Here is a 72,089-nt window from a genome sequence, read left to right on the forward strand (position 1 = left end):
GTTAAGATGGGGTTTAGTCTGGAAGCTTGGAGGCAAAATTCTATTAACGGACTTCTGTGATTTTCTAAATCAGTCGCGAGTTTCAGAAAACCATGGTAAATCCATCAATGGTTTCGTTTCTAGGTTGAAGACTTGAACTCAGAAAATTTAGGTTGGAATGTTAGGATGAGTGGGTATGTGTGTGAAGTTAATGTTGGGATGGAGATTTTACCTTAATGGTTTAGTGATAGAATTGGAATATGAATTATTAAATTAAAACCTGTATATTATATCAATTCCATATTTGCATTAATTATATTAAATATGAAATTTCTAAGTCGGGTTATATCCTATTTACATACTATCAGATAGTGCCATTGTATTATTTGATTCAGGTGCAACCCATTCGTTTGTGTTTCAGGGATTATTAAACTATGTGGGTTAGGGGTCCAACTGTTAGAGACAGACTTAGCAGTGGGCACACCAACAGGGTCAGTGCTAGTATGTAGTAAGGTGATAAGGGATTATCCAATTGAGATTTAGGGGAGAGTGTTGCCTGCTAGTTTGATAGTCGTTGATATGTATGGTGTTGACATTATTCTGGGCATGGACTAGCTAGCATCCAGCTACGTGAGCATTGACTGTTGCAGGAAGGAGGTGGTATTCAGACCTCCTAGGGAGCAGGAGTTTGTATTTGTTGCGTCGTGTGTGCGTTCGACACCACAGATCCTTTTGGCTATTGAGGCAAAAATGTTTCTTTTGGGGGAATGCCAGGGTTACCTTGCAATGGTAAAGGAAGTGCCGAAGGAGGAACTCAAGTTGAAAGATATCCCAGTGATAAGGGAGTTCTCTGATGTTTTTCCAGAGGATTTCCCGGGGTTGCCTCCTGATCGGGAGGTGGAATTTGCAATTGATCTAATCCCAGGGACAACACCAATCTCCAAAGCCCCATACAGAATGACTCTAGCTGAATTAAAGGAGTTAAAGGAGCAACTACAGGAGCTTCTAGACAGGGGGTTTATTAGACTGAGTGTATCGCCCTGGGGTGCATCGGTGTTGTTTGTGAAAAAGAAGGATGGGTCGATGAGGGTGTGCATCGACTACTGGGAGATTAATAAAGTAACAATGAAGAACAAGTATCCATTACCCTGAATTGACGACCTGTTTGATCAGCTTCAAGGTACGCAGATTTTCTCTAAAATTGATCTGCGATCTGGATATCATCAGGTGAAGGTTAGATCATATGATGTATTGAAGACTGCTTTTTGGACTCGGTACGGCCATTACGAGTTCTTGGTTATGCCGTTCGGGTTGACGAATGCTCCATCGGTATTTATGGATCTGATGAATAGGGTATTCCATGAGTACTTAGACCAGTTTGTTATTGTGTTCATAGATGATATTTTGGTCTATTCGATGAGCCTTGAGGAGCATGGAGCTCATCTGAGACTAGTACTACAGGTGCTTAGGGAAAAAGAGTTATTTGCTAAACTTAAGAAATGTGAATTCTAGTTAGAGCAGGTTGCATTTTTGTGTCATGTGATATCCAAGGAAGGAATGTCAGTGGATCTAAGCAAAGTAGAGGTTGTAGTTAATTGGGCAAGGCCGAACAACGTGCAGGAAGTCAGAAGTTTTATAGGTCTTGCCGGATAATACCGCCGATTTGTCGAGGGGTTCTCCAGATTATCAGGGTCTTTGACACTTCTCACGAGGAAGAATGTGAAGTTTGACTGGACCGATGAATGTGAGCAGAGCTTCCAGGAGTTGAAGCAGCGTCTAGTCACTGCCCCAGTGCTGACCCTTCCATCTGGTGAGGGTGAATTTGTAATTTACAGTGACGCATCACAGAAGGGACTTGGTTGTGTTCTAATGCCGCAGGGGAAAGTCATTGCGTATACATCTCGCCAGTTGAAAGAGTACGAAAAGAACTATCCTACGGATGACTTGGAGCTAGCAGTAGTTGTGGTTGCGTTGAAGATCTGGCGACACTACCTTTATGGTGTAAGATGCAAGATCTTTACTGACCATAAGAGTCTTAAGTACTTCTTCACCCAGAAGGAGTTGAATATGAGGCAGCGCAGATGGCTCGAGTTAATAAAGGATTACGACTGCACCATTAGCTATCACTAAATCTAGGGGTATGTTAGCCTCAGAAGTTTTGGCTTCGCACCAAATCATGATGGTCTTGGAGAGGATGGGTGTAGAATTGGTAGAAGGGAATCATCAGGCATTCATTTCTAGTCTGGTGGTTCAACCGATTTTACGAGAGAGAATCAGAACAACTCAGTTGAAAGATGTAGAGTTGATGGAGATTGTAGAGAAGATACAGGATGAGGAGCACACAAACTTTAATGTTGCTGAGGATGGAGTTCTCAGATTTCACACTCGATTGTGTGTGCCAGATGACGCAGAGATAAAGAGGATGATTCTAGGGGAAGTTCACCATTCTCTTTATACTATTCAGCCAAGTAGCACGAAGATGTATAGAGACTTGTGAGAATCATTCTGATGGAGTAATATGAAGAGGAAAATTGCTAAATTTGTGGGTCAGTACTTGACATGTCAACAGGCGAAGGTAGAACACCAAAGGCCAGCGGGACCCCTTCAACCACTGGACATCCCTACGTGGAAGTGGGAGCATATCTCAATGGACTTTGTAACAGGATTGCCTTCAGTGTTGCATGGACAGATTGCCATATGGGTAGTGGTTGACAGATTACGAAGACTGCCTATTTCATTCCGGTTAAAACCAGTTATTCCATGGATAAGCTGGTAGAATTCTATGTTCAGGAGATAGTCATAATACATGGCGTGCCCGTGTCCATCGTTTTTGATCGGGATCCACGGTTCACTTCCCATTTTTGGAAGAGTTTGCAGGGAGCCTTGAATTCTTAACTCACTTTTAGTACTGCATTTCACTCTTAGATGGATGGATAGTCCGAACGAACCATTCAGATTCTCGAGGATATGCTACGGGCATGTGTGTTAGATTTTGGGGGTAGTTGGATTCGATATCTGCCGTTGGTTGAGTTTGCATGCAATAACAATCACCAGGCCAGCATTGGAATGACACCTTATGAGGCTTTGTATGGTCGCTGGTACCGATCTCCATTATACTAGGATGAAGTAGGTAAGCGGCAAATTTTGGGACTAGAACTTGTTCAGTAGGCCTCTGCAAAGGTCGAACTTACCAGGGAAAGGATCAAGGCAGCCCAAAGTCGGCAGAAGAGTTATGCGGATACTCGCCGACGAGAGCTAGAATTCGAAGTAGGTGATATGATATTCTTGAGGATTGCTCCGATGAAGGGGGTGATAAGGTATGGAAAGAAGGGCAAGTTGAGCCCTAAATACATTGGGTCGTTCGAGATTATGGAGAGGATTGGTTCGGCGAAGTATATGATAGCACTACCTCCAGCGCTGTACAGGATACACGATGTGTTTCACATGTCCATGTTGAGGATGTACGTTCCAGACCCCTCGCATGTGATCCATTATGAATTGTTGGAGATCATGGATACTCTGGCATACGAGGAGGTACCAGTTCAGATTTTGGATTGAAAAATATAGGAACTGCATACTAAGGATATACCATTAGTGAAGGTACTATGGAGAAATCATGTAGTCGAGGAGGCTTCTTGGGAGTTAGAAACGGAAATACGCCAGAAGTACTCACAGCTGTTCAGCGAGGGCTAGTGCTAGACCGGTAAGGGTATGGTTGTATATAGAGGGATTATACTAGGTTGTGTGATTAGTTATGTATAGTTTTAATTATGGATAGTCTTTGGGAAAATTTGTTATGGATATTGTAATTTCCCAAAAACAGTATTGTAACCACGGTATTCCTTCGCCATAAGTGAAGGTAGTTAATAAACTTGGGACAGGGCCGCTATGTGAGTGGCTACCGACTCTTCTATAAACATGGACTGTGAGCTAAGGATGTGATCAATAGTAGTTAACAAATTTCGAGGACGAAATTATTTTAAGGGGGGAGGAATGTAGTAACCCGAAGGGAAAAAAAAGTTAATTAAAATAATAATAATAATAGCAATTAAAATTTAAATTATTTAAACTAATTAATTAAATTAACAAGTAAAATAAATAGTATGATAAAAAAAAATATTGAAATAAGATATATGTATATATATATATATATAGGTAATTTATTATAATATATATATATATATATATATATATATGATATATATAAGTTAAAGTTTAATATATATACAATGGAATCAGCTTCTTCAAGAAGCTACTGTTTTTTTTTTTCTTTTCAACTTCCTGCTTCAAATTCCTACGTGCTCTCAGCTTCTTTTTCAGTTTCTCTCATTTCTCCGTCTCCATCATCTCCTCTCTCCCACTCTCCTCCATCTCGTCTCCAATATTCGGTCAATCAGAAATCTAGAAATATCATTGGGCTCTGCTTGTTGCCACCGACACTTCTACTGGAGTGGATTTGTCGTGGGAGCGGCGTAGGCATATCTTCTGGGATAAGGTCAAATCTCAAACTTACCTCAATTTCTCTTAAACTATAAGCTCCATTAATGAACAAAAATTATCAGGAGACTCGTGGGGAGATTCTCTTCAATCTTGCGAACCGAGTTTTCAAATTTGAGCTCTGAGGTACCAATCCTAAATTAGGGTTAAGTTTGATAATTTAGGCTTTTATTAGGCTATTTAGGGTATTCAGAACTTAGGAAAATTTTAGGAAAAGTTACTTTAGAGATTGTGATGAGTAATGTAGTGAAATTTGAATTTCAGGGTTTCAGGGGTTTTTGAACACCTGGGGCATAGGCCGGGTGTTATCAGACTTTTTCAGGAATCATGTAAGGGGATTAAGTTAAGTCAGTAATTTTATGAAACTTGAATCAATTTAATTGTTATGTTTATATAAATTTATTTATTTATTTATTTATTCATTTGGGAATTTAAAAGTTATTTTGAAAACCAACCGTTCGATATGGATTTTACAAACCTAGGATATATGATATGATATTTTTGAATAAAATAAACAGTGGAAAGCTTGTTTGTTTATATGAATATGTTAAAATGTGAAAAATCGTGTGACAGATGATTTAATTTGTATAGATTATTGTATATTTGGATTTGGGATTTTAAAATATTGATTTGTCTGTGAAATACTGAATTGTTTGAGAAATACTAGAAATGCTAGTGAAAATACTGGAATTGTTTATGAAATGTAGGAGTTTGAACTAACAGCCAATGGCTGGGTGTTATTTGATTGGCCAAGGGCCAGAATTATTATTTGACGGTCGAGGATCGAGTTTTAATTGACGGCTATATGTCGGATTGTATTTGTGGTTGGGGGCTAGGTTTTTTGGAATAACAAGAAATATATGTGAATTGATATTTTAAATGGTGATTTCTATTATCTAAATTTCATGATATGCTTTTGGAACCTTAGGGACCAATGTATTGTGAGCATGGTACCATTGCTAGTTAGACCATGTGCACCCACACTATTTGGATATAAGTGTAGGGGGTCCAGCCAATGCCGCGTGAGGTTGAAGTAAGGGCATCGGACCTACAGTTTTGCTATGGATGCCTGTAGATGTGTTTGCAGAGGATGTTATTTTTTACTTTGTTTGGGCTGATCACCCAGGCTTAGTCCAGCCTTCGGGCTGCACAATCCGTGCCATGCAGAAAGTAAATGGCGTGTTTGTCATAGGGAGTGTCTTATATGCATATCTGTTAATTTATGTGAATACAAATAATTAATAAGATAATTTCGAGGGCTTGTTGAGAAAGGCGAGTGCCCTAATAGCAGTAGTGGTACTAGAGCAGAGGAAAACTACTTGTATGAGCGGACAATTTTCCCTATCCTCGGCTAATTATGTGTGTGAGTGTAAATTAAGAATGTTTTCATAAATGTGTTTATTTATTTAGTGAACTGGTTATTTTCTGTACACTAAATGCATGCTGGTCACACACTAACATTAACTTAGTCTTTCTCTTATTAAGCTCTGTCTCACCCCTACTTTACAAACTGTCTTTTTAGGGAATCTTAGAGATCAGGTCTACCAGGTTAGAGGAGCCGGGCTAGTGGTGTAAATTTTATGTAGGTAGTGTGTAGATAGAGATTTTATTTTTATTTAGTTTTTTGGGATGTAATTATGTGAAAATGGATATATTTGTGTATAAAGATAGTTAGAACTCTGGTAATATAATCTGAAGATTTTGTATTTTATTTCCGCTGCATATGTGTGTTTTATATGTGATGAATAAGGTATTAGGTATACTGATGTCACTAAAGTAGCATTCTGGGTCCACGTGGCGGGTCGGGATTGTTACACATGATACTTTGGATAAGCCAACTTGATGATATTGATTCGTAAGCTTTTTAGACAAAATTTTATCAAAAACTTATTTTCACGCTCCATCCAATAGAGATCCCTTCTTTTTCCTCAAGAGATAAAAAATGTATACTTTTTTGCTTAGATTTGAGAAAAAAGTTAGTTTTCAAAAAATTAGCACCAAATTAGAAACATAAATTTGTGGTGAAATAAACATCTTTGATGGGTGTGTTATAAAATAATTAACTAAATAGAAATACTTTGGAATAATTTGAGAAATATATATATATATATATATATATATTGGTGAATCAAAATAATTTATGAAATTCACATATATTTTACTTTTGATAGCTTGAATAAAGTCCATACAATACTTCTCATATCAATTAATTAAAAGTAAAAAAAAAAGTACTAAATTTCTACCATATATGATACATTGAATTTACTTGAATAGTATTTAATATAATATTTTAGTATATTTTGTACAATTAACATAAATGCAAATCCCAAACTTGAAATTTATGCTTTCAAATGTACAACAAATTTAAATTCAAAACTTGAAATCTATGCTTTTATACACAACACAAATTCAAATCCAAAACTTGAAATCTATACTTTCAAGCACAACATTAATGTCGATGCTTTCAAATGCAGTATTAATGTTGACATCTTCTTCTTGATTATAAACCCACGAGCAAGACACAGTGGTAAAGCAGGTGGGTGTAAACCAGGAGCATCAGATGTTCGATTCACAAGGTCTGAGTACGCTTTGTAGCCCCTCCAGGGGTCCCATCTGCACGACATAAAGGAGGGTCTGTTGGGAGGGTAACCGCATCTCGAAAGTCTAGCCCAAGTATGTATAAGCTATGACCGTATCCAAATTACCCGGGTGATGAACCAGGGGGGAAGGCCGCCCCTGAGTTTGGTGCCGCACCGAAATCCAAAAGGCTCGTTAGTGGCTAGAGTTTCTATGTCATAAAAAAAATATACATTTTATGTTCAATTTTTGATATCAACACTTAATAATATTGTCTAAATTAACTATAAAAATTTATTTTTAAAATATCTCATCTTATTACTTACATCATTTTTTAGGAAAAAAGTAGTTTAAAGTGCAGCTTTCCTCCATAAAAGCTGCACTTTTTCCCTATTTATAAGTGAAAAAAAGCCTTCTTCAGTCTTCATCATCATGCGTGTGCACCATCCGATCAGTGGACATAGCAACACTGAATAACTACCTAAAGACAATAGACCGAACTTGCCAAACTCAAACCACCACCAACATCTAACAACTTACAAAAACCCTAACCCTATCTCTTACCCCCTCTTCGCTTTTTGGCCGCGTCGCCTCACTTCCAAGACCCACCTTCAACCTTCTCCGGCCGCCGGTACCTCTCTCACTCTCTGATCTGCTGATGAATTCTGTGTGTGTGTTGATTGGTATTGTTATGGTGTTGAATGCAGAGGTTTCAAGTCGACAAAGATGAGTCGAGGAAGCATAGCGGGACCCAAGGGGAAGAAGAAGGGAGCAACATTCACGATCGACTGTTCGAAGCCGGTGGAAGACAAGATCATGGAGATTGCTTCCCTGGAAAAATTCCTCCAGGAGCGAATCAAGGTCGGCGGCAAGCCAGGTGCGCTTGGCGACTCTATCACCGTCACCCGTGACAAGACCAAGATCACTGTGACTTCCGATAGTAATTTCTCCAAGCGGTAATTTTACCATTTCTATACATTTCTTTATATGTTCACTTGCCTGCTGATTTCTTTTTCCTGTTGATTTGGTCTTTAAATTTATTGAGGTATTTGATGTGCTTAAAAGGAGTTCATAATACATTGATTGTTGGAGGCATAGACTATGGTTTGGTTTCCTATTTCCAGATTAGTTGGCTAGTTTCCGTGACACAGATAAAGTAGTGAAAAAAGTTCAAAATTTGAAATTTTTGAAGAGGATTTTGGAGGTTTAAGAAATGTTATTTCATCCAAAATTTATGTCATGTCTAAAAATTATGGCTGGATTATTTTTGTTGAATTTTACCTCTTTTATATAGCGGACCTGAATTTGGCTTGTGAGTTGTTAATCATGTTTTAGATGTGGTAATTGTTGAATGACGAGAATAAAACTAGTTTTATTTTAGGATACAAAACACATTATTTTAATGTTTGCCATTGTGTGAATAAGGATATTTTGTTAAAGTTTGTATTGAAGGTGCATGCTAGTTTATTGAAGTTTGAAATGGAAGTTTTTGCTGTCAAGGTTGGACAGGAAAAGTGATGAGAAGTTTTGGCAAATGTTATTTTTGTTGGAGTATGGAGTGATGTTGAATTGTAAGGTGGCTAGTCTTGGGAAATAAGTGAGATGATTTGCTTGATGCAAAGCTGTTACAGGAATGGGCCGAACAACATTGATGTTCACAAGGAACATTCATAGGTGGTTTGGTAGCACAAACATGAAATTTTTTGTTAGAACTTCCGCAATCAGATCGTTGGAATGCCTAATAATCTTTCTTTGGAAGGTTGTGCAGAGATCTGAAATCCCCAAGCTTCCTTTTCTTGATTGGGAAGCTATCTGGAAAGCCATTCTAATTGGAGATAATCTTAGGAAAGAAAGAATGATTCAGATTGAAAGGTGTTGTATGTGTAAGAATAGAGGAAAAAGCACTATCCAGTTATTGCCTCATCGTCTCAATATCTCAAGTCGTTGGCAAGGTTTTGTCAGTAATGTCCGATAGCATCCCATGATTCTTCTTCTTCCCATCAGACTAAGTGACGTGATAGGGTGCAAGGAAGGTGTGAGATGGTGCTACATTTTGTATGTTTTGGTTTGGTGCATTTAGAGAGAGAGAGAGAGAGAAATAGAAGAGCTTTTGGAGGGAAAGAGTTGACTATACATAGTTTGACTGGTTTCATTTTTTGTGCACTTTTTGGTTGAAGTTCTTAAGGTTTTATGCTGGAGTGTTTTTCTTGGTATAATTTTTTGACTAGTGACCTCTTCGGTATATGCACTTAATTTTTTTGTTATTCCCTTTTGGGGTATGTGGTTGGAGAGGAGTGTCTATTTTTTTTACGTGGTTGGTTCTCATGCATTGTGTGTTCCCACATCTGTGCCTTTGGCGAAACAAAGACATTAAAAAAAAAACTAAAGGATTTTGAAATAAATATTTTTCAGCCACATTTCTTGTGCTTCAATTCCTCCGTTAAAATTTCCCCATTTAATTCTCCTACTAAATTCCCCATTTAGTTATTCCATTTAATTGTCATGTTAAAATCCCCCAATAAATAAAAAATGGCAGCCTGGTACATAAAGCTCCTGTGCAAAGCTTGGGGAAGGGGGGTGGACCATAATGGGCCTATAGTACACAACCTTACCAATAAATGCAGCCAGTTATTCTGTTTCATGTTGCCTTATAAATATGCCCCCTGTTATTCTTTATACCTGTAAAGACACTACTTCCTTCTCTCAGATCCACGCTGATTTCTTAGACAAATCATCATCAAAAACTGAATCCTCTTCCTGGCCATACCAAAATTTAGTGAGGCCACCTCTCTCTCTCTCTCTCTCTCTGAACCCTTTTTTTTTTCCCCAGAGGCAGCAGCATCATGCTTTTCCACCTCAAAGAATTTTTAAATAAGTATTTTCAGCCACATTTCTTTTGCTTCAATTCCTCCATTAAAATTTCCCCATTTAATTCTCCTACCAAATTCCCCATTTAGTTATTCCATTTAATTGTTGCATTAAAATCCCCTAATAAATAAAAAAGGGCAGCCTGGTACATAAAGCTCCTGTGCAGAGCTTGGGGAAGGGGTGGACCATGTTGGGCCTATAGTACATAACCTTACCAATAAATGCAGCTAGTTATTCTGTTTCATGTTGCCTTATGAATATGCTCCCTGTTATTCTTTATACCTGTAAAGACCCTACTTCCTTCTCTCTCAGATCCACACTGATTTCTTAGACAAATCATCACCAAAAACTGAATCCTCTTCCTGGCCATACCACAATTTAGCGAGGCCACCTGTCTGTCTCTTTCTCTCTCCCCTCTCCCCAAACCCTTTATTTTTTCCCCAGAGGCAGCGGCACCATGCTTTTCCACCTCAAAGTCAGCTTGGTGAGCCATTCTTCTCTCTCTCTTCCCACATTATGTGCACTATGTGTGCAGGCGTGTGTGTGGGTGCACAGATTGTGTGGATGAGTGTGTGTTTGCTAGAGGGGGTCAACAAGGTTGAAATGACCCATGGTTTGATAACAATAATAGTATTACACAACTTGCTTTAACTATTTGTACTTATGACATTTTCAATTTCTCCTTCAGTTTGCATAATAGATCGAAAGTATTGAAATCTATTGGTGCTATTGATTTCTTGATCATCAAGTTTCTCTTTTATCCAATATTCCTCTAAAATTACATTTCATATATTTTGTCTTATCTCTACTTATCCTAAAATCTTTAGATTCTAAAGCTTCGTTTCATAATTTTAATTTAGATTTTACTCCATTGTTAGTTTTATCAATCAAGACACTATCATGTGCAAACAACATATACCGTGAAACCTTATTTTGGATCTTTTCAAGTAAGTTCATCCATCGCCAATGCAAATAATAATAATAATACTAATAATAATAATATCATATTAATACTGATATTAATGATGCTAATGAAAATATCATATTAATACTAATAATAACATTAATACAAAAATAATAATAACATTTTTATAATGGTCGAAGGTACGGGGTTTTAGGGATCATTTGGTTAGTTGGGAAGTGGTGGGTAGGTCGAAACAACGGGGTGTTTGGATATTGGAAACTTCATGTCTCTTTTGGCTAAATGGCTTTGGTGGTTTTGGCTAGAAAATTCTTCCTTGTGCATATAGTTATTATAAGTAAGTATGGATTAGATGAGAATGGGTGGGATACTAATTTGAGATTTAGATGTTCTTTAAAGAGTCTGTGGAAAGCTATACCTCAAGAGTTCTCCCCTCTTCAATCCCTATATTAAACTCTTGGTGGGAAAGGGTGGTAATATCCATTTGTGGAAAGATCCTTGGTTGGGGAATGTAGATTTGTCTGCCTCATTTTCATTCCTCCTTTGCTTGTGCTCAAGGCAGGATGGTTATATTTCTTTTTTGTTGATCTAGGTGGTCTTTTGCCTTGTTGGGATTTCCATTTTCGTCGGTTGTTGAACAATAGGGAGATGGTAGAGCTATCCTCTTTGTTATTCTTGTTGAATAACTATTATTTTTCCTTGGAGGAGGATAGTTGCTCTTGGTCTTTGGATCCTTTGGGGGTTTATTCTTGCAAATATTTTTGTGATTTTCTGACTAGGTCTAACTCATATTTTATTTTATATATCCATTTGGAAGGCCAAAGTCCCCTTTAAAATCAAGGCTTTTATTTGATTGGTTGCACTTGATAGAATTAATAATAATAATTTGCTGCAGGTCAGGAGACCTTTGAAGGCTCTATCTCTAGACATATGTGTTCAGAGGCAATGGAGGACTTTTTGGCAGTTTCTTTTGTCATTCGTCGGGATTTCCAGTTTCTTTTGTTGGTTTTGCCTTCTTGGGTTTGGAAATGTGCTTTCTTTGCAGTATTTTGGGGTTGTCGGTGGAGTGTAATGTGTTTTTTTCTAGGGAAGAAGTTGTCACATTTGGTGGTTTGGGAAAAGATACATTGATTGGCTTCTCTTTGGTGTGTGGGGCAGGGTAATTTTAAGGGGGTGAGCCTTTTTGATATTCAGCGCAGTTGGCATTATGTGTTGGATTCTTAGTTCTTGCTTGTTTTATTTGTATTTTTTCAGATTTTTAGTCTTTTTTTTTTCTTTATTTTTATCTGGTCTTTTCTAGACTCTGTTAGAAGATGTCTTATTGTCCTGGCTTTATATTCCTAATCTATTAATGAAGTTCTTTACTATGTAAAAAAATAATGATATTATTGTTAGTGTTCAATTGGAACATGAAAATGTGCTTGAATTGGTCCTAGTTACTCTTCGGGTCGGAGTGGAAGAAAGGAAGAGATTCTCGAATGAGGAAAGGGATCCCATGACTTCAAAAGAATTGAACGAGGAGTCGTATGAGGTGAAAATCTCATGTACGGTTCTGTAGAGTGGCAGTAAGGGTGACTTATCTGTCAATTTTTCCACGATCACTCCCAAAAAACCAAACTCTGCCTTACGTAAAGTTTCCAGAGTATGATTAGCTTCCGGATTTGAAATCATTACTTATACACCTGATTATTATTGTCATCGTCATTTTATCTTCATCAAACCATGGAAAGGGTCATCATCAACCTTTGGCACCCCCTTCTGCAAACACACCAGTCACCCACACAAAGTGCTTTCTCATATGTAGCCTCGTCGTATTTTGATTTGGCTAGGAAGAGGTTTTAGTTTTAGGATGATGAATTTTACAAAGAAATCAGCGTGGGTCCAACAGGGAAGTGAGGTGCGTATTTGTAGGGATAAAGGGTGATAGGGGCATATTTATAAGGCAAAGGGAAAAAAGTATAGTGGGGAGTTTGTAAGGGGAATTTGAATGAGGCAAATTAAATGGGGGATTTAATGAGAGAAGTAATGGGGAGAGGAGTGGAAGGCAGAAGAAATATGGAGTGAATGGTTGAAAAAACATGGAGCGCACTTGCATGCATGTCAAGTGCAGGTGTCTTTCACCCATGTGCTCAATATATATATTTATAGATATGCCCTTGGCATGCGTGTGGGCTCACACCTATGCTTGGTTGCCAGATCCAAGTGCATGAGCCCCAATTTATTTTTGAAAGAAAATATTATAACTAATGCACCAGAAAAATAGTGAAAAATTCTCAATAAATTACAAGGAGGCTAAAAAAATTGAGAAAAAAAACTCTAAATAAATAGGAAAGTCCTTGTGTGATGACCTTCGGATTGTCCAAGACCATGGTCCTTCTAAAGAACCAGGGAATGATACGAAAAGGTAAAAAATGTTAAGACAATCAGGGAGAAAAGTTAGATGGGGGGAATATTATTACATTCTTTTTTGCTGAATTGCCTGCAGACTAGATGAGATTCTGCTTTTCTTAGTTTTCCCTGGGCCTTTTCTTGGTTTGGTTTTTCTTGTGTTTGTTGCTTTCTTGTGCTCTGATTTTTTCTTCTGTTTTCCCTGGGAGGATGGCTTATCCTCCCTGTTGGACTTGTACTATTTCATCTTTTTTATAGACAGATTCTCTTTTATATATATAAAGATGCACATTTTCTTCATTCACAATCTCTCTCAGCATGCAAATGGAGGTTTGTTGTAATTTAAGGTGCTCTCCACTTCATATACGCTCCTTATTTTTTAGTCAAATTTATTGTTCTTCATGTTATCTAGAGGATCAGGCCATGTTCGTTTGAACTGAATAGATTCCCAGAATAAAAAATATTAGTATCTGTTTGGTGCATGAAATGTTAAACCTTGTGCAATGGTGCCCAAGGTAATATCAGCATTCTTCTTGACTTGTTCCTCTGAGGAGAGTCGGGCAATCAGCCTTTCATGGAGTTGCTTATCTTCATGAGATTATGCTTTTAATTATTTGCCACTTGTCCTTCTCTGTAGCAGAGACTGTACTGTTGCTGAGTGGGGTGAAACATGCCTGTATAGCTGGTAGTTTTTTGACTGCTTTGCCCATGTGAAGAGGAAGAATTGACTGTGACTATCTGATTTGATTTATGCGATTATGGTGTGAGGATGATAAATGAAGATGTTTATTAGAGTGTGATACTTGTGCTGCAAATAAACAACACATTTCAGCAATCACAAGGAAAATTTCTTGTGTCAAACATAGAATGGCTGTTGTCACCCTTATTCCTTTCAGCATATGGGTGTGGGTATAGGAGAGGGGCATTAAAGTGCTGAGATGTGGGATGCTATGGCCCGAACTCTGAAAATGTTGGGGAAAGAAGGAAAATATAAAGGAAACCACCTTTTTATGTTTGTTTATCAAGGAAAGTGATATATATATATATATGTGTGTGTGTGTGTGTGTGTGTCTGTCTGTCTGTCTGTCAAGTTAAACAAAATTTTGATTTTACATATAACTAATATTTTATTTTTCTTAATTTTTAATCATATTAGAATAAACCTTTCATTTTTTGCAGTATTTGGTGTAGAGAGAAAATGCAATGGAGAATGAGTTTCCTTCTCATTTTCTTTTCCCAACCAAAATTTTTGACCCAAACAACCCCCTAGAGGGTGAATGGATGGATTTAGTATGCAAAGAGGAAAATAAGGTGCACATAGAATGCATGCCACACTGTAGCGATACCTGATTTCATTATTCATGTGTTACGTGCTTTGTGTGTGTGTGTGTTAGCAGCACATTTGTTTCGTGTGGTAAGCGAGGATAATCTTGGCGAACTTCTCATAACTCTCATGTTTGGTTATGCCAAAGCAATGGATTGGACAGGCTAAATGGGGGGATCCTCATTCTGTCTACACGAGTTAAGGGTTGCCGGGCTGTGGGCTGGGGGTGGCGATGGTTTGGATGGCTAGCAAAATTTGAGGCATTTTATAGGGGTATAAAAATGAAGTAAAGAAATTGCACCAAGACCTTTGTTATAAATGGTAGGCCAAATATGGGATAAGATAACAACTGTAATGGCATAATCCATCGATACTGTGTTTGGGAGCATGAATTTCAGACCTTGGATTTGGATTTGGATTTGGGTGGATTTGGAAAAATTTAAATACAATTTTATATTACATCTTATATAAATCAAATACAACTCCAAATCCAAGGCCTCTTCAAACATTGGGACGAGTGTAATTTTAGTGAAAGCTAGTCCTCTGAATTAAAGACACTAAATATATAATTGATCCAATATTGATAACCATGGTAGTACTGGACGTCACATTATATCTGAGCAAGCAGAGTTATGGGAATAGTATCCCCATTTGCAATGTCAAGGCTCTGTATGTTTGTTTCTCCTTCTATGCTTAATTGTGTGCTTTATACTGGAGAATAGCACAAAAAGTGAGACTAGGATTGTATTGTGTGCTATATGATTAGGTCTTTTAATACTTTCAGGTATTCTGTGGTATAATGATTTTGCGGTTCTTCAAATCAGAGGATCCTGCTCGAAGCTTTGAATTGCCATCTGGCATGTCTGATAAGTAATTTATGATCTTTCTTTGCATGGGTACAGGTACCTGAAGTACTTGACAAAAAAATACCTGAAGAAAAACAATGTACGTGATTGGCTTCGGGTGATTGCCTCCAACAAGGATCGAAATGTTTATGAATTGAGGTACTTCAACATTGCTGAGAACGAGGGAGATGAAGAAGATTGAAAATCTGTATCAATCTAAAGAGCCATTTTTACTTTGCCTGCGTAGGTTTGTAGGGCGCTAGATATTTTAGATATTTAAATGTTTCCTGTATGGCATTTAATATGTCAAATTTTATGTTTTCTTGCAATTTTGTTCTCTGGACTTGAGATTTTGCTTTATTGCTAGAATTTGTGTGGGAGAATTTGAATTCTGGCATTTCAGGATTATGTGTTTTTGAATCATTGTGGTGTTCAACCCTTCAAATTGTGTGGTTCCATTGTACTGAACTTATGCCATTGTGACATTCACCCATTAAAATTGTTCGTGGTTGATGCTTCGGACCTTTCATTTGGCATGCTTTATTGATATCGATGAATAATATGAAGTTTAACAGTTCAAATAAACATGGGGGAAAGGTTGGTCTTCAGTAGATTTCTTTTGCCTCCAGAGCATGGTGCGCTATAGTTTTTGTGGGTTTTAGTTGTCTTAACCATTGGAGCCAATTTAAAAGCCCCCAATTTTCGAAAGCTGAACCTTGCTTGGCTTTGCCCTGTTATAAATATTACAAGCAAAACCAACCTCTGAGTTGTGGGGAGTGGGTTCCTTGAAATTTAAGTTCTATCTGTTTTTAAAATGTTGTGAGTGCAAACTTGAACTTTGCCTCTATTTGAACCAAGCTTTCGAACAGTGTTATAATATTTTAGGACTTTTTGTTTAGATTCTGCGGATTTGTGAACAAAAATGTACTACTGAAAATCAGAACATGTTACAGTTTGAACTAGATTGCATGAAAGAAAGTCACACTTGGTAGAAAATAGTGGGGAGGGAAACTCCTTTTTTAGATCTACGTGCTCCTTGATTAGAGAACCTCTAAGAGAGTTGGGGGGGGGGGGGGGGGGGAAGGTTTCAATGGTTTGGACTTGAGTAGATTGAATGGCGTTTCATGGAATATGACTCGGAGGAATTAATGAATTATCCACAATGGATGATGGCAACCTTATTATGTTCTTAGTGCTTCTTGTAAAAAATTATTGTAGCTTGGATAGTGAGAAATCAGCTGATTGAGGATGAAAGGAGTAATAAGGTTCATTATTGTGGACCTAAATTTTTAGGTTTTCTAGCATGGGTTTAGTGTTATCCCTCGATTAATGCTCAATACTCTAGAGAAGTTACTTAGGTTTGAATAATCACGCCAGGTTTAAACAACTAATTCACTTGCTTAGATTTTGGATGATTTTAAATTAATTGATTTAGATTTAAGTTGAATTTTTTCAATATATTTAAACTTTAAAGATATAACTTATTCTTTAGAGCATGACTTTGCTAGATATCCTAATCTGATATTTCTGAGTTAGGTCCAATTGATGTTTCCTCAAATTACTCACTGGGTAGGCTTGATACCAAATGGTAGACTCATTATTTAGGAAGTGCATACTTGCATTTGCTAGATTACATACATGGTCTTATAACTTGTTTGGTTTGCAAGAATAAAATGGAATGAAATAGAGTTATTATTTATAACTTTTTATTTTTACCATATAATTTTTCATTTTATTTTATTTCTAATTTATTTCATTTCTATGTGGACAAAAGTAGTTAGTTTTATGTCTTGAAGAACTTTTGAAAATGCTGATGACCTAAAGATGATGACTGAGTGTATAAAAAATTTATGATATCTTCCCTCGTCTTTAATCTGTGTGATAGGGATTATGGATGGCCGACCTGCCCATCTTTTGTTGGAAACACACAAATTAACTCAACCATTTGTAAATCTTTATTATCCGCTATTCTATTGCAACTTTCTAGTGAAGTCTAAAGCTTTCCAAGCTCCAACTCTTTGCACTATGAACAATCTTTTCTTTTCACCTCCTAGTATGTTCTCATTAATCTTTTATTCCTCACTTAATCGTTGTTCAATGGGTTTTAGTTATTTGGGTCCTCTTGCCTTCACTGTTTTTTTAATAGATTCTATTTTTATTTTTATTTTTTAAAAAACTCTATGGTATGCATTATGTATGCTTTTGGTATTGCCTTTGGATCTTTGAACTATATGGTCCTATTGATTGGTGCACTTTACTGAGCTTCTCTATTGAGTGTTGCACAACTAATTAGATAGTGTGTCTTCTTGTTATTGAAAAATCTACAATCATAAAGGGTATTGGAATAGGATTTCTAGCACCTTTTATTTATTTGTTTGTTTGTTTGGCTGTTTATTTAGTTATTGTGTTGGTAAATTAGGATGTCATGTTGGCCTAGTACCTAGTGTCATGGGTTGAACACTTCACATCTTGGGAAAAACCATATTACAGTTGTTATAACATATTGGTTTGATTGGTTAGCCAAAAATATTTTGTGGTTTCATCATATTAACAATGTAGAGACCCGGAAAATAAAATAATAAAAGAAATTGGGATAAAGAGGTTTTGGCTGGGAGAGGAGAAAACCAGACGGTTTTCTCTAGTGGATAGAAAACTATCGACGGTTATGAGATTTTACCACGGGCCGGTAATAGGTAAATGGTAAAAATTGAGCTAGTTAATAGAAAATCGGTGACGATTTTCTGAGAGTCCGAGAAAACCGTGCAGTGAGCTTGATAAGGGATCCCACGAGTTATTTTCCTTATAACAAAACAAAACCTCTCTCTCTCTCTCTCTCTCTCTCTCTCTCTCTCTCTCTCTCTCTCTCTCCTAAACCCACAACTCTCTCTCCTTTCTCTTTACAATTCCGCTCCGATGGAAGTCTGAATCAACGATTAGGAATCACCATAAGTTTCTTAGGAAGATTCTCTGCAACTTAGGCGGACTAGATTTTCAGTTTGGGGTTTCGGGACACCATCCTGAAATCAGGGTATTTTAGAGTTTTAAAGTTAATTTAGAGTATATAAAGTTTAGGGAATATTAAATGTTAATATTGTGGAGGTTGTGTTGAATAATTTGGAGAACAATAAATTTTAGGCTTTTGAGCTACGAACACCGAGGAGTATATGATTTAGGGTGTTAGTGGATCTCTCAGTAAGTCAGGTAAGAGGAATAAATTATAACATTCTTTTCTGAAAATTATTGGTTGAGAAATATGAGAAATGGAATATGATATTTTACTTGAAATTTATTATGATATGAATATCAAAAGAAAATTGTGTAACATATGATTTATACTGAAATGTATTTGAAACTAGGTTAAATGATTTGCATTGAGAATTATAAGATTATGGAATGTGTATTGAAATATGAAATACTGAAATGAGAAAGACGATGAAATGTGATACGTACTGAAAAGTACCTTCTGAGAAATGGTGAAATATGAAATGTGAAACTGTTTTATTGAGAAATGTTGAATAATGTGAAATGGGATACGTATATGTTATTATGAGATGAAATGAATATTGAATTGATGAAATATCATTGAAATGATAAAATGAGTTGTGAATGCAGGAAATGAAAATACTGCAATGTGAAATCTACAATGTAAATCTTGAGATATGATTACTGAAAATGTGAATATTGCAAGGTTAATGCTGCAATGGAAATGATGAAATGTGAAAATTGATGAGTGAATATGAGAATATGAATATTATAATGTGAATACTGCAATATGAATATTGAAATGTGAATATGAGAATGTGAATATTGTAACGTGAATACTGCAATATAAATGTAAAATGAGAATACTGAAAATGTGAAAAATTGCATTGTGAAATATTGCAATTGTGAAATATCGAAATGTGAAATGAAACCCTGATGGATGGATGTGTTATTGAATTGAGTACGATACCGTTGCTAGTGATGTTAGAGCAACCACACAAACTCGTATAGCGTGTGGTGTGAAAGTTCGAATGAGCCAGTGTGAAGGATTGTTTTGCCCCTGAGTTCGGATCAAGGTATATGGCAGGCCATTCGTACTACAGATGTGTATATGGTATGTTTATTTTGATCTAATCGTGTAGGCCAACCGTGGTTAGGTCCAACCTTTAGGTCGCACAACCTCGACCATGGGGGGAAGCATGATGTAGAGTATGGAGAGTGATCTTGACCATGAGGTTAAGCATGGCGTGAAAAAGATCCTTAGGGCGCCATGAGTTACACACGTGGATGTGTTGGTTACTAAGGACACTCATGAGCTAGATGTGAAACGAAAAATGAAATGGAAGTGAAATGAAATGGAAATGAAAATGGAAATGGGAAATGAAATAGCGTGAGTTAATAATATAAATAATGAAAGCGAAGTAAAACACTTTGCTTGAAGGCATACTGAGTAAGGTGAGTATTTGATGAGTATCAGTTTTTCCCGAACTTGAGTTATTTGGGCAAAGATACAAACGATATTAGGGCAGAGAGAAACTACTTGTATGGGTGGGTAGTCTTCCTTATTCTTGGGAACTTCGCTGGTAAACATGGGTTGCGTGTGAATGAAATTGGAAATGGAAGTAAAAGCTTATGAAAACTTGTGTTTTATATTTATATGATTATGAATGTGGAATTGGTATATTTTTCTCAGAAGATATTATCACTGAAATGAATATATGTTATGATATAATGAAACTCATACTGTCACACACTGTAGATAATTTATTTTGTCTTATTAAGATGTGTCTCATCTAATCATTTAAATATTTCAGGAAACTGAGATAGACTATGTAGAGACCCAGAAAATTTATTCATGGATAATAATAATAATAATAATAATAATAATAATAATAATAATAATAATAATAATAATAATAATATAGGAAAGAGTAAGGGGAAGGAAATTTAAAAAAGGGAGAAAACAGGGTTTTGTCGACAAACCCAGGGTATTTGTCGACGATTGTCCCATAGATTTCGGTGACGAGGTACACGAGTTTCGTCGAGGAGAGATTACCAAGAGTTCGGGAATTTCAGGGTATTTTAGGTTCGTGGATGAAATAGCCTCCTCGTTGATGAAGTTTCTCCATGGGTTCATCAACGAACCATTTGAATTCGTTGACGAATGCTGGGTTATAAATAATGAAAACCCTCATTTCAGCGTGCATTTTTTCTCTTTCTCACTTTCTCTCTCTAGACGGTTCCCTCTCCTTCTCTCTTCGTTTTCGGTTTCGTTAAAGCTCGGATTGACGATTGGGAATCGTCACGAGGTTCCTAGGAAGATTCTCTGCAATATAGGTGGAGTAGATTTTCAGTTTGGAGTTCCGTGACGTCATCTCAAAATCAGGGCAAGTAAGAGATTTTAGGATTTAATGAGCTATTTTAAGTATTTGAAATCTGAGAAGTATTATAAAGAAATTGTTGTGGGAAATGAGTTGACTGATTTGGTAAAAATGTGATTTTTAGGCTTTTGTGCTGTGAACGCCGAGGAGCGTCAGATTTAGGGTGTAAGTGGACCTCTCAGTAAGTCCGATAAGGGTAATAAATTATTACAGTCAATTTGAGAAATAATGATTGAGTTATTATATGAAAAATGATATTATGATATTTTACTTGAAATTTATTATGATATAAATACCAGATGAAATTTGTGTGGCATATGATTTATATTGAAATGTGTTTAAATTTGGGTTAAATGATTTACTCTGAGAATATGAGATTATGAAATGTGAATTGAGATATGAAATTTGAAATGGGGAAATGATGAAAAGTGATTATGTATCGAAAAGTATGTCTTCTGAGAAATAATGAAACATGAGATATAGAAATGTTTTATTGAAATGTGAATTATGTGAAACGAGATATGTGTATGTATTTATGAGATGAAATGAGTATCGAATTGATGAAAAACCATTGAAATGATGAAATGAGTTGTGATTATTGAAAATATGAACATTGCAATGATAATGCTGCAATTAGAATAATGATATGTGAATACTGGTATGTAAATATGAATATGAGAATATGAGAATGAGAAATATTGCAATGTAAAATTCTGCAATATGAATATTGAATTGTAAGAATTGAAATGTGAAATTCTGAAATATGAATACAGAAATATGAATAATGAAATGCCAATACCGCATAATGATTGCAGGTATGTTGTAGTGATATCCTTGGTGGATGATTATGGAAACCCTAATGACGAGTTGTAATATTGAGCATGGTACCGTTGCTATTGGAGATAGTGCAACCACACGAACTCGTGGAGCATGTGGCGTGACAGTCGACTGAGTTGTTTAGTAGAATTGTTGTGCCCCCTGAGTCCGTATCAGGGCTATAGGTCGACCAGTCGTACTACATATACGAGATATATGAGATGGTATTTTGATCTAATCAGGTCGACCAACCGCGGTTAGATCCAGCCTTCAAGACGCACAACCCTATTGATGGGGGAAGCATGACGTGGAGAGATATCCTCTGGGCAGCCATGAGTTATAGACACAGATATATCGGTTATCAAGGATACTTATGGGGTAGATATGAAATGGAAATGAAAATGGAAATGGGAAGTGAAATAGTGTGAGTTAATAATATAAATAACTAAAACGAAGTAAAACACTCCACCTGAGGGCTTACAGAGTAAGGTGAGTGCTCTGATAAGTATCATTTGTAGCTGAACCCGAGTTAATCGGGCTAGGATACAAACGATATCAGGGCAGAGGGAAGCTACTTGTATGGGCGGGTAAGGTTCCCTACTCTCGGGAACTTCGCTGGTAATTATGGGTTGCGTGTGTATGGTTATGAAAATGAAAGTAAAAGCTTATGAAAACTTGTTTTGTATATCTATATGATTGTAAATATGGAAATTGTATATTTTCTCAGAAAATACTATCACTGATATGATTATATGTTATGATATAATGAAATTCATACTACTACACACTGTAGATAATTTATTCCGTCTTACTAAGATGTGTCTCACTAAATCATTTGAATATTTTAGGAAACCGAGATAAACCTAGTGATAGAGCTTTGAGATAGAGGGGTGCCGATACCCTGAGTAGTCAGAGTGAGTATTTTGAGCTAGGGAGGTTTGATTTCCCTAGAGGTTTTGTGGTAGATTTGAATTTATGGATGGTTGGTACTCTGATATGTGTATTCGCTATGGTTTGTATATATTTAATGACTTCCTTTGTTAGGTTTACGTATACGAGTATGGATGTATACTTGGTACCCACTTCGGGTTAGGTTATGTTTGTGTGATATCTGAAGTGTTGACGTGTCCGATCTGTGGTGATTGATTTATTTTATAAAAAATAAAATGGTATAAAAAATCGGAGCATCATAGTTTGGTATTAGAGCTTAGGTTATTAGGTCCTGTAGACTTTAGTAAGCAGCGAAAATAAATACCAGAGTATAGGAATTGTTTTGATGAGATATGATTTAGTTGTTGTTAAAGGATGAGATTGGAATTTAGGGTTCTGTCTTGCGACCTGGAAGCAGGAGTTTCATGATTGTTTCTATTTTTTTCCTAGGGTGACGACTTCTGGAAAACCATAGATACTATCGTCGGATCGTGTTTCTAAGTGGTGGGATTGAATCTTAAATGAGGATCAAGAATAATAAGAGAAATGTTTGTAGCGGAATATTTTGTGAGTTTTAGTATGCTGGGTATGTTGTGAGCTATGATGATAGAGTTCTAAAACAGTGTTATACTATTTTCAGGATGGATCTAAGGAATAGTAGTGCACAGGCTGGAGGTGATGATGTAGGGCCTTCCAGTATGGGTGAAGGAGATCTCGATGTTGTATGACGTAGCGTCACCCAATAGGTGATGGTTGAAATTGTTAGAGCTTTAGGGGAGCGGAACTGCACTATTGAGCAGTTTACGCCTATGAGACCCCATAATTTTCTAGAGGAGCTGACCCACTAGTGGCTGAGAACTTGGTCTAGGACATAGAGGATATGATAGAAGTTCTTTCATATACAGATGAGTAGAAAGTTTTATTTGCGACATTTAAGCTGACTGGGGAGGCAAAGCGTTGGTAAAGAGGCGAGATTGTTGGAGGAGCAGATACCAGACCCTATAGTAGAAACGTGGAGCCGCTTCAGGAAGATCTTCTTTGAGAGATATTTTCCCGCTACTGTCAGGAGTGCAAAGGCAGCAGAGTTTCTGCATCTAATGCAGGGACCGATGACAATACAATAGTATGCGGCCAGATTTATTAAGTTGTCGCAGTTTGCTTTGCATTTGGTACTAGATGAGGAGAGGAAGGCGAGGAATTTTAAGGAGTGCCTGAGACAGAGTTTGTTTGAGGAAATTATAGGCTTCCAAGCTCAGACGTTTGCGAAGGTAGTAGATAGAATTGCAGTGATTGAGGGGGGCCTTCAGATAGGTGCTACAACACAAATTCAGGGGAAAAAGGCCCGCGCCTCCAGATGTTCAGGCAAGGTCCAATCAAGGGCCTTGGAGGAGGTAGGATAGCAGGGGAGGATGGAGACAGGTATTGAGAGATCGAGCTGCACATGGTAGTCAGACACCCCTTGTCCTATATGCTATAGGAGACACCCGAGAGAATATCGGGTTAGGGAGGTGATATGTTATCGGTGCTATCAGTTTGGGCATATGGCGATAGACTTCCGAACATCACCAGTTGCTGCGCCTGCTTATAGACAATATTGAGGAGGTCATTAGGCACCTCGAGGCGGACAAAAGAGGAATGTTGCCCCAACACGAGCCTATGTGCTGACACCAGGGGATGCAGAGGCTGCGGGAGATGTTGTGATAGGTACAATTTCAATTCTGTCATTTACAACTATTGCTTTATTTGATTCAGGGACGATCATTTTTTTATTGACTGAGAGTTTGTTAAATTTTGTGGGTTAGAAACACAGCAATTGGGTGTCAGTTTGTCAGTGGCTACGGCGACAAGGGTTGTGGGGATATGTGACAAGGTACTTAGTAATTGTTTGGTATGCATTCAGGGGAGGATTTTATTTGCAAATCTGGTGGTCTTGGATATACATGGGTTTGAGGTGATACTAAGGATGGATTGGCTAGCTGCTCACTATGCCAGTATACATTGTAATCAGAGAGAGGTAGTGTTTAAACCTCTAGGGGAATAGGAGTACAGGTTTGTGGGATCTTGTGTACGCACCCCACCATAGTTGTTATCCGCCATTCAAGCGAGGCGATTTCTGCTAGAGGGTTGTTAGGGTTATATGGCATATGTAAAGGAGATATCGGAAGGAGAGTTGACGATAGAGGATATCGCAGTAGTGAAGGATTTTCCTGATGTTTTTCTTGAAGATTTTCTGGGACTACCTCCTAATCGTGAGGTAGAGTTCGTTATTGATCTAGTTCCGGGGATAGCGCCGATTTCGAAAGCGCCGTATAGAATGGCACTAGCAGAACTAAAAGATTTGAAGGACCAGTTGCAGGAACTACTAGACAAAGGATTTATTCGGTCCAACGTGTCGCCCTGGGGAGCACCGATATTGTTTGTGAAAAAGAAAGATGGGTCAATGAGAATGTGCATTGATTACTAGGAAATTAACAAAGTGACTATCAAGAATAAATACCCGCTTCCCCGCATAGATGATTTATTTGATCAGTTATAGGGGACACAGGTTTTCTCGAAGATAGATTTATGGTTTGGGTATCATCAGGTAAAGGTTAGAGTAGAAGATGGATCTGATGAATTGGGTATTCCACCAGTATTTAGATCAGTTTGTGGTAGTTTTTATCGACAACGTACTAGTGTATTCAAAGAGCTGAGAAGAGCACGAAGAACATCTGAGGATAGTGCTTCAAGTGCTAAGAGAAAGAAGATTGTATGTGAAACTTAAGAAGTGCGAGTTCTAGCTGGAGCAGGTTACCTTCCTTAGACACGTGATATCCAAGGGGTGGTATTTTAGTAGATTCGAGTAAGATCGAGGTGGTAGTGGATTGGGTACGACTGAAGAATGTACAGGAAATAAGAAGTTTCTTAAGATTGGCTGGCTACTACCACAGGTTTGTTGATGGTTTTTCTAGATTGTCAGGTCCTTTGATGAGATTGACCAGGAAAAGGGTGAAGTTTGAGTGGTCCAATGAATTTGAGTAGAGCTTCCAGGACTTGAAGCAATGACTATCACTATATCGGTGTTGATGATTCCTTCAGGTGAAGAGGGTTTCGTAATTTACAGTGATGCATCACATAAAAACCTTGGTTGTGTTCTAATGCAGCATGAGAGAGTGATAGCGTATGCTTCTCAACAGTTGAAAGAATATGAGAAGAATTACTCTACCCATGATCTGGAATTATTAGCAGTGGTATACGCACTAAATATTTGGAGACATTATCTCTATAGGGGTAGGTATGAAATTTTTACAGACTATAAAAGTTTAAAATACTTTTTCACACAGAAAGAATTGAACATGAGATAGAGGAGGTGGTTGGAGCTGATAAAAGATTACGATTGCACCATCAGTTACCACCCAGGAAAGGCTAATGTGGTAGCTGATGCCTTGAGCCAAAAATCAGTGGGTGCATCAGTATTTGCAGTGGTGATTCAGCATCCGGTCTAGATGGATCTGGAAAGGCTTGGGATAGAACTTGTAGAGGGCGATCACCAGACATTTATTGCCAGTCTAGTGTTGCAGCCAACTCTACGGGAAAGAATTAAAGCGGCTCAGAGGAGTGATGCAGAGCTGGTAGAGCTTATGGAGAAGGTATAGGAGGGTTAGGAGATGGATTTCAGTATCTCAGATGATGGAGCCTTGAGGTTCCATAACAGGCTCTGTGTACCTGCTAACCCTGAGATTAAGAAAGTGATTCTGAAGGAAGTGCACCGATCCTTTTATACAGTACATCCTGGTAGCACTAAAATGTATAGGGATCTTTGGGAATCTTTTTGGTGGAACGAAATTAAAAGAGAGATCGCCGAGTTTGTAGCACAGTGTTTGACATGCCAGTAGGTGAAAGCTGAGCATTAGAGACCGGTGGGGTCATTGCAGCCGCTGTATATTCCTGAGTGGAAGTGGGAGCATATAGAGATGAATTTTGTCACTGGGTTACCGCTGGCACTACATGGACAGGATGCTATTTGGGTAGTTGTAGATCGACTAACGAAGACTGCCCATTTTTTACCTATCAGAGTTAATTACTCCTTAAATAGATTGCCAAAATTGTATATACAAGAGATAGTTAGAATGCATGGCGTGCCAGTGTCTATAGTTTTATATCAAGACCCATGGTTAACATCCCATCTATGGAGGAGTTTGCAAGGAGCCATGGGTTCTCAGTTATCGTTCAGTACAACATTTCATCCTCAGTCAGATGGGCAGACGGAGAGGATGATACAAATATTAAAGGATATGCTACGTGTATGTGTGCTGGACTTTGGAGGCAGTTGGATACGATATATACCATTAGTTGAGTTTGCGTATAATAATAGTTATCAGGCCAGCATTGGGATGACACCATTTGAGGCATTATATGGTAGGAGGTGTCGATCCCTGTTATATTGGGATGAGATTGGGGAGAGACAGATATTGGGGCTACAGCTGATACAACAGACTCAGAAGAAAGTCAAACTTATTAGGGACAAGATCAGAACAGCGCAGAGTCGGCAGAAGAGTTATACAGATACTCGCCGAAGAGAGTTAGATTTTGACATTGGGGACCACGTGTTTCTGAGGGTGGCACTATTAAAAGGAGTTATGATATTTGGAAGGAAAAGTAAACTAAGCCCTAGGTATATTGGACCATTCAAGATTCTTGAAAGAGTGAGTCCATTTGCCTATAGGCTAGCGTTGCCACCGGCTTTATCGAGAATTCATGACGTATTCCACGTTTCCATGTTAAGGAAATACATTCCAGATCCCTCTCATGTGATTAGATATGAGGCACCAGAACTTGGTGATGTTTTGTCTTATGAGGAAATTCTAGTGTAGATTTTGGATCGAAAAAGAGTAGGAATTGCGTATGAAAAACATACCACTGGTAAAAGTTATGTGGCACAACCATGCAGTAGAGGAAGTTTCTTGGGAATCAGAGGAAAAGATGCACTGGAGATACCCGTATTTGTTCAGTGGGAATCAGGATTAAGATTTGTATTTTGATTTTTATAGTATAGGATAGGTTGTGTTTTGATTTTAATTAAAAATGGTTTGGGAAGAATTTTCTTTTAATGGTTGCAATCTCCCATAACTCTCTTTTGTAACCACGATATTCCTCTGCCATAAGTGAGGGTTATTAATAAAATGGTGGTGTTCTTCTTTAGAAGTGGAAATGTGAGAAATGAAAAATTTCAAGGATGGAATTTTATAAGGAGGGGAGACTGTAGAGACCCAAAAAATTTATTCATGGATAATAATAATAATAAAGGAAAGAGTAAGGGAAAGGAAATTTAAAAAAGGGAGAAAATATGGTTTTGTCGATGAAGAACCAGGTTCATTGACGAATGTCTCCTAGATTTCGGCGATGAGGTACACGTGTCTCATTGATGAGAGATTACCAAGAGTTTGGGGAATTTCAGGTTCATCGACGAAATAGCCTCCTCGTCGATGAAGTTCCTTCATGGGTTCGTCAACAACTTAAATTCATCGACGAATGTCAGGTTATAAATATTGAAAACCCTCATTTCAGCGTGCATTTTACTCTCTCTCTCTCTCTCTCTCTCTCTCTCTCTCTCTCTCTCTCTCTCTCCCTCCCTCCCTCTCTCTCTCACTCACTCACTTTCTCTCTCTAGACTGATGGTTCCCTCTCCTTCCCTCTTCGTTTCTAGCTTTGTTAAATCTCGGTTTGACGATCGGGAACTGCCACGAGGTTCCTGGGAATATTCTCTGCAATATAGGTAGATTTTCATTTTGGAGTTCCAGGGCATCATCTTAAAAGCAGGGTAAGTAAGAGATTTTAGGGTTTAATGGGGGGTTTTTGAAGTATTTGAAATCTAGGAAGTATTATACAGAAATTGTTGTGGGAAATGAGTTAACTAATTTGGTAAAAATGTGATTTTTAGGCTTTTGCGCTATGAATGCCAAGGAGCGTTAGATTTAGGATGTTAGTGGATCTCTTAGTAAGTGAGGTAAGGGGAATAAATTATTACAGTTGTTTTGAGAAATATTGATTGCGTTATTAAGTGAAAATGGTATTATGGTATTTTACCTGAAATTTATTATGATATAAATACCAAATGAAATTTGTGTGGCATATGATTTATATTGATATGTGTTTAAATATGGGTGAAATGATTTACTATGAGAATATGAGATTATGAAATGTGAATTGAGATATGAAATTTGAAATGGGGAAATGATGAAAAGTGATTATATACTAAAAAGTATGTCTTCTGAGAAATTATGAAAAATGGGATATAGAAATGTTTTATTGAAATGTGAAATGAGATATATATATATATATATATATATATATATATATATACATATATATATATATATGTATAAAAAGTATGTCTTCTGAGAAATTATGAAAAATGGGATATAGAAATGTTTTATTGAAATGTGAAATGAGATATATATATATATATATATATATATATATATATGTATTTATGAGATGAAATGAGTATTGAATTGATGAAATACCATTGAAATGATGAAATGAGTTGTGATTACTGAAAATGTGAACATTGCAATGATAATTGTGACGACCTGCTTAATTTCTACATTTTTTTAATAATATAATACCATATCACAAAACTCAGCAGATCATATTTTACCTAGACCTGTGGGTACCAGGGATACCTTAGAATACATAACGGAAGCCTAAGCAGCAGGAAACATACAATTATAATATCATAAATTGAAAACCATCCATCATAATACTAGAGTCATTACATCCACTGTATTTTAAGTATATACATACCAAAAGAAAAATCTTGGGACATTTCCACAAAATACTATCGTTCCTACCAAAACTTACCCTTCAGAGAGGGCAGATCAAAAATACTAAGTGAGCGGAGCTTTACCCGCTCTCCTATCAGGAGCTCCTGAAATGTTTATAAAATTTTGGGGTGAGACACCTCTCAGTAAGGGAAATAAATTAACACTAGTGTGTGGCAACATGAGCATTCCTATGGTATACATATAATCATAAACATAACTAATAAAACTATATATATATATATATATATATATATATATATCATTTTTGGGAAAAACATGTATAATCAAAACATGAAAAAACATATGGTTTTTTCATAGCATAACTCATCTCATATAATAATAATAATATAAAAACAATCCTAGTAGGTTAGCTAACTGTTGTCATATATTACCCCCATATGACTGGGTTGTGTGGCCCGAAGGCGGGACCTGACAATGGTTAACCGACTGCTGCCAAGTCAAAAGTACAGTTTGTAAGTCCGATGGGTCTGCTAGACCTGGTCTGTACACCAGGGGTGCTCACACATTTCTTAAAACCACATCGACCATCCAATCTCACACCACTCCATACAACGGCGTTAACACAAATATCATGATAAATCATGAACACATAGCTTTGGTACCGTGCAAGTGCTAACCTAGACCAAGCCAACTAGGTTCTGATATCATATAGCATATACTGAAACTGTGATACATGGATATTTCATACCATTAATTATCAAATTAATCATATCATTTTGCATATATACGTATATCATGAAAATCATCTGCCCGTACGTCGGTATTTCACATTTTACCATAGCTCAGTCTGTACACTGGCAAATCATATCCATTGCTCAGCCCGTACGCCGACAAATCATATCCATCGCTCAACCCGTATGCTGGCAAATCATATCTATAGCTCAGCCTGTATGCTGGCAAATCATATCCATAGCTCGGCCCGTATGCCGGCAAACATATCAAAATCTCGGCTCGTACACTGGTTTTCCATTATAAAAATTCGTATCATTAACACATTCTCAAGAAACAGTATTTCATAATAATTTCTACTCATGCCACACTAAATAGTTTTTTTCGTATATTTAACATACCATCATTTGCAGTAGTATTTTCTCAAATATAAGGCATACATAAATATATATTTATTTTCCTGAAATCAAATGCTATAACAATATACATATTTTTCATAAAATACTAGTTTAGTTTATCCCCTTACCTGAGTCATGAGAAGCCCCTAAAACAAATAGCCCCGCACCCCTAGGGTTCCCCGTTCAACACCCTGAAAACGATATTTTCCAGAACTAAAGTTCAGTATTACTACCCGTACTACACTTTCTACAATTGTCAAATAGGCAAATACTGAGTAGAAAGCCTTACCCTGTGTTTGGGATGGTTTCCAACTTAACCTCACCGACGATCCGCTTTGGCAGACTTGTAGAGAACTTTTCCAAGAGCATCGTGGTGGCCTTAGATCATCGATCCGGTGACTAATGGGGCCGAAATAGAAGAGAGAGAAGGGAGGGACCATAAAGAGAGAAAATAAAGGGTTTCGGTGAATTTTTCGCGCAAGAAAATGAGTTTAACACTATTTATATCGCGGGATTCATCGATGAGATACGTCACCTCGTTAACGAGTCCTATAGGAAGTTCGTCGACGAACCTAAACCCTCTTCGATGAATTTTAGACTTCCAAAAAATCCTTTCTTGGTATCTTCTTGTCGACGAGACGGAACTTTGTCGATGAGATCCTGAAGAACCCTCGTCGACGAAATCCCTGTGTTCGTCGACGAGGTCTGGAAAATTTCTTGGGATTATCCCATCCAAAATGCAACGTCATTGACGAAGTCTACTGCCTCCTTCTGTTCCTGTTTCCATTTCCCTTTCTTTTAATTATTTAAATACCATTATTCTTCGGGTAGTGACAATAATGCTGCAATGAGAATAATGATATGTGAATACTGGTATGTAAATATGAATATGAGAATATGAGAATGAGAAATATTGTAATGTAAAATTCTGAAAAATGCATATTGAATTGTGAGAATTGAAATGTGAAATTCTGAAATATGAATATAGAAATGTGAATGATAAAATGCCAATACCACATAATGAATGTGGGTATGTGGTAGTGATATCCCTGATGGATGATTATGGAAACCCTAATGATGAGTTGTGATATTGAGTAACGTACCATTGCTATTAGAGATAGTGCAACCACACGGACTCGTGGAGTGTGTGGCGTGATAGTCGACTGAGCTATTTAATAAAGTTGTCGTGTCCCTTGAGTCCGGATCAGGGCTATAGGTCGGCTAGTCATATTATGGATACGGGATATATGAGATGATATTTTGATCTAACTGGGTCGGCCAACCGCGGTTAGATTTAGCATTCGGGCCGCACAACCCTATTCATGGGGGGAAGCATGATGTGGAGAGATATCCTCAAGGCAGCCATGAGTTATAGACACAGATGTATTGGTTATCAAGGGTACTTATGGGCTAGATATGAAAAGGAAATGGAAATGGAAATGGAAATAAAAATGGAAATGGGAAATGAAATAGCGTGAGTTAATAATATAAATAATTAAAGCGAAGTAAAATACTCCGGCTGAGGGCCTACTGAGTAAGGTGAGCGCGCTGATAAGTATCAGTTGTAGCTAAACCTAAGTTAATCGGGCTAGGATACAAAAGATATTAGGGCAGAGGGAAACTACTTGTATGGGCAGGTAAGCTTCCCTATTCTCGGGAACTTTTGCTGGTAATTATGGGTTACGTGTGTATGTGTTGGCTTTTTGAGTCCAATCCTTAGTTTTAATAATGACAAACTGCAAGTTACTTATGTGTATATCTAGTGATTGAACATGTTATAATTTAACACATACATAACGGGACTGAGAATGGAAGCCAAAGACGCATAAAGCTTATATGATCAGGGGGTTTTCCATGAAGATTAAAGAGCAAAGAAGATCAAGAAGAAGACATTTTGATTTTATTTGTATAATGCATTTAAGTTTTTATTATTTGGTCTGTAATAATGCATACATCTTGCATGATATGTCTAAATGCTCAGATGACCGTAGATTGATAATAGGGAACCAAATAACTGATGCGGGATTTTTGGGGTTATTTCTCAAAGGCCTTAGACTAACTTTATGACCCACAATTCTGCATGAAAATGTTTCCTATTGACTTAAAATTAATTATCATATGAATAGATACAACCTTATAAAGAGAATAGGACTGAAATGCACAAAAAGTGCATGTTCAGTCGACTGAACCTTAATACATAGGGATCTTCGGTCGACCGAACCTCCACCGGGTCAACAGTTTGACCCTTTGGTCGATCAAACCTAAAATGAGCTGCAACGCTCTGGTCGACCCAACTGACACGTGGGGAGATACGAATGCCCTGGTTGTCCGAAGCTTCAGTAGAAAATTGATTTAATTGACCGAACACCCAAGTTCGGTCAATCGAACCCAAAACGGTTGACCGAATCGTAGAGGTTTTGAATTGCCTCAAGAATGGTCGACCGAACACTCAGTTCAAATTCATTTTGGTTGACCAAACTTGGCACCACAGTCGACCGAACCACAAAAGTGGTTGACCAAACCTCTCGAGTTTTGAATTTTTTAAGGGCTTAAATGTAATTAACTTTTAATTAAACAATTTGAAAAATACCCAGCATGTTCCCAACGGTCATAATTTTTGTAAAATCTATAAATACCCCCTCATTTGCTTTGATTAGTAACTTTGATTAGCCAAGTTTTCTCTCTAATTTTATCCTAATCAAAGTTCCCCCAAAACATTTTTATTGCAAAACTCTTTTATTGGGGTCAAATTTTCATACTCTCCAAATACTCTCTTTCATTTATTCTCGAAAATCATTTTTATGAGAGAGTATTATTTAGGGATTTTGTTTACATTCAAACCCTAGGTTCTCCTATGTTTTATTGAAAATATTTTTTTGGAGAAATATTTGGTTTAGGGTTTAAATCTTTGAGGTGCACATCATACATATTATATTCAAAGATTATTAAAATTATTTTGAAAGCACCCTTACTTCCTGAGCATTATTTTATATCATTGGAGTGTGTATTTTTATGAGCTTAATGTGTACATCCATGCTTGTATTTAGAAGCTTTTTCATATGTACAAAATTTTTTTTTCATGTATCAGTTAGGTTCAGTCCGGAATTGAACTAAGGAGTCTCAGCCCTATAAGTGAGACTGGTTCGGTTCAGCTCGAAAATTGAATTGGATAGTCTCGGCCTCATAAGTGAGACAAGTTTGACTTAACCTTGTAATTGAGTTGGGGTTTTCCTTGCCCCATAAGGAGAGGATGTAAACGACTTCTACTTCGCCCGTTTAAGTGAGTAGGGATAGTGGAATCCTTGGGGAGTATACCAAAGGCGGGGACGTAGGTAGTATTGGCCGAACCTCGTTAACAAATCTGTCATTCTGTCTCTATCTTATTTAAATTCTTGCACTTAAATTTCAGCATGTGTATGAATGTTTGTTTAATGTCATACTATGAATGTTTGTTTAATGTCATAATTATTTGCATACACACATTTGATTTAAATAAGATATACTGCACACATGTATGTTTACTTTCACTGTTAAAATTATTTTACATACACGCATGTACATTGAATGAGATATGATATGTGGTGAATCGGCGTAAATGTTTAATTTAGCCAAAATGTTTTAAAACCCAATTCACCCCCCTCTTGGGATCACACCAATTCCAACAATTGGTATAAAAGCCTGATTGCGATAAGCTTAACCGCTATTTGCATAAAGATTGCAACTGCTCATATTTTGGTGTATCCCTGTTTTGAGGGTCAAGTCCTTGTAAATCCTCCCCTGGTTTTATTGTGTAGATTTTACGATTTGAAATTTGAAAATAATTTTGTAAAATCAATTGATTGGAGGATTTGGAAAGTATTTGTCAAAGTTATCATATCCCATTGAAAAATGATTTTAAAAATGCATAATTTCCCAAAATTTGAAAAAGAATTAAATTTGCATGACATGTGTTTTAATGCATATCATCTGTGTGCCATGCATACTTTCTCTTTGTCTTAGCTACTAATGTTTTTGAAAAGTTCATGTCTTGTTGTAGTGCTAGGGTTTTTGGGAATATTTGAAAAATATAGAAAATTTGAGAGAGAGGTAAGCCACTATGAGCTTAATCGATTAAGAAGGAGTAAACTGGAAAGGTATATCTTCCTCCTTCTATGTTATTTGATGCTTGATTCACATGTTTCATATTTTATGTTTATTCTTACTATGTGAATTTTATGATAATTCTATGATTATAACATGCCATCTTATGAGGTGCACTTAAGAAGAATATTTTGTTAATACTCATAAGATTTTAGGATATATATATATATATAAGGAATCAAAATGCTTTAAATATAAAATAGAGTTTCATGCTTAAAAGATTATATTTTAGTATACTCTATTATTATACTAAGAAACTTAGGAAATTCTGGCCAATATGTAAGTTTTAATGATCATATCTAGTCAAAACTTTATACACAAACATATCATTATGATGGGGTAACATATGAATATATTGGCTATCCCCTGTTTACTGGAAAAAATTACATTTATTTGTTGAATTGTTAATGCTATATATGCTTTAGTATGAATATCTTGAATATAGCATATCTTTGTCCAACAAATGAAATTGAGTTTTAGGGAATTATTCTAGTACTACATATTTTTTACCCTAAACTCATTTCGAAGCTTAACAATTTAATCATCTTCAATTGGTTGCATAATTGAGGGGGAGTAACCTTGTTTTTCAAAATTCATCCGATAAGCAATATATTATGTTATGCTTATCTTGTTTTATTTATTGGATGATTTGTTTGAGCTGAATGCAACTGTACATTGTTTGCAAAATGATTATATCTTCATATGGATAGTTTATATTTAATTTGATATATTGATTGAACTACCTGATTGCATGCTTAGTTTAGAATGCCTCCTGCATGGTGGATGCAGTTGATGATAATTGCATGCTGGTAGTAGATATAGGCTCTCGCATGCTTAAGTTAAATTATAAATTGATTGCGTGAATCTATCAGGCTTTAGGTACATGGAAAAATGAGAAATGTTCAATTTACAGACGGAATACTGCTGAAATTTCGGTAGAATTTTTCCCATAAATAATACCATGTATTAGGATAGATAGTTTAATGCATGCCCAAACATGTTTGAAAGGATAAGTGAATCATAATGAAATTATTATTCTCACCCTTTTTTGAAAATGCATGCAAAATAATTAAATAGATTAGTACATGTAAAATCCTAAATGTCATATATAAATTGAAAAGCATGTACACTTTTTTGTATCTTAGGATAAACTAGTGGTTATGTTCTTCATGTTGGACCTAAGTGGTTAGCAATCACGCCATAAGTTTTAAGTCCATCTGACTAGGATTTTTGCATGACTTGGAGCATTCATTCTGCATACACTCATTGAGCATTTTTGAGTTGTGTCATTCTTTTTAATCCCCTATTGCATTACCTTTGAGCATAGTCTTGATTGGCTATCGTGCTTTAAAATGAAATGCAATATGTCATGCATATGTGCTGAATGCTTGTATTTGCTACATACTAAAATCCTTGAAAGGATGAACATATGAGGAATTCTCTTTAATGACTGTCATATTAAAACTTAATGCAAGTATGTATGCACACAAATATACATGGGTGGTTTAAGTCTCACTTTTAAGAAAAATGAACTTAATGCCTATAATCACCTGCATGCTAAGTAATATTTAGAAGGATGAACATGTGTTGAGTGCGCTTAAATGAAATCCATCTTTGAACGTTAATGTACTTATGTATGCTTGAAACTATATCGGGGAGCATAAGCCCCATCCTTGAGAAAAGGATTAAATTCACATGTCCCGTGGATTCACATTGTTATTGTTTTTACTTTTTGAGTTTGAAACTTTTCAGGTACCATGAACATCATATCCTGTCTTTATTGAATCATCTTTGATATGGATTGTTCCTGGTACACACGAACACTGCACATAATTTAATGTTTGCATTTTTTAGTGCATGTGTTATCCATAGTATCTAAGCACATATTCAAATTGATAGGGGGAGCGTCTAAACATAAAATCCTATCGTGTTGTGCTCACTAACTTTTCTTGCTTAGATTTGTTTTTGAATTTTTTGTGGCATATGCTTTATCAAGATGAGCTTATTGAAAATTTTGATTTAAAATATATTACTTTGCCATAATGTCTTAGGTTTGGCCATATGATCCTTGTCTAAAATTTCCTAATATCTTTGGGATCTATATGGTTGTTTTTATGGTCATATATTTTTGGAATATGCTTAAACATTAAATCAGAAAAACATTGCGTGTTTGCTCTTTGAATTAAAGTCTCTTTTTCAGCAAGCATCGCCCCTAGTGTTTATTGAAAACCATAAGGGGATATATACTTTCAATTCTTTTTTTTTTTTTTTATAAATGTATATATATATATACACATTTATAAAAACAAGAATTGAAGTTATATAGAATATTTTTATATCTTGCTTGTGTGCTTTATGCTTCATGACTTGTGCTATCTTGTTTTAAAATTATTTGTTATGAAATTTTTTTTGGCGTGTTAAATTACATAACTGGTTCATGGATTTTTCATGAAATGCATGTGAACTAGTTAGATCATATTTATGCTCAAACCTACTTTTTACATGTCGCATGCTTTAAATTCAAATATTTTGCGGCTCTTATGAAATGCTTAAATTGTAATGGTTTGTGTATATTTTTAGCCTAACTTTGTTCTTTATGTCATTTTTATTTTGAATGGTCAGTTATTGTTTTATGAAAAATAAATGCCAAAAACATAAGGGAGAGTATCTTCTAAACGAATTGTAAATATTTTTCAAAAGGGGGGAGGGGGGAGTTCTCTTTGCTAAGTCAGTTCTTAAATGAAAAAAATTGTTTTTTTACTTAGCTTAGCCCTTTTTGCTAATGCCAAAAAGGGGAGAATTTTATGTGTAAAATGTTTATGACCAAAAAGGGAAGTTTTTGTAGGACAAATAACATAAGGGCATATATCTGAGCCATGTGCTTTAATGCTAAAATTAAATGCATGATCATTTGTAATGTCTTCTTTCATGAATATATTTGAGCTTTACTGTTTATATTTTACTTTATGCATATTCTCAGGGGGAGCCTTTTCAGGCTGTACCCATTTTGCTCTGATGCGTTTGTCATCATAAAAAATGAGGAGATTGTTGGCTTTTTGAGTCCAATCCCTGGTTTTGATAATGACAAATCGCAAGTTACTTATGTGTGTATCTAGTGATTGAACATGTTATAATTCAACACACACATAAGGGGACTGAGAATGGAAGCCAAAGATGCATAAAGCTCATATGATCAGGTGGTTTTCCATGAAAATTAAAGAGTAAAGAAGATCAAGAAGAAGACATTTTGATTTTATTTGTATAATGCATTTAAGTTTTTATTATTTGGTCTGTAATAATACATACATCTTGCATGATATGTTTAAATGCTCAGATAACCGTAGATTGACCATAGGGAACCAAATGATCGTAGGGCACCCTTTGGTCGACCGATGCTGGATTTTTGGGGTTATTTCTCAAAGGCCTTAGACTGATCTTAGGATCCATAATTCTGCATGAAAATGTTCCCTATTGACTTAAAATTAATCATTATAGGAATAGGGACAACCTTTTAAAGAGAATAGGACCGTTATGCACAAAAAGGGCATGTTTGGTTGACCAAACCTTAATACACAGGGATCTTCAGTTGATCGAACCTCCACTAGGTCAACAGTTTGACCCTTCGGTCGACCGAACTTAAAATGAGCTACAACGCTCTGGTCGATTGAACTGACTCGTGGGTAGATCTCAACGTCTTGGTTGACTGAACCTTCAGTAGAAAATCGATCTGGTCGACTGAACACCCTAGTTCGGTCAACTGAACCCAAAACGGTCAACTGAACCACGGAGGTTTTGAAATCGCTTTAAGAATGGTCGACTGAACACTCAATTCAAATTTATCTTGGTTGACCGAAATTGGCACCATGTTCGATCGAACCACAAAAGTGGTCGACCAAACCTTTCGGGTTCTGAATTTTTAAGGGTTTAAATGTAATTAACTTTTAATTAAACAATTTAGAAAATACCCAACATGTCCCCAACGGTCATAATTGCCCCTCATTTGCTTTGATTAGTAACTTTGATTAGCCAACTTTTCTCTCTAATTTTATCCTAATCAAAGTTCGCCCAAAACACATTTTTATTGCAAAACTCTTTTATTGGGGTCAAAATTTTCATACTCTCCAAACACTCTCTTTCATTTATTCTTGAAAATCATTTTTACAAGAGAGTATTTTTTAGGGATTTTTTCTACATTCAAACCTTAGGTTCTCCTATGTTTTTTATTGAAAATATTTTTTTAGTGAAATATTTGGTTTAGGGTTTAAATCTTTGAGGTGCACATCATACATATTATATTCAAAGATTACAAAAATTATTTTGAAAGCACCCTTACTCCCTGAGCCTTATTTCATATCATTGGAGTGTGTATTTTTATGAGCTTAATGTGTACATCCATGCTTGTATTTAGAAGCTTTTTCATATGTACAATTTTTTTTTTCATGTATTGGTTGGGTTAGAGCTTATGAAAGATTGTGTTGTATATCTATATGATTGTAAATGTGGAAATGATATATTTTCTCAGAAGATACTATCACTGATATTATTATATGTTATGATATAATGAAATTCATAATGCCACACACTGTAGATAATTTATCCCATCTTACTGAGATGTGTCTCACCCAATTATTTAAATATTTTAGGAAACCGAGATAGACCTGGTGATAAAGCTTTGAGATAGAGGGAAGCCAATACCCTGAGTAGTCATAGTGAGTATTTTGAGTAAGGGAGGTTTGATTTCCCTAGAGGTTTTTTGGTAGATTTGTATTTATGGATGGTTGGTACTCTGATATGTGTATTCATTGTCGTTTGTATATATTTAATGACTTCCACGGTTAGGTTTATGTATATGAGAATGGATGTATACCTAGTACCCACTTCAGGTCGGGTTATGTTTGTGTGATATTTGAAGTGTCGATGTGGCCGATCTGTGGTGATTTATTTATTTTATAAAAAATAAAATTAGTATGAAAAATCAGGGTGTCATAGACCAGGTGATAGAGCTCCGAGATAGAGGGGAGCTGATACCCTGCATAGACAGGGTGAGTGTTCTGAGTTGGGGATGGAGGATTCCCTTGGAGCATTTTTTGTTTCGTTTTGGGAATGTATTAGACATGTATTTATGGATGATTTAGTACTCTGGCATGTGTATTCGTTGTGATATGTATGTATATATATAATGACTTTTGTTGTTAGGTTTGTGAATATGAGAATGATTGTGTACCCAGTACCCACTTCGGGTCGGGTTATGCTTGTGTGGTATCAGAGGTTATGATGTAGCCGATAGATGATTGTATGTTTTATATATATTGAGTAAAAAATGGTATGGAAATAGGAGCCTCACAACTTGGTATCAGAGCCTAGGTTGCTAGGTTCTGTAAACTCTAGTAAACAGCGTAATACAATACCGGAGTATAGGAATAGATATTGTCGAGATATGAGTTAGTGGTTGTTAGAGGATGAGATTTGAATTTAGGATTTTGTCTTGCGACCTGGAGGTACGAGTTTCATGGTTGTTTTTGTGATTTTCCTAGGGTGACGACTTTTGGAACATCATAGATACTATCACCGGTTCTTGTTTCTAAATGGTAGGATTGAATCTTAAATGGGGATTGAGTATGTTAAGAGAAATGTCTATAGTAGAATATCTTGTGGGTTTTGCTGGGTGTGTTATGTGAGTTATGATGATAGAGTTCTAAAACCATTTTATATCACTTGCAGGATGGATCCAAGGAGTAGTAGTGCACATGGTGGGGGCGATGATGTAGGGCCTTCCAGTATGGGTGGCGGAGATCCTGATGCTGTACTACGTAGTGTCACCCAGCAGGTGATGGTAGAGATGTCTAGAGGTTCAAAGGAGCGGAGCTGCACGATTGAGTAGTTCATGCGTATGAGACCCCCATCATTCTCTGGAGGAGCTGACCCACTTGTGGCTGAGAACTGGGTCTAGGATATGGAGGACATGCTGGGAGTTCTTCCATGTACAGATGGGCAGAAAGTATTGTTTGCGACATTTTAGTTGACAGGGGAGGCAAAGCGATGGTGGAGATCAGCAAAACTATTAGAGGAGCAGAGACCCGACCCTGTAACGGTGACGTGGAGCCGCTATAGGGAGATCTTTTTCGAGAGATAATTCCCCACTACTGTTAAGAGTGCGAAGGTAGCAGAGTTTCTGCATTTGACGAATGGACCAATGATAGTACAACAGTATGCAATTAGATTCATTGAGCTGTCTCGGTTTTCTTTGTATTTGGTACCGAATGAGGAAAGGAAAGCGAGGAAGTTCGAGGAGGGCTTGAGATAGAGTCTGTTTGAGCAGGTTAGGGGCTTTTGAGTCCATACATTTGTAGAGGTAGTGAATAGAGTTGCAGTGACTAAGGGTGGCCTTTAGAGGGGCACTACAGCATAGAGTCAAGGGAAGAGGTCCGTGCTTTCAGATTTTCAGGCAGGGTCCAGCCGAGGGCCGTGGAGGAGATAGGATAGTAGAGGAGGATGGAGACAGGTAGTGGAGGATTGGGTAGTACCGGGCAGGTTGATACCCCCTTTTGTCCCATATGCTATAGGAGACCTTCGGGAGAGTGCCGGGTTGGGCAGGTGATATGTTTTCAGTGCCATAAGCCTGGACATATAATGAGAGATTGCCAGGCACCGTCAGCTATTGCACATGTTCCTAGATCATTTAGAGGAGGTCATTAGGCACCTCAAGGTGGATAGCAGAGGAATATCACCCTAACACGAGTCTACGCGCTGACACTGGGGAATGCTAAGGTGGCAGGAGATGTTGTGATAGGTACAGTTTCAATTCTGTCATTTACAACTACTGCTTTTTTTGATTCAGGGGCGAGTCATTCTTTTATTGATCGAGAGTTTGTTAAATTTTATGGGTTAGAAACATAGCAATTGGGTGTCAGTTTGTCAGTGGCTACGCCGATAGGGGATGTAGAGATATATGAGAAGGTACTCGAGAAATGTCTAGTATGCATTTAGGTGAGGTCTTTATTAGCTAATCTAGTGGTCTTGGATATGCATGGGTTTGAGGTGATACTGGGGATGGACTGGCCAGCTGCTCACTATGCCAGTATAGGCTGTAATCAAAGAAAGGCAGTGTTTAGACCTGTAGAAGGATAGGAGTACAGGTTCGTGGGGTCTTGTGTGCACACCCCACCATAGTTGTTATCCGCTATTCAGGCAAGGTGATTGTTTTTAGAGAGTTGTTAGGGATATATGACCTATGTGAAGGAGATATCAAAAAGGAAGTTGAGGCTAGAGGATATCCCAATAGTGAGGGATTTTCCCGATATTTTTTTTCAAGAATTTGCTGGGACTATCTCCTGATCGTGAGGTAGAGTTTGTTATTGATTTGGTTTTGGAGATAGCATCGATTTTAAAAGCGTCGTATAAAATGACACCGGTGGAATTAAAAGAATTGAAGTACCAATTGTAGGAACTGTTAGATAAAGGATTTATTCGGCTCAACGTGTCGCCCTGGGGAGCGCCGGTATTGTTTGTGAGAAAGAAACATGGGTCGATGAGAATGTGCATTGACTACTGAGGAATTAACAAAGTGACTATCAAGAATAAATACCCCCTTCCCCACATCGATGATTTATTTGATTAGCTACAGGGGACAAAAATTTTCTCAAAAATAGATTTACAGTTTTGGTATCATCAGGTAAAGGTCAGAGCAGATGATATTTCAAAACATCATTCAAGACTCGGTATGGTCATTACGAATTCTTGGTTATGCCGTTTGGACTGACAAATGCTCCTGCAGTGTTTATGGATTTGAAGAACAGGGTCTTTCATTAGTATCTGGACCAGTTTGTGGTAGTATTCATTGATGATATACTGGTGTATTCAAAGAGCCCAAATGAACATGAGGAACATATGAGGATAGTACTTTAGATGCTAAGGGAAAGGGAATTGTATGCGAAACTCAAGAAGTGTGAGTTCTAGTTGGTGCAGGTTACCTTCCGTGGACATGTAGTATCCAAGGGTGGTATTTCATTAGATCCGAGTAAGATTGAGGCGGTAGTAGACTGGGTATGACTGAAGAATGTGCAGGAAGTCAGAAGTTTTTTGGGATTTTCTAGATACTATCATAGGTTTGTTGATGGTTTTTATAAATTTTCGGGTCCTTTGATGAGATTGACCAGGAAAGGGGTGAAATTTGAGTGGACTGATGAATGTGAACAAAGCTTCCAGGAGTTGAAGCAATGTATTATCACTACACCGGTGTTGACGAGTAAGATTAAGGCGGTAGTAGATTGGGTATGATTGAAGAATGTGCAGGAAATTAGAAGTTTTTTGGGATTTTCTGGATACCATCATAGGTTTGTTGATGGTTTTTATAAATTTTCAGGTCCTTTGATGATATTGACCAGGAAAGGGGTGAAATTTGAGTGGACCGATGAATGTGAGCAAAGCTTCCAGGAGTTGAAGTAATGGCTTATCACTGCACCAGTGTTGACGATTCCTTCAGGTGAAGAAGGTTTCGTGATTTATAGTGATGCATCGCAAAAGGGCTCGACCGTGTTCTAATGCAGCAAGGGAGAGTGATAGCGTATGCCTCCATACAGTTGAAAGAATATGAGAAGAATTACCCTACCCATGATTTGGAATTAGCAGCGATGGTCTATGCACTGAAAATTTGTAGACATTATTTTTATGGGGATAGGTGTGAAATTTTCATTGATTGTAAGAGTTTAAAATACGTTTTCATGCAGAAATAGTTAAACATGAGGTAGAGGAGATGGTTAGAGCTGATAAAAGATTACGACTATACCATTAGTTACCACCCGAGAAGGGCTAATGTGGTGGTTGATGCCTTGAGCCGAAAATCAATGGGTGCATCAGTATCTGTAGTGGTGATACAACATCAAGTTCAGATGGATTTGTAGAGATTTGGGATAGAACTCGTAGAGGGTGAGCATCAAGCATTTATTGCCAATCTGGTGTTGCAACCGATTATACAGGAAAGAATTAAAGTGGCTTAGAGGAGTGATGTAGAGTTGGTAAAGCTTATAGAGAAAGTACAAGATAGTCAGGAGGTAGATTTCAGTATCTCATATGATGGAACTTTGAGGTTTCATTCTAGGCTGTGTGTACCTGTTGACCTTGAGATTAAGAAAGTGATTATGGAAGAAGCGCACTGATCCTTGTATACGGTACATCCTAGTAGCACTAAAATGTATAGAGATCTTCGGGAGTCTTTTTAGTGGAGTGGAATGAAAAGGGAGATTGCCAAGTTTGTCGTGCAGTGTTTGACATGCCAATAGGTAAAAACTGAGTATCAAGATCGGCGGGGTCATTGCAGCCATTGTATATTTTTGAGTGGAAATTAGAGCATATAGCGATGAATTTTGTCACAGGATTACTATCGGCACAACATGGATAGGATGCCATTTAGGTAGTCGTAGATCGACTAACGAAGACTGCCCATTTCTTGCCTATTAGAGTTAATTACTCCTTAAACAGTCTGGAAGAGTTGTATATACAGGAGATAGTTCAAATGCAAGGCGTGCCAGTGTCCATAGTTTCAGAACAAGACCCACGGTTCATATCCCATTTCTGAAGGAGTTTGCTAGGAGCCATGGGTTCTCAGTTATTGTTTAGTACATTGTTTCATCCTTAGACAGATGGATAGACAGAGAGGATGATACAGATAATGGAGGATATGTTACGTGCTTGTGTGCTGGACTTTGGAGGCAGTTGGATACGGTTTATGCCACTAGTCAAATTTGCGTATAATAACAACTATCAGGCCAGAATTAGGATGACACCATTTAAGACATTATATGGCAGGAGGTGCTGATCCCCATTATATTGGGATGATGTTGGAGAATGTTATATTTTGGGGCAAGAGATAATACAATAGACTCAGGATAAAGTTAGACTTATAAGAGACAGGATCAGAACAACACAGAGTCGGCAGAAGAGTTATGCAGATACTTGCCGATGAGAGTTAGAGTTTGACACTGGGGATCATGTGTTTCTGAGAGTGGCACAGCTAAAAGGAGTTATGAGGTTTGGGAGGAAGGATAAACTGAGCCCTACGTATATTGGACCATTCCAGATTCTTGAAAGAGTGGGTCCAGTTGCCTACAGGTTGGCGTTATCGCCAGATTTGATTATAATTCACGACGTATTTCATATTTCCATGTTGAGGAAATACGTCCTAGATCCCTCCCATGTGATCAAATATTAGGCACTAGAGCTTAGTGATGCCTTGTTTTATGAGGAAGTGTCAGTGCAGATTTTGGATCAGAAAGAGCAAGAGCTGCGTACGAAAAGCATACCACTGGTATAAGTTCTGTGGCACAACCATGTAGTAGAGGAAGCTTCTTGGGAATTAGAGGAGAAGAGGCGCCAGAGATACTGACATTTATTTAGTGGAAACCAGGGTTAAGGTATGTATTCCGATTTGTATAAATATAGGATAGGTAGTATTTTGGGGTTTTAATTAGGAATGGTTTTGGAGAGAATGTTTCTTTGAATGGTTGTAGTCTCCCACAACTCCCTTTGTAACCACGGTATTCCTCCACCATAAGTGAGGGTAATTAATAAAATGATGATTTTTTTCTTTAAGAATGGAAATGTGATGAGAGACAAATTTCGAGGACAAAATTTTATAAGGAGGGGAAAATGTAAAGACCCGAAAAATAAAATAATAAAAGAAATTAGGATAAAGAGGTTTTGGCTAGGGGAGGAGAAAACCAGCGACTGTTTTTTGGAGTGGATAGAAAACCTTCGGCAGTTATGGGATTTTACCGCGGGCTGGTAACAAGTAAATGGTAAAAATTAAGCCGGTTAATAGAAAATTGGCGACAATTTTCTGAAAGTTAGAGAAAACTGTCGACCATTTTCTCTGCAGTAATCTTGATAAGGGATCCTATGAGTTATTTTCCTTATAATAAAATGAAATTAGGAATAGCTTCCCAAGAGAGGGGGGGGGGGTGAATTGGAATTTAAAACTTTGTTTTTATTCCTTTGGAGAATTCTTAACCTTTTTAATTTTTTAACCAATTCTTTGACTTGTTTGTTTAATTTATCAATTACACAATAACTGAGATTCTTTTAAACAATTAACTAATCCAACATTCAATCTTCAACCACACTATCTAAACTAATCAACTACATTTTGAAAGTAAAAGCAGCCAAACCAAGAATGAGATATACAACACTGTGAATAATGTAAGAATTTGAACTAAGCCCTGCTGTGAATGATATTCTTCAATATGAAGTTCAATATAAAATTCAATCACTCTTTCCAAATATTTAGAATTTAAATAAACTTTTAGTTAATTTATCTTTGAGTGTTTCACCAAGTAACGTACTCCCATATGGTTTTCGCAAAGAATGGTTCAACCAATGTACTTCTTTTCAGTTTCTGCAACCCAAATCAAAATTAAACTTTAAGGTTTACTTGATTTCCAAATTTATGTAGTTTATATGATTTTAAATTTAAACCATCTACGCAATTTTAAATATGTACTGAAAATAAAGAATAGGGAAAGAGAGAGTGAGATGGAGATTTTTACGAGGTTCGGCTTATCCCCAGCCTACGTCCTCACCTTTGGTAAACCACCAAAGGATTCACTAAACCTGTTCCGTTGACAGGTGGAACATAACCTTTACAATCACTCCTTCCTTTAGGTTGGAGCCCGCCTTTCCAAACGATATCCCCTCGTTCGGTCCAACGATTCTACAACCTTGAATCACCTATAAACAAGAACCAAGATAGAGAAAATTCGTGTACAAAAGACACTCTCACAACAGAGTAGATTAGTACAACAATCAGCATAAGAATACTTCAAAGTAAATCAAATATAAAAGGACTGAAGCTTAATACTAAATTTTAGATCACCAAATATCTTCCAAGTATTGAAAGATTCAGACTTTGAAAGCTTTACTTCGGAGTTTGAATCAGCAGCAACTCAGTATTTGAAGTTGGATGAACACAAGAGAGTTTAAGAGCTTTTTGAGAACTTTGATTGTTGGAAAATTTCTTGGTGTTTGAAATTTTTGAAGTTTAGGGCTATTTATAGATGTTTTAAAAGTAATTCCTTGCCCCCAAAGTTTCCTTGAAGTAATCCCCAAGTTTTTCAAAATAGTAGTGCCCAAAAAATTCATTTAAAAAATCTTCCCGTTGGAAATTTTTAAACCAACGTTCGAGTGGCAAAGACCTACCATGACCTGGCAGTCGCTTTCCATAGAAGAAACTTAAAACACAGAACACTTTCAGTCGCCTGCCAGAACTCAGGCAATCGATTGGCATGACCACCCAGGTGCCTGGCTGTGCTCAGGCAGTCGCCTGGCACCCTACTGCCTCTTTGAAAATATTCATTTAATTTGGGCAGTCGCCTGGCAGAAGTAGGCAGTCGCCTGGCCTTTTTGTTTTTTTTAAAAAATTATTTTTAAACCCCCCCTTTTTTTTTCTTTGATTTGAAAATCATACTTTAGGGTTTTACTTAAAACTTTATTTCTAAATTACTTTTGATTTTATGAGAGCTTCAATTCAGTTTATATTTGGAGTTTATTTGAAGTACTTACATACAAACATCCTTAAACTCTATTTCTTTGATCTTCAAGTAAGTCCTTGTTCTTCTTTCATCTTTGAGCTTCTAATCATCTTTATTTCTTGATCTTTTTGAATCCATAAACTTTATCATCCTTTTGAACTTTGTCACTACCTTTAAGCTTTGCCACTTATCTTTAAGCTTAACCTTCTTCTTGAAAAACTTTCACTTGAAATAAACCATATTAAACATATCATGAATTGTTATCATCAAAATAAGAATTGTAAGCCTTGTTAGGCCAACACAAAACAAAACCTCTCTCTCTCTCTCTCTCCCAAATCCACGACTCTCTCTCCCTTCCCTCTACGATTCCACTCCGATCATAGTTTGAATTAATGATTAGGAACCACCATAAGGTTCCTGCGAAGATTCTTTGCAACTTAGGAGGAGTTGATTTTCAGTTTGGGGTTTTGGGGCACCATCCCAAAATCAGGGTAAGTGGGGTATTTTGGAGTTTTAAAGTTAATTTGGAGTATATAAAGTTTAGGGAATATTAAATGTTAATATTGTGGAGGTTGCGTTGAATAACTTGGGGAAAAATGAATTTCAAGATTTTGAACTACGAACGCAGAGGAGCGTATGATTTAGTGTTGACCTTATAGGTCACACCCGGTTTTGATAATGACAAATACTTGTTGCATTTGACGGCTACATGAAGATATGTGCATGTATATAATTGGCAAATCAAAATGATGGCACTAGAAGTAGAGGTTGAAGACCCTGAAGACTTTATTTGTATTATATTTTAATTCATTATTTAGTATGGTTCTGTAATAGTAAATAGGACTTGGGTTGTAACAATTAAATGTATCACATGTATGATATGACAGGTAGGCTCAAATGAAAAAGACCTAAAATGACCCTAGGACACTCATGCATGCATAAACATATATGCTTATATGGATAGGGTGATTGGATAAGGAAATAGAACCGAAATTCATTAAAAATGCATGTTAGGTCGACTGTACTTTCACAGTGTAAATCTGTCAGTTGACCAAATCGGTCACCAAGTCAACATTTTAACCATTGCATGGTCGACCGAACCCTACCAGTTCAAGTCACCTGGTTGACCAAACTCCCTCCAGGTCAAATGTTTGACCATATGGTTAACCGCACTTAATGCTTAAGCCAACCACCTGGTCGACCGAATCCCCATGTGGGTTTGGCCAACTGCTTGGTCGACCGAACCACTCAGTTCAAATCCACATAGTCGACCAAACCGCATGGAATTGAAAAATCGCCCTTGTGACCCTTAGTCTGGTCGACCGAACTCTCAGTTCAAATTTCTCCCGATCGATCGAACTTCGTCATTGGGTCAATCGAACCTCAAGTCCGGTCACCGGTGCTCTTGGGTTGGCAAATTATTTTTACCGCGGTAAAATTTTTTAAACGGGGTTAATTGTGTTAAAAATGGTTTAAAACAATACTAATAATACCCTATGTGTCCTAAATGGTTATAATTATGGAGTAGTCCATATATACTCCCTCATTTGAAAAGATTAGACACCAATTAGCGAACTTGATTAGTGAAAATTCTCTGAAATCCAAAATCTCTCATACTCACCTCCAGGTATCCTACACTCATACCTACCTTGCCATATTGCCAAAAATCCCTTTTTAAGTGTGAATTGAGTGTTCTTACTTTAAATGTTTGCTCTCTTCAATTTATGATTGATTGAGATTATTTTGATTGAGAGCAAGACCTCAAGTTTTTCTTAGGAGACTTTATCAATAAGTCTTCCCTAAGAAAACTTCATTTGAGCTTTTGAGTGTTGCATTGTTATTGCAATATCTTAAGGAGTTCTCATTCGATTTTGGTTGCTAAAAAATATTTTCAAATCATTTTCAAATATCTCGTGTGTTTCATTTTAAGAAAAATACTTGGAGAGAAATTTGTTTAGGTTCTAAAGATCTTTGTTGCAATATTCCTTGATTAGCATTATCTTTTGAACACAAAGATCAAACCATTTTTACAAACAAAATCTGAATATCTCTTGAGGCTTATACTTTGAGAAAAATCATTTGTTGAGATATCTGAAGTGTGGCTAGTATCTTTGTTTGTGCAGTGCAATTGAAATCATTATTTTGACACAAAGATCACATCATTTTCACTTTCACGCACTGATTGCAACTTTTGCATAAATATTTGAGAGTAGACATTTAGATCACATTGAACTTACTTCATTATATCATTCGGTGGTGTATTGATTAGATTGGGTACATATATGCTTTACTGAGAAGCATAATCACTGTACTGGTTTCATTATTAAGAAATATTGTTGTATTCCAGGCGTGGCCTGAGGGGGCAGTAATCCAGTCCGGTAAGGATTGTTTGTAAAGGTTGAGGTCAGCCCTGTGCTAATTGACCTGGTTGTTTAGGTGCCACTCCACCCGTTAAGTGAGCCTTATAGTGGTGATCCTTGTGCTTATTAGCCAAGGCGATGTAGGCAGTTTGCCAAACCTCGATAACATTTATGGGTGTTATTTCTTATTTACGGCTTTCTGGTGCCTGCTTGGTTGATTTTATCGTATTACTTAATTTCCCTTGCATATTTAAATTGATTTAATTTTTCTACATTAGATTGACCATAAGGTTGTGTAATACTGCTGTTAGGGGATTGACCTAGGTTATAAATTTTTGAAAATACCAATTCACCCCTCTCTTGGAATTACGGTAAAACTAACAATTGGTATCAGAGCCACGTAGCATAGATTCAATAGTTATTTTGCAAAAGATCTTAGATGACTCATAGCACCGTGACCCCTTTCCTTGAGGTACCATCTTCCACACGACCTTTGATTTTCAGTGGTGTTAATTACACCTTCTGGAAATAAAGGATGCACATCTACCTTCAAAATATAGATTGAAAGGTGTGGAGGATCATCTCTAAGGGAAATTATGTTCCTATGAAAATAGAGGGTGAGACTAGAGTCCCTAAAACTGAGGAAGAATATAATGATGATGATATAAAATCTGTTAGTTTGAATACCACTGCTATGAATAATTTGTATTGTGGTCTCGATGTGAATGAGTTTAATAGAGTAATGACATGTGCTACTACAAATGAAATCTGGGATAAATTTGAAGTCACATATGAAGGTACTAGGGATGTGAAAGATAGTAGGATAGATATCCTGATTAGTGAATATGAGGCTTTTAGGATGAATGTAGGTGAGTCCATTCAGAGCATGTACACTAGATTCACACACATTATAAATTCACTGCATGCATTAGGTAAGACCTATCCTATATATGAGATGATTAGGAAGATCCTTAGAGGCTTGCCTCCTGTTTGGGAAGTTAAGGTTACGACCATTTCTGAGGGTAGAGACCTTAAGGCCATGACTCTAGATGAATTGATAGGTTCCCTAATTACCTATGAATTATCTATAAATGAGAGATTCAATGAACATAGTAGGGCAAAAAAGGTGAATGCATTGAAAACCTCTACTAATACATCTAGTGAATGCAGCGAACTTGACTCTAAGGATGATATGGCCATGCTAACTAGAAAATTCAGCAGATTCTTTAGGAAAAATAGAAAGCCTTACAAAAGATATAGGGAGTCTGCATCTGAGAAGGGAGAGTCTAGTAAAAGAAAAGAAAAATCAAATGCTCCCATGTGTTACAATTGCAACAAAGTTGGGCACATAAAACCAGATTGACCACTACTAAAAAAGGATTCTAGGAAAAAGAAGAAAGTCAAGAAAGTAGACACTTCATGGGATAAATTAAGTAGCAGTGACTCAGACTCAAATCGTAGTGACTCAGAGGTTGCTAATCTGTGCTTGATGGCATATGATGATGAGGTATCGTCTTCTTGCTCTTTATCTTCATATTATTCGTCTAATGATTGTGATTCTGAGTGCATGCCTACATTTAGAGAATTACAATTTGAATATATTCGTGTATCTAAACTATTGAATAAAATGACCAAAGAAAATGATGATTTGAAAAAGAAATGCAAAAATTGGTCAAAATTGTTTGGAATTGTAAAAACCTCTCATGCTTCGATTTTGAAAGAAAAAGATGTGACTTTAGCTGAGCTTGAGAGGAAATTGGAGGATAGCTCCAAAATTGTCTTTAAATTCACCAAGGGCAAACGCAACTTTGAAAAACTACTTGGTGCGCAAAGAAATTATCTAAGTAAAGAGGGTTTAGGTTTTAATGGCATTGAAAATGTTAAACGAATCTTTACTTGGGACATTTCACACACGAATTAAAATCTAAAGTCCCACCTAAAGATCCTAAGTGTAGAATGAAATGTTTTAAATGCAAACAAATTGATCATATTCAATTTTATTGTCCACTTAGGAATAAGCATGCAAAAATTAGAAAGGTGTGGGTAGTTAAGGGTGATCCAGTTACTAACCCCCATGGACCCAAAAAAATTTGGGGACCATTGTCAGTCACTTAGTCTATCTTCACGTGTGCTTGAGATCTTCCTCCTCTAAGGATAGGTGGTACCTGGATAGCGAGTGCACATGGCACATGACTGACGAGAAGGAAAAATTTGCATCTATCATTCCCAAGGATGGAGGATATGTGACATTTGACGACAATGCAAAGGGACGCATCATTGGCGTAGGTAAGGTCAATAAGGATCCTTCCCTGGTTATTGATAATATTCTATTAGTTGATGGGTTGAAGCATAATTTATTAATCATAAGACAATTGTGTGATAAAGGATATCAGGTTTCATTTGAAAATGATAAATGTATAGTTGAAAATAAATCAGATCATAAAATTTTTTTCACTGCAGGCCGGCATGAAAATGTGTATACTACTACTTTTGACAATTTAGCTTCATAACAAGTAACTTGTTTTTCTGCAATAAATGAAGCTAGTTGGTTATGACATAGGCGCTTAGGACACGCTAGCATGGAGTTATTGTCAAAACTAATAAGAAAAGATTTAGTAAAAGGCTTGCCTAAAACATTATTTGTGAAAGATAAATCTGTGATGCATGTCAAATGGGTAAGCAAACAAAATCAAGTTTTAAAAAAAAAGAAATTTATATCTACTATTAGACCACTTGAAATGCTTCACTTGGATTTGTTGGGTCCTAATTCTGTGCAAATTTTTGGTGGTAAATCGTATGCTTTTGTCATTGTTGATGACTTTTCTAGGTTCACATGAGTGTTATTTCTCTCACATAAAAATGAATCATGTGAACGGTTTACTAAACTTTGTAGAAGAATTCAATATGAAAAAGGCTATAAGATAACTTATATAAGAAGTGATAGAGGCACTGAATTTAAAAATGAAGGTATAGAAAGTTATTGTGACCTAGAGGGCATATCACATAACTTTTCTGCACCTAGAATCCCTCAACAAAATGGCATGGTAGAAAGAAAGAATAGATCATTACAAGAAATGGGTAGAACTATACTGAATTAACATAAGCTACCTAAATATTTTTGAGTAGAGGCCAAAAATACTGCATGTTATGTCATGAATAGGGTGTTGATTAGACCGTCACTTAATAAAACCCCTTATGAATTATGGAACAACCATAAACCTAATATTTCCTATTTTCATGTTTTTGGTTGTAAATGCTTTGTGCTTAGGGATAATGAACATTTAGGGAAATTTGATTCTAAATTTGACGAAGGCATTTTCCTAGGCTATGCTTTTAATAGTAAAGCATATAGAGTTTTCAATAAAAGAACATTGATTGTCATTGAATCTATCCATGTCGTATTTGATGAATCTAATCCATTTTCTAAGAAAGATGATGAAGATGATATTGACATTAGAAAATGCTTAGATAAGTTATCTATTGAAAACAATGCAAGTGAAAATTCAGAAATAAATGATAAATCATCTGAAAATAATGACAATGAAAATGAAGTTTAGAAGTTGCCTAGAGATTGGAAATTCATTAGGAACCATCCTATAGATCAAATCATAGGTGAACCATCCCGTGGTGTAGCCACAAGATCTTCCTTGAAGAACCTAGTGAGTCATTCTGCTTTCTTGTCCCAAGAAAAACCTAAAAATATTAAAGAAGCAATAGAGGATGAGTCTTGGGTAATGTTTATACAAGAAAAACTTAATCAATTTGAAAGAAGCAAAGTGTGGACCCTAGTTCTTAGGCCCAGTGATCATACAATTATTGGAACCAAATGGGTATATAGAAATAGGAAAGATGAGAATGGGGTAGTAACTAGGAATAAGGCTAGACTAATTGCCCATGGTTATAATTAGAAAGAGGGAATTGATTTTGATGAAACCTATGCTCCCGTTGCTAGGATGGAAGCCATTCATATGCTACTTGCTTATGTAGCTTTTAAAAACTTTAAATTGTTTCAAATGGATGTTAAAAGCACTTTTCTTAATGGCTATATTAATGAAGAAGTGTATGTGGAACAACCACCCGATTTTGAAAATTTTAAATATCCAAATCATGTTTACTGGTTGTCTAAGGCCTTGTATGGATTGAAACAAGCTCCTAGAGCTCGGTATTAGAGGCTTAATGGTTTTCTGCTAGAAAATAGGTTTACCTGTGGTAAGATTGACACTACACTCTTCATCAAATCCAAAAAATGATGATATGCTCCTAGTTCAAATTTATGTTGACGATATCATTTTTGGAGCAACCAATGATGAGTTGTGTAATGAGTTTGCCAAATGCACGCAAAGTGAATTTGAAATGAGCATGATGGGTGAGCTTAGTTTCTTTTTAGGGTTGCAAATTAAACAAGCTAAATATGGAACTTTCATATGCCAATCCAAATATGTTAGGGACTTGCTAAAGAAATTTAATATGGAAGATTGTAAAATTCTTGGTACTCCTATAAGTTCTTCTATCAAACTTGATAAAGATGAGTGAGGGATCCCTGTTGATGTGAAATTGTATCATGGCATGATTGGGAGTCTTCTATATCTTACTGCTAGTAGGCCTGATATTATGTTTAGTGTGTGCATGTGTGCTAGGTTTCAGGCTGTCCCTAAGGAATCTCATCTATTAGCAGTTAAACGAATCCTTAGGTATCTAGTTGGAACTATAAAGTTAGGCTTATGGTACCCTAAGCATACTACCTTTGAGATTGTGAGTTATACTAATGCTGACTTTGCCGGTAGTAAAGTTGATAGGAAGAGTACTAGCAGCAGTTGTCACTATTTAGGACAATCTCTCGTTTCTTGGTTCTCCAAGAAACAAAACTCAGTTGCCTTATCCACAGCCGAAGCAGAATATATTGCTGTTGGAAGTTGTTGTGCTCAAAATCTTTATATGAAACAACAACTTATGGACTTTGGATTGCACTATGATACTGTCCCGATTAAATGTGATAATACTAGTGCAATCAACATCTCTAAAAATCCTATCTCACATTCATGAAAAAAACACATTAAAATTAGACATCACTTCCTTCATGATCATGTGCAGAAAGGGGAAGTGGCTCTTGAGTTTGTATGCATTAGTGAACAGTGGGCGGACATGTTCACTAAACCACTTCCAGAAGATAGGATCATGCAAATTAGACGTAAATTATGTCTCATGCATAGTAGAGATGCTTCCTAGATATTTCATAGTTTGTATAAACTTAGGGAGAGCTTTCTAATAATTTCAAAGTCTAACAACTAATATAACTATTGATATCTTTCATTGGTTTGGACTTTATGAAATTGATTATGTTTTGCAATGCACAATTCTCATATCTACTGCATCATGTTAATTGTATTTATGTTTTATGTATTGATCATACTGGAATTGTTTGAATTGAGTAGTTTTGGATAAACTGTTAGATCTTAATAACTCAAAACAGGTCATTTTATACAGGATTTTCTTGGGAAATGTCCTATTTTCAAACAGCATACTGCCAATTTTTTTAAAAATTCCTAAACTTATCTTGTATACAAATGATTCATACCCATTGCCTAAGGCTATTAATTTCATTAGCCCTTTTTGCTATTTCCAAAAGGGGGAGATGGATAAGAGGCAAAAATTGGGTTGCACTTAAGAAAAATAATTTGCATTGACAAACTTTTACATAATGCATATTGTTAGGGGGAGCCTTCTAAGACTGTACCCATTTTTTGCATGATGTATTTGTCATCATAAAAAAGGGGGAGAATGTTGACCTTATAGGTCACACCCGCTTTTGATAATGACAAATACTTGTTGTGTTTGATGGCTATCTAAAGATATGTGCAGGTATATAATTGGCAAATCAAAATGATGGTACAAGAAGTAGAGGTTGAAGACCCTGAAGACTTTATTTGTATTGTATTTCAATTCATTATTTAATATGAGTCTGTAATAGTAAATAAAATCTGAATTGTAATAATTAAATGCATTACATGCATGATATGATAGGTAAGCTCAAACGAAAAAGACCTAAAATGACCTTAGGACACTCATGCATGCATAAACATATATGCTTATATGGATAGGGTGATTGCATAAGGAAATAGAACCAAAATGCATTAAAAATGCATGTTCGGTTGACCGTACTTTCATAGTGTAAATCTGTTGATCGACTGAACCAGTCACTAGGTCAACAGTTTGACCATAGCACGGTCGACTGAACCCTGCCAGTTCAAGTCACCCGGTCGACGAACTCCTTCCAGGTCAAATGTTTGACCATATGGTCGACCGCACTTAATGCTTAAGCCAACCACCTGGTCGACCGAATCCCCACGTGGGTTTGGCCAACTGCTTGGTCGATCGAACCACTCAGTTCAAATTCACATGGTCGACCGAACAGCGCGGAATTGAAAAATTGCCCTTGAGACCCTTAGTCTGGTCGACCGAACTCTTAGTTCAAAGTTCTGCCGGTCGACCAAACTTCGTCACTGAGTCAACCGAACCTCAAGTCTGGTCGACCGGTGCTCTCAGGTTGGCAAATTAGTTTTACCGTGGTTAAATTTTTTAAATAGGGTTAATTATGTTAAAATGGTTTAAAATAATACTAATAATACCCTATGTGTCCTGGACGGTTATAATTATGGGGTTATCTATATATATATCCCTTCATTTTAAAAGATTAGAAACCAATTAGAAAACTTGATTAGTGAAAATTCCCTGAAATCCAAAATCTCTCATACTCACTTCCAAGTATCCTACACTCATACTTACCTTGCCATATTGCCAAAAATCCCTTTGTAAGTGTGAATTGAGTGTTCTTACTTTAAAGGTTTGCTCTCTCCAATTTGTGATTGATTGAGATTATTTTGATTGAGAGCAAGACCTCACGTTTTTCTTAGGAGACTTTTATCAATGAGTCTTTCCTAAGAAAACTTCATTTGAGCTTCTGAGTGTTGCATTGTTATTGTAATATCTTAAGGAGTTCTCATTCGATTTTGGTTGCTAAAAAATATTTTCAAATTATTTTCAAATATCTCACGTGTTTCATTTTGAGAAAAATACTTGGAGAGATATTTGTTTATGTTCTAAAGATCTTTGTTGTAATATTCCTTGATTAGCATTATCTTTTGAACACAAAGATCAAACCATTTTTACAAACAAAATCTGAATATCTCTTGAGGCTTATACTTTGAGAAAAATCATTTGTTGAGATATCTGAAGTGTGGCTAGTATCTTTGTAATGACCCCGACCCGCTACGTGGGCCTAGGGTGCTACTTTAGTGACGTTTGTGTACCTGATACCTTAATCATCAAATATAAAACACATATACGCAGCGGAAATAAAATACAAAATCCTCAAATTACATTACCATAGTTCCATCTATCCTTATACACAAATATATCCATTTTCACATAATTACATACCATAAAACTAAACAAAAGTAAAATTTCTATTTATACACTACCTACATAAAATTTACACCACTAGCCCAGCTCCTTTAGCCCGCTAGACCCGATCTTTAGGATTCCCTGAAAAGACAGTTTGTAAAGTAGGGGTGAGACACAACTTAGTAAGGGAAAGACTAAGTTAATGTCAGCGTGTGGTTAGCATGCGTTTAGTGTATAGAAAAATACCAGTTCACTAAGCAAATAAACACATTACAAAAACACTCTTATTTTACACTCACACACACAATTAGTCGAGGATAGGAAAGATTACCCGCCCATACAAGTAGCTTCCCATGCTTTAATACCATTACTGCTATTAGGGCACTCGCCTTTCTCAACAAGCCTTCGAAATTATCTTATTAATTATTCGTACTCACATAAATTAACAGATATGCATATAAGACACTCCCTCTGACAAACACGCCATTTACTTCCCCCATCACACGGGTTGTGGGGCCTGAAGGCTGGACTAAGCCTAGGTGATCAGCCCAGACAAAGTAAAAAAAAAAACATCCTCTGCAAACACATTTGCAGCCATCCACAGAAAAGCTATACGTCCGACGCCCTTACTTCAACCTCACGCAGGTAGTCGGCTGGACCCCCCCTACACTTCTCTCCAGGACAGTGTGGGTGCACATGGTCTAACTAGCAACGGTACCGTGCTCACAATACACTGGTCCCCAGGGTTCTTAAAGCATATCATGCAATTTAGATAATAGAAATCACCATTTAAAACGTTAATTCACATATATTTCCTGTTATTCCAAAAACCTGGCCCTAGGCCACAAAACACAATTCGGTATATAGCCATCAATTAAAACTCAGCCCTCGGCCATCAAATAATAATCCTGGCTCTTGGCCAATCAAACAATACTCGGCCACTGGCTGTTAGTTCAAACTCTTGCATTTCATAAATAGTTCCAGTATTTTCACAAGCATTTCCAGTATTTCTCAAATAATTTAGTATTTCAAAATCTCAAATCCAGATATACAATATTTCGTACCAATTAAATTATCTACCACACGATTTTCCAAATTTTAAGATATCCATATAAATAAACAAGCTTTCCATCGTTCATTTTATTCAAAAATACCATACCATATATCCTAGGTTTGTAAAATCCATTTCGAACGGTTGGTTTTCAAAATAGCCTTTAAATTCTCAAATGAATAAATAAATAAATAAATAAATATATTTATATAAACATAACAATTAAATTGATTCAAGTTTTATAAGATTACTGACTTAACTTAATCCCCTTACCTGATTCCTGAAAAGCTCGCTAACACCCTGGCCTGCGCCCCACGACCCTTAAAATCCTTGAAACCCTGAAATTCAAATTTCATTACATTACTCATCACAATCCCTAGAGTAACTTTTCCTAAAATTCCCCTGGACTTTGAATACCCTAAATAGCCTAATAAAACCTAAATTATTAAACTTACCCTCGATTTAGGATTGGTACCCCGGAGCTCCAATTTGAAAACCCGCTCTAATTAGATTGTAGAGAATCTCCCCATGAATCTCCTGAAAATTTTCATTCATTAATTGGACTTATAGTTTAAGAGAAATTGAGGTAAGTTTGAGAATTGACCTTACCCCAAGAAATATGCCTACGCCGCTCCCACGACAGATCCGCTCCAGTAGAAGTGTTGGTGGTGGCGAATAGTGCCCAACCGTATTTTTGGATATTCAATCAGCCGAATATCGAAGACGAGATGGAAGAGAGTGGGAGAGAGGAGACGGAGGAAATGAAGGGGGCGCCTCTGTCTGCTGTGCGTGAATCCTGAAGGGTCTTTTGATCCTTCAGGAAAGTTTACTATATGTATATATATATTATATCTTTATAATATTATAATATTATATTATGTTATTTAATTAATAATTAATTAATTAATTAATTTATTATTTTTTTTAAATTTAAATTTAATTTTTTAAATTTTTTTAAAATTTATTTATTTATTTTTTATTTTTTTAGGATCACTACAATCTTTGTTTGTGCAGTATAATTGAAATCATTATTTTGACACAAAGATCACATCATTTTCACTCTTACGCACTAATTGCAACTTTTGCATAAATATTTGAGAGTTGACATTTAGACCACATTGAGCTTACTTCATTATATCATTCGGTGGTGTATTGATTAGATTGTGTACATATCTGCTTTACTGAGAAGCATAATCACTGTACTAGTTTAATTATTGAGAAATATTGTTGTATTCTAGGCGTGGCCTGAGGGGCCGGTAATCTATCTCGGTAAGGATTGTTTATAAAGGTTGAGATCAACCCTGTGCTAATTGACCTGATTGTTTAGGTGCCGCTCCACCCGTTAAGTGAGCCTTATAGTGGTAATCCTTGTGCTTGTTAGTCATGGCAGGGACGTAGGCTGTTTACTGAACCTCAATAACATTTTTGGGTGTTATTTCTTATTTACTGCTCTCTGGTGTATGCTTGGTTGATTTTATCGTATTACTTAATTTCCCTTTGTTGGCTTTACAAAGCTTAAAATCTTGTTATCTTGTTTTGATGCTAACAAACAAGTGAAATTTAATGTATTTGTGTGAGTAATGATATTTCAGGGCTTATATATGAGAAAGCAAAGGTCAAAGTGCTCAAGAGGATCAAATGAAGCTTAAAAGAGTCAAAGTATGGATTTAAAGATGATATACTAAATCTTGAAGAATATGAAGACATGAATGAATTGTTGAAAGCCAAGGAATACTAAAAGATCCAAAGAAAGGCAAAGTGATAAAACTCAAAGAATATGAAAGCTTGAAGAAAAGATGGAAGCTTGAAGAAACAAAACATGAAGACTTAAGAATGAGAAAAGTTTTAGAAGTTTTCATGTAAGTACTTTAAATGTTTAAAATATCGTTTGCAATATTTTGAAGCTCTTAGGTTAACTTCTTGGACCTAAATACCTTTTAAAATATCTGTAAAATAATTTTATAAAGTCAAAAATTATTTTTAAAGGGTTAGAATCATTTTTGGAATAAAAAGCACCAAAAAGGGTTTTTCTGTTTGCTGTCAGTTTTTATATAGCCGTATTCAGGTGTATTTTTCACTATAAAAACTTTATTATTTTAAAAAATGATGAACAAGAAAGTTGTAGGATTTTCTCTTAGCTTTCATTTGACACTAAGAACACCTAATTTTGAGTTATAAAAAAAAAGTTATGGCTAAAACACTAAAGCGGGGTCACTACTATCAGTCAGCTGAACAATGTTCACGGGAGGGACTTCAGATGACTGAACAAGTGACTTCAGTTGACTGAAGAATAAGTTTAGCTGACTGAAGTATTTCCAGAATAGGTAGAAAGTTGCAGCAGTGAGTTCAGTCGACTGAACTTGTGACTTCAGTCAACTGAACTTGCGACATCAGTCATCTAAACTCTAACTTCAGTTGACTGACCCTGTATCCAGCTCTATTTTAAAGGGATTTAAGGAACTTCAGTTGACTAACCATGACACTTTAGTCAACTGAACTCTATTCAACGGGAAAATTTTTCAAATTCTAATATTTTAAAATATAGCCGTTTTAGCTCCAAACTTTCTATAATATTGGGAAACACTTAAAGGAAACTTTTGCAACATGGAAACAAGTTTGAAAGCCTATAAATACATGGTTTTGCAAATCAAAACACATCAAAGAATTGAAAAATCTTCTTGTAAAGTTGAAAGCACTCTTGTTCTTCCAAAAGCTCTCTTGTTCACTCATTGCAAATCTATTTTGCTGAGAAATTCTGAAGTGCTAATTCTTCCTCCTTTGAATTTCTATTTCTAATCCTTATCTAAGAAGGATATTGGTGAATTCTACACTTAAGCTTCATTGTATTTCATATTGATATTTTACATTCAAAGTATATAGTGCTGAAATTGTACTAACTTACTCTTTGAGAGAGTATACTTGTACGCAGATTATATCTTGTTTCTTATTGTTCTTTGATGTTCCAAGGGTTGTTTGGATCGTTGGCTAAGCAAGGAAATATTGCTTAGAGAGGCGGGCTCTAGCCTATGTAAGGAGTGACCGAACGAGGGAATATCGTTTGGAGAAGGCAGGCTCTAGCCTTAACCAAGGAGTGTTGTAATCGGTGTTGTTTCCACCCATCAACGGAACTGAACTAGTGAATCCTTTGGTGGTTTGCCAAAGGCGAGGACGTAGGCTAGGTATAAGCCGAACCTCGTAAAAATCTCCGTCTCATTCTCTCCTTCCCTTACTCTTTATTTTCAGCATATTTAAATTGTGTGGATGGTTTAAAATTTGGAAATCATATAAATTACATATATTTGGAAAATCAAACAAACTTAAGGTTTAATTTTGATTTGAGTTGCGGAAACCGAAAGGGAGTATGTTGGTGACACCATATCTTACGAAAACCTTATGGGAGTACGTTACTTGGTTAACATCTCAAAGATAAATTTACCAAGAGTTTATTTGAGTTCTAAATATTTGTAAAGAGTGATTTGATTCATTTATACAGGGTTTTACATCAGCAAGCATAAATTTTCATTCATTACAGGGCTTGGTTCAAATTTGGCAAATATAAACAAACAACCATCTTGAGTTGTTATATTACCAAAGTGCTGAATACTTTATATCTTGGTTTGGTTGTTTGTTGTTTGACTTATACTTGGAAAATAAATTGATTGTTTGGTTTGAAGATTGCGTTTAATTGATTGGTTGTTTAATTAAGTTGTTGTGTGATTGGTGAAATTAAACAAATAAGTTAAAGAATTGGTTAAGTGTTTAAAGAAGTTAAGGATTCTTAAAAGAAGTTAAAAGAAAGTTTTAAAAGCCAATTCACCCCCTCTCTTGGGAAGCTATTCCTAATTTCACCCTTGCATATTTAAATTGATTTAATTTTTCTGCATTAGATTGACCATAAGGTTGTGACCTAGGATATAATTTTTTGAAAATACCAATTCATCCCCCCTTTTGGGATTACGGTAAACCTAACATTTAGGGTGTTAGTGGACCTCTCAGTAAGTCAGGTAAGAGGAATAATTATAGCAGTCTTTTCTGAAAATTTTTGGTTTAGAAATATGAGAAATGAAATATGATATTTTACCTGAAATTTATTATGATATGAATATAAAATGAAAATTGGTGGCATATGATTTATACTGAAATGTATTTGAAACTGGGTTAAATGATTTGCATTGAGAATTATGATATTATGGAATGTGTATTGAAATATGAAATACTGAAATGAGAAAGATGATGAAAAGTGATATGCACTGAAAAGTACTTTATGAGAAATGGTGAAATATGAAATGCGAAAATGTTTTATTGAAAAATGTTGAATAATGTGAAATGGGATACATATATGTTATTATGAGATGGAATGAATATTGAATTGATAAAATGAGTTGTGAATGCTGTAGACACCCCATTTTTACCCTGACCCAATATATTTATTACTATTATTATTATTATTATTATTATTATTATTATTATTATTTCATTTATCCATATTATTATTATTATTATTATTAATTAGTCTTATTATTATTATTATTATTATTATTATTATTATTTTCATTATTATTAATATTATTTTTAATTATTATTATTATTATTATTATTATTATTATTATTAGTACTTTTATCTTTAGGAATAATATTATTACTATTATTATTATTATTATTTATTATTTATTTATTATTATTATTAGTATTTTTACCTTTATTATCATTATTATTATTACTATTATTTATTTATCCCGTTATTATTATTATTATTATCATTATTTATTTTTGTTATTATTATTTTTAACACTTTTAGTATTTATTATTATTATTTTACTATCATTATTATTATTTTTATATTATTTATTTATTTATTTATTTATTTGTTATTACTATTATTATTATTTTGCTATCATTATTATTTTTTATACTATTATTATTTATTTATGTATTTTTGTTATTACTATTTTGCTATTGTTATTATTTTGCTATACTTATTATTATTATTATTATTATTATTATTATTATTATTATTATTATTATTATTATTATTATTATTATTTCCTTATAACCATAATAGTAGTATATATTATTTCCAAAAAAAGAAAAATACCAAAAACTGAAAAAGGAATTTTTTTTTAGGGTTTGTTTTTCAAATTTTTCTTTTTTATAAGAAGGGGGAGAGGCCAAGCGCACAGAGGAGAGCATCGCAACCGAGCCAAAAAAAAAAGAAAAAAAGAAAACCTTCTTTCTTCTTCGCTTCCTCTTATTCTTCTTCTTGGTCCCGAGCCCTGAAAAACAGCCTCCATCGTTTTGTTTTGCCCTCTCTCATTCTCTCATTCTCTCTTGAAGTCCTTAGCTCCGCTCTCTCCGGCGTCACCCCCCAGCTCCGCCGTCAGCCCACCATCTCCGGTCATCTTCATCCTCTTCCAAAAACCAGTCACGCCCAATTCTGCAAGTCCCCCATCTTCATCACCTGTTCCACTCTCCTGCTGCTCCACCACCGCCTGAACCTGCTCTTCACGCCGCCGACACCAGTTGGGGCCACAGCAACGCCAGGCCACCTCGGCACCGCCCCCTGGTTCCTCTGCACCAGACCATCCGGCTACTCCAGCAAGCACCTGCAACAGCACCCGAGAGGTTCCCCCTACAACTCCAAGCTCTCGGCCACAGCACAGTAGAGCAGCAGTCCTGCACCTTAGTCGCCACCCTGCACAACTGCACGCAGCATCCCCTCTGGCTGCAGCTCCTGCTAATCCTGCTGGTCCCTGAGAGAGTCACCATAGCAGCAACCAGCCGAGATCCCCACAGGCCACCGACATCTCCGACGAGGCCTCTCCACCTGGTTCCTGGCAAGATCTCACACAGCCCCCTCCACTCTGCAGTTCCCGGCCTCCCTCCAGCAGCACCCCTTTGTAAGCCTCTGTAAATACAGGCACACACACACGGCAACACACACACAAACTCACGCACACACACAGCACACACACTACAAACACACACAATAACACACACAAACTCACGCACACAACACACACACGGTAAAATACACACAGCACACACCTTTTTATTGTAAAGTTTGAATTTTTCTTGGTTATTGTTTTTTTGTATTTTTAATAATTGATGTCTATATTTATAAATACTAATTTGTTTGTTTTCATTATTGTAGGATTTTTATTTTAATTACGGAGGTAAGAGTTCCATTGTTTAATATTTAGATATACTAAGTTTTTGTTGTCGTATTTTTAATGCGCACTATTCAAGTCCTGTACATCCATGTAGGGTTCCAGTTTATCATTGTGTTAGGGTTCTTATTATTAGTATGATATTATATTACTATGGTATTTGTTTGTGTTTTAGTATTTTAGTGTATATATAAGATATTATTATGGCATTCTTAGTATTATGTATTACGTTATATATTTGGTATGCTCACATGATAGTAGTTATTATGGTAATTATATATATATATATATATATATATTATTGATATTTTAGGATACGTAACTTATTATAGTATTTTAGGTATATAGATGGTATTATTATTACGTTTACATTTAGTATCACTTATTAGGGCATTTTTAGAATTTTAACATATAGCGAACTATTTAATATGGTATTTTTAGGACATCTAATATTACCTATTAGGGTATTTTTAGTCTTTTAATATATAAGGTATTACTTTTTTATAGTATCTTTTATATATTAATATATATATAGTATTATGGTATCTTGTTACTTATTTTGACATTCATAGTATTTTAGTAGGTATGGGTTACTTATTACCCTATTAACATACATTAAAACCTCCCATATTAGTATTTTCCTATAAACAAAATCCTATAAGGTTTCCAAAATTTGGGAGTGTACTTTCCTAAGTATTTTATTGATTTTGATCCCTATGATTTAATTGCAAGGGGTATTAGCCTTTGGGCATCACGTACCCTAAGCTCTGAGGGAATATATGTATATATTTATTTTCCTACGTATTTATAAATTCATAAAAAGGAGTAATGTAAAGATTTATTAGATTAACTTAGGGATAATTTTAAATTAATTAGGTACCGTTCTTAAGAACGGGCGCGTAGGGGGTGCTCATACCTTCCCCTCGCGTAACCGAACTCCCGACCCCGACTCTGGTATTGTAGACCGATTCTACCCCTAACGGGGTAGTAATCATGTGTTCTAACCGCACTAAAGGTTAGTGGCGACTCCGATATTCCATGTTTTTCCTTAAAAATAAAATTTGATTTTTAATTCTGCCGCCCGGGGCACACGCGCTCCCGGGACGTCGCTACAAATGCAGGAAATGAAAATACTGCAATATGAAATCTACAATGTAAATCTTGAGATATGATTACTAAAAATGTGAACATTGCAAGGTTAATGCTGCAATGGGAATGATGAAATGTGAATACTGATATGTGATTATGAGAATGTGAATATGGCAATGTGAATAGTGTAATATGAATATTGAAATGTGAATATGAGGATGTGAATATTGCAACGTGAATACTGCAGTATAAATGTGAAATGATAATAATAGAAATGTGAAAAATTGCATTGTGAAATACTACAATTGTGAAATATCAAAATGTGGAATGAAACCCTAATGGATGGATGTGTTATTGAATTGAGCACGGTATCGTTGCTAGTGGTGTTAGTACAACCACACAAACTCGTGGAACATGTGGCGTGAAAGTTCAAATGAGCCAGTGTGAAGGGTTGTTTCGCTCCCTAAGTTCGGATCAAGGTATATGGCAAACCATTCATATTACAGACGAGTATATGGTATGTTTATTTTGATCTGACCGAGTAGGCCAACTGCGGTTAGGTCCAGCCTTCGGGCCGCACAACCTTGACCATAGGGGGAAGCATGGCGTATAGTATGGAGAGTGACCTTGACCATGGGGTGAAGCATGATGTGAAAAGTATCCTCAGGGCAGCCATAAGTTACATATGTGGATGAGTTGGTTACCGAGGATACTCATGAGCTAGATGTGAAACGGAAATGAAATGGAAGTGAAATGGAAATGAAAAATGAAATAGCGTGAGTTAATAATATAAATAATGAAAGCGAAGTAAAACACTCCGTTTGAGGGCTTACTGAGTAAGGTGAGTGCTCTGATGAGTTTCAGTTGTACCCGGGGCATAGGGAAGCTACTCGTATGGGCGGGTAGTCTTCCTTATTCTTGGGAACTTTGGTGCTAAACATGGGTTGCGTGTGAATGAAATTGGAAATGGAACTAAAATCTTATGAAAGCTTGTGTTTTATATTTATATGATTATGAATGTGGAATTGATATATTTTTCTCAGAAGATATTATCACTAAAATGAATATATGTTATGTTATAATGAAACTCATACTGCCATCACTGTAGAGGTGAGCTGATACCCTGCGTAGATAGGGTGAGTGTTCTGAGGTAGGGATGGAGATTCCCCTAAAGCATCTTGTGTTTCTTTTTGGGAACGTATTAGACATGTATTTATGGATGATTTAGTACTTTGGTATGTGTATTCGCTGTGGTATGTATATATATAATGACTTCCATTGTTAGGTTTGTGAATATGAGAATGATTGTGTACCCAGTACCTACTTCAGGTCGGGTTATGCTTGTGTGGTATCAGAGGTGATGACATGCCGATAGGTGATTGTATGTTTTATATATATTGAGGAAAAAAATGGTATGGAAATCGGGGCATCACAAACAAATTCTAAATTATTGAACATAAATGAAGTAGAAGTAGTAAGCAAATTAACATGAAAGTACGTAAACTCGTGTCACGTGGTGAACTTTAAAGTAACATAAATCGTTATTTCCACCTCCATGGTAACATGTATTTAGTAAGAGAGGCAAATAGGCTACACACGTTTACAATAACTAACAAGCTCTATAATGACTAATGAATACTCATCCCCTAAAGAGTTTTTTATCCTATTCTAGTTCAGTACTAGGAAATATCAAACTAACGAGGAGTCATACTCCCATTTTTTATGAAGCCATTATCCTTTAAAAAAAAACTTATACTACTATTTACGTTATGGTTACCCATTCCATTCACATAAGACAATTCATCATAGGCAAGTATAAAATTTTGAACAAGCTTAACTTGTGACACCTAGGAAGGTCATTGAGTCCTCTTCTAAGGGAACTATATTCATCCCCGATACCTAGGGATCAAGGTCATTATTTCCCCTTCTCCTCCCCAAGTGATGAACATCAAGCGTGCACCTTTAAAGTTGACCTAAATAGGGTAAGGATGGCTTATTATGTTTTTTTATTTAGTTTTGCTTTCACCACCTATCTTTAGTTGATTGGGATTTCAATTCATCCAAGTAGAATTTACTTCCACAAAGATGGCTTAGAAGTAAGTCTTACGCTTTAGCTTCATCGTTTCTCCATTATGGCAAAAATTCTTTATGACCACAACCTAGTTTCCCTCAAACAACTTGCCTAAAATGATTAGTAAATTTTAATAAATTTTTTTCTCACTAACCATTGATATAGAAAGCACAATATCCAAATCCTCATAGGCTAAATATTGGCTTAAAAGTACCCTACTTGTCACAACGTATCGAATGGGCACCTCTAACATAAGGGGGTATATATATCTCCGAGTCGTCTCGACCAAGTGGCTAACTCAATATGAAAGTTAAAATTAGGTTGCAAAGTGGGTAAATATAACCAATACAATTTCTTTTCCAACTGTAAGAGACATTGTTTGTATTGTGTTAAGAAAACAAGCTCCCTCAACAACTCCAATATAAGGCACCATTCATATTTAACTGCTGCTTTCTTCACTTTTCATAGTACGTAATTAGATGATCTCCAGAAACAAACTTCAATTTTTGATGCAAGGAAAGAGGAACTGCTCTAACCATATGGATCCATGGTCTTTCTAGTAGCATGTTGAATGAGGGTGCGATCTTTAATACTTGAAATGCCACTTCAAAAGTCCAAGGACCAATTTTAATATTTAAATCAATCTCCCCACTACTTCTGATCTCATGGTTCCACGAAAGCTTTGACTGTGAGAATGCTTATCCTCTTATTGCTGACTTGTCAATTTCTAACTTCACAATTGTGGAATATAGACACCCATTTGACACTGATCCACTATCAACCAATACCTTTGATATGATCATCTGCTATGTTTCGTTGCAATATGCAAAAGATTCACACGACCTCTTCCTTCAATAGGAATTTCATCATTAATATATATTGTATTATTGAATATCAATATTAGGTTGACCAATTTTTTAAATTGTTTAATTGGTACATTTTGTGGCACATGAAACTCATTTAGAACTTTCAACAATGCAATTCTATGGCCTTACGAAGCCATGAGAAATTTGTTGTATGGGGTTGATATTAACTTAATTTATACTAGGTGAGGTTAGAACACATAATACTGCCAATGCATTTGTCTTTGAGCTATTTCTAAATCGAAAGACATCGATAGTCAAGGTCTATGCAACCAGAGTCAGGTTTAGAAGTGAGGTTATGCGAGAAGAAAATATGAGCACCTTATATGCACCCGTCTTATGATGATACCAAATTAACCTCAAATTATCTTAAATTAAAAAAAAGGATGTTTGATTACCAACCTTTAAATATTGACTCCACTCATACCCTATCTAGAAGTCTATTTAAGGACACGAGCTTTATCTTACATAAGATCTAATAGACATTCCATATATATATATATATATATATATATATATATATATATGATATTTAATAATTTAATTTCTCGATAGTCAAATGTAAGAATTAGATCTTGCCATTGCTATATGTTGACTTTTTGAGTCCGATCTCTAGTTTTGATAATGACAAACTGCAAGTTATTTATGTGTGTATTTAGTGCTTGAACAGGTCATAAGTCAGAATGCACATAAAGGACTGGAAATGGAAGCCAAAGGAGAACTTAAAGACCATCTCACTCAGGTATATTCTATGAAGTGTAGAGTAAAGAAGAAGAAGAAGACATTTGGTTTCAATTCTATTGCATTTAGTTTTTTATATTATGGTCTGTAATAACTAATGACTTGATTTTTCATGCATTTTTTTATATACCATAAAATTATATTACTCTAATACCCTGAATAAAATCTATACTGTCATCTTGATCCAAGTGGGGACCGGAAGCCTAAACATCCATAAAATTTCCTATGTAGCGGTAAACAAAAAGGCATACATCCACATTTACAATACCAGAGTTTTAGTATTCCCAAAATATGCATACAACATGAACATTCCCAAAAATCTTCCATCTGATCTCCTAGGGACCATTCAAAAAATGCATCTTTCCCAAAAATACTCACCCTATAGACAGGGCATTACTATAGTTCCCCTACCTTCGAGTCTGATCTGCTCCTCTATCTGGTTCACCTGAAAAGTGATAAATTACTGGGATGAGACAACTCTCAGTAAGAAAAAATATGCTATTACCAGTGTGTGGCAGATGAGTTCACATAACTGTAATATATGATTTAAAAGTACTGTAAACAATTGAGTCTGAGAAAACACGTATAAATAATACAAAACATAACTCACACCTATGTGACTTAACATAAACTATTTTTTTAATATTCTATTCAAAATACTTCTAATATTTATAGGTGTGACTGCGGTTTCTGTAAATCTAGATATATAATAATACTGAGAAAACTTCCCTGGATGGATAACTAAAAGTCATGAATTAACCCCTCATGACAGGGTTGTGCGGCCTGTAGGCGGGACTTAACACTGGTTGGCCGACCAGGATTAGTCAACTGAACTCTGATAGTCAGATTGGCCACCTCAACCCTAACTGACGAGGAGCCTGTCCACAACAAAGATGCGATCGACTACTGAAAATCCACATACTATCCGAGATACGTGGTTGTACTCTGAACTGAAATAGAAATGGTACCATGCTTTGAAAACTGATGTGGTCCATCAGGGTCTGATACTAAATATATTTATATAACTGATATTTCTATATTACTATTTAACCATGATTCTATTTAACTGAAATAACCATAATGTTGTAATTAACTGATTTGAATAAATTGAAATATCTGTATGTCATGGTTTTGAAACTGTATATCATGGTTTACTGAATCTGAATTTCATATTTTGGTATAAGCTGTAAAATCATAAATTTGCATAAATAATAATTCAGGTTAATACTGCGTCTCATGTTTTCTGTATAAATTGTATAATCACGGTACTAAGAAAATTGAATATTTTAACTCTGTAAAACTACATAAATCCTGATAACATGAAAGCTATATAAATTCTGTATTGTACTAAAAATTTCTCATGCCACACAATTAATTAAACAAAACACATGTACTGAAATCTATAGAACTGTATAATTTACTTACTCTAAAAACACCCATAATCATATGTCATGTTTTACTAGTAATAATTTCTAAATTAGTTGGCATAGCATATTTCCCTTACCTATCTGACTGGGAGGCTTGCCTCCAATTCAACCCTTATGCCCTTGGCGTACCAATCTTAAAATCCTGTAATTATATATATACAAAATTTCTAGTAAAACAATGAATTTCCCAGAAAATTATCACACTCATATTTCCTGAACCTACCTACTCGTAATTTTTCAAACTATAATTTACCTGGGCTCTTGGAAAAATATCCGCTGGGGTCCTCAACCCATGCCTGTAGGGTCCCCAAAACACCCTAACTTTGAAATCATAACATCCTAATTTTACTCCACAAAACACCAGTATATTCTCGTACCACACAAAATCTGGGCTCAGATAAACCTGATAATACTAAAAATACCTAAATATACTTGATTTTGGGATGATGCCCAAACTACTCAAACCAACATTTTACTTCGGTTAAGTTGTAGAGAATCTCCCTAGGATCATCGTGGTAGCTTCTGATCGTCGAATCGGGGAGAAACGGAGCCAAAAATCTAGAGAGAAGGTGGAGGGTTCGTTTTCTAGAGAGAGAAAGTGAAATGGGACGAATTCTTCTCTGAAAAGTGAATTTTAGGCTATATATAGGTGGTTGGCCACGTGGCTTCGTCGATGAGACACGTGGCCTCATTGACGAGGTGAAGAAGGGAGTTCGTCGACGAACTCACAACCTTCGTTGACGAACTTCAGGCCCTAAAGCCACCCCTCTCGGTATCTTTTCATCGATGAGACACGTGTCCTCGTCGACGTGCCCAACAAGGCTGTTTGTCGAAGAACGCTCTGCATTTGTTGATGAAACCCTGCTGCGTCCCCCTTTGAAATCTCCTTTTCTCTCGCTCATTTTATTATTTAATTGTGATAAATTTTTCGGGTCTTTACAATAAGTATTAAATGCTCAAGACCATAGGCTAACCATTTGGACCTAGATGCTATAACTTATTTACACATGGTTGAATAAGTTCAAGGAAAAAAATAAGGCTAACACAGACTTCAGTTGATCGACTTTAGATTTTTTGGCCTTAATTTAAAAGCCTAGACCTTAGACTAACCTTAGGTCCCAAAACACTTCATGAAAAATCCCCTATATCTTAAAAGTTATACTTATGTGAACAGGAGTGACTTCTAAATAAAAATCAAGACCTAACTTGCATTTTGAAAGGGCTTTGAGCGACTGACCTTAAGGTGTTATAAATGCCTCGGTCGACTGAACAAGCCAGAAGTCAACACGTTGACTAAGGCTCAGGCGATCGAACCATATTTGAACTAATCGTCCACGATCGACCAAACCTTGAAGTTGATTTTTTGTACTTGCCCCGACCTACCAAACCATCAGTTCAAAATACCTTTGATTGACCGAACTCACCCTCTCAATAAACCGACCTTAAGACCGGGCGCCCGAACCTACGAAGGTTTGGGAAATCGCCTAACTCAGCCGACTGGCCTTTGGTCACGGTCAACCGAAAGGGAAAAATGGCTATGAGTTGATGTGAGTGTTTGGGCGACTGATCCTTGGTGCCGGGCAACCTAACCTCTCGGGTTCACTTAAAATAACCGCGGTAATTAAGGTAAAAATGCTAATTAAACTTTTCTAAAAATTCCATTTGAGTCCCAACGGTTATTTTTTGAGGAGAAACTATATATATCACTCCATTTGCTCTAATTAGGTATGAGATTAGCAAATTGATTAAGGAAAGATCCTCTCAAATTCTTATACTCCCATTTGCCTATACAACATATATTTTCAAGCAAATTTTTTCACTCTCTCTTACATTACTTGCTAAAATTTTTTTAAGA

At 36.2% G+C, this 72,089-nt stretch overlaps 1 protein-coding gene across 1 annotated transcript; it reads left to right on the forward strand.

Annotated features, from left to right (window-relative positions):
* The first annotated feature begins 7,434 nt into the window (after positions 1 to 7,434).
* On the forward strand, positions 7,435 to 15,845 carry LOC131154306 (large ribosomal subunit protein eL22z-like). Its single transcript, XM_058106993.1, has 3 exons — positions 7,435 to 7,684; positions 7,761 to 8,009; positions 15,458 to 15,845. Exons 2-3 carry the CDS (start codon positions 7,780 to 7,782, stop codon positions 15,600 to 15,602), a joined length of 375 nt encoding a protein of 124 aa, XP_057962976.1. The 5' UTR covers positions 7,435 to 7,684; positions 7,761 to 7,779; the 3' UTR covers positions 15,603 to 15,845.
* The last annotated feature ends 56,244 nt before the right edge of the window (positions 15,846 to 72,089 follow it).

The sequence above is a fragment of the Malania oleifera genome, chromosome 4, assembly GCF_029873635.1.
Source record: "Malania oleifera isolate guangnan ecotype guangnan chromosome 4, ASM2987363v1, whole genome shotgun sequence".
NCBI lineage: Eukaryota > Viridiplantae > Streptophyta > Magnoliopsida > Santalales > Ximeniaceae > Malania > Malania oleifera.

Excerpts from the sequence above, each read along its gene's own strand:
- LOC131154306 (XM_058106993.1), top strand. The coding sequence starts at position 7,780 with ATGAGTCGAGGAAGCATAGCGGGACCCAAGGGGAAGAAGAAGGGAGCA. Across the intron at positions 8,010-15,457 it reads GATAGTAATTTCTCCAAGCG|GTACCTGAAGTACTTGACAA; the intron begins GTAATTTTACCA and ends GCATGGGTACAG.